The sequence below is a fragment of the Musa acuminata genome, chromosome BXJ3-8, assembly GCF_036884655.1.
Source record: "Musa acuminata AAA Group cultivar baxijiao chromosome BXJ3-8, Cavendish_Baxijiao_AAA, whole genome shotgun sequence".
Lineage (NCBI taxonomy): Eukaryota > Viridiplantae > Streptophyta > Magnoliopsida > Zingiberales > Musaceae > Musa > Musa acuminata.
In genome coordinates this window covers 11,260,344-11,332,432 of record NC_088356.1, presented here as the reverse complement: position 1 = coordinate 11,332,432, position 72,089 = coordinate 11,260,344, and the positions used below count along the sequence as shown (strand labels likewise).

Sequence of the window (72,089 nt, the reverse complement as noted above, 5' to 3'; positions counted from 1 at the left end):
CATGGCCCAAAAATTGCGTACATCGTGCTATAGCTGCACTGTGGTACCTATATCGGGAGGTGGGAGGTGGGACGTGGGTCATCGTCGACCTCTGCCTCTTCTTCTACCTGGAGGCGCTTGAAGGTCGTGGTGCGTTCACTTGTCAAGGCTGGCTATGAGAGATGTCAAAGGTGGGCTCCTCTGGTTGTTGATGTTGTTGTTGTTGAGGTGGGCTCCTCTGGTTGTTGTTGTTGAGGTGACCGCCTCAACCTGATCTTTGCCCATATCACCACCCGATTTGTAGAAGAGATATTGTGAAGTCCTCATTGAGTCATTGGTTGATCGTTGATTTATAGTGAAAATGCTATGAATCTCATCGTCGCTCAATCTTGTTGTGTGTTGATATAGAAGACTGAATGATGGTCACCTGCTTGATTTATCGTGAAACCAATTTCAAGTAGATGAAGCTTATTCTCAACTGACTTGTTATAGGAGCTAAGAAATGCTCCTCTACCGTCTGTCACCAAGGTGGCTATGAGAAGAGTGAGAGATCATCTCGTCTACTCATTATCGAGGAACCCACATCAGATGATAAGTTCGTTATGGGATAATTGAGAGACCTACATAGGGCTACAACATGGATGTTTAAAGGATCTTAGGTCACTGACCTGCCCCTTCTCACTTTTTGCTCATCACCATGGCGAGCTACGAGAGGAGTCGAGGCAGGCTCCTCTACTCATCACCAAGAGGGGCTATGGGAGGATCTTTTCTTTCGCTTGTCGTCGAGGCTAGCCACTACAGGAGTCAACCTTGATTCTTCCTATGGCTCTTAGATCTTGCTCGAAGTAATAGAGGTCAATGCTACGCCAAACCTCCTCACCTTGGGAAGTGGTGGAGGTTGGTGCCTGCCCTCCTTACCTCAAGAAGAAATAAAGGTTAGTGTCGTACTCAATTTCCTCACCTTAGGAAGAAATAGGGTTTGGCGCCATGCGTGACCTCATCACCTTGGGAAGGAACATAGGGGTGGGCATTGCACTAGACCTCCTCACCTCAGGAAGAAGTGGGGGTCAACATCGTGCCTGACCTCCTCACCTCTGGAAGAGGTGGAGATCAGCGTCGCACCCGACCCCCTCTGGCCTCTTCTCGAGCACCTCGGGTGTATTTTTAAGGGGGTCCTCCTTGAACCCATGAATGTTAAACACCTTTTTATTTGTGTCTCTTATTGTAACGAGTTTCTTCTCGTGGGGTTAGATTTTTTTCGATCCATGTATCTTGGGTACATTTTTATTTGTTCCTCATGTCATGATTAGTTTTTTCTTGTGGGGTCAGGTTTTTTCAGTCTACGCACTTTTGGCATATTTTCATTTGCACTTCTCACATGATAGGTTTCTTCTTATGGGATTGGGTTTTCTCGACCCATGCACTTCGGGTACATTTTTATTTGTGCCTCCTACAGTGACGGGTTTTTTCTCGTGGGGTCGGGTTTTCTTGACCTATGCACCTCAAATATATTTTCATTTGTACCTCTCGCCATGGCAAGATTCTACTAGTGGGGTCGAGTTTTCTCAACCCACGCACCTAAGATACTTTTTCATTTATGCCTCCCACCATAGCAAATTTCTTCTTACGTAAGTCGGGCTTTCCTAACTCGCGCGTCTTGGACACATTTTATCTTTTGCTTCCTGTCATGGTTGGTTTCTTCTCGTAGAGTCGGGTTTTCTCGACCAACAAACCTCGAGCATATTTTCATTTATGCCTCTCGTTATGATGTATTTCTTCTCGTGGGGTCAGATTTACCTGACCTATGCATCATAGACATATTTTTATTTGTGCCTCCCATTGTGATGAGTTTCTTTCCGTGGGGTTGGGTTTTCTCGACCCATGCATCTTAGGTACTTATTTATTTATACCTCACACTATGACGAGTTTCTTCTCATATAGATTGGGCTTTCCTAACTCATGTGTCTTAAACATATTTCATTTTGTGCCTCCCAACGTGATGAGTTTCACACATGGGTTGAGTTTTCTCAACTCATGCGTCTCAAGTATATTTCATCTCATGTCTCCTGCCACAATGGTTTTCTTTGTACTTTATAAGGTAATCTCCACACATCGGGCACCCTTGCACTTTCAAAGTTGTCCCTTCATTAATTAGCATATCTTCGGATCCGACCCAAAGGTGTTCCTTAACACTTTCTTTTAATAATTAAAACCAAAGACATGATAGACCATTGCTTGACACTCAGGGCACGATCACTCTAACTCGATCCCAAGAGACGTCTTAGGGGTAGAACTTCTTTAGGTTTGCAATATGTAATATCCTTAGAAGCACCACCCCTTTTATTGATTCAAGGTAATAGGTTCCATCTCAAACGACTCGATGACCTAATAGGGTCCTTCCCAATTTGAGGCTAACTTATCTTGGAATTTAATTGGGTCATTGACTTTTGCTTTTTAAAGCACTAAGTACCCTAGTTCAACTTCTCAGGGGCAAACATAAAACTTGGTCACAATCTTTTTGTACCTTAGTGCCCTTATGTGTGCTTCTACTCTAACCTTGCTAATGAGGTCGAGTCCAACCCGAAGTCCTTTGAAGATTTTCTCATCAAAATTTTCAATCCAAGGTGTTGGAAAGACTATCTTTTGTGGTAGGATAGCCTCGGTGTCGAAGGCTAAGCTAAATGGTGACTCTCCTAACCTGAACTTACGTGTTATCTGAGAGGCTCACAAGATACTTAATAACACATCCACTCTAGTGCCTTTTTCTCTAACGATCTACTTCTTTATCCCTTCAAAAATGGCTCGGTTGGAGATCTCAACGAGATAATTGGTTTGAGGATGAGCTACCGAGCTGAACTTTAGTTCAACTCCATAGGACTAATAGAACTACTTGAACTTCACATTATTGAATTGAGTTTCATTATCGATGATTATGACTCCTAGAATTTTGAAATAGGTGATGACATTCTTGTTGAATCTCGAATTTTGATGATGAAATTATGATCTAATGTGCTTTGAGAAAATTAATGTAGGACTAACTTCTATCATGAAAAAGCAAAACAATTAAAGTAGTAGAATCAGATGTTGGGTCGAATTCAGAGATCGGGCATTGGGCCAGAAGAATCAAATGTTGCAATAAGATCAGACGTTGCGGGAGTCAACATGCCGATGGATCGGGCTATACGTCAGAGGTTCGGATGATACGCTGGAAGTTCGTCGGGAGTTCGGATGAACCAATGACATGTCAAACAACTTAGATTCTTATCTTATAATTGTTTAAGTCTTAATTGTCGTAGTTAGGTCATAAATTGAGTTAATTTTGGGTGTAACTCTACTAACTCAATTAGGGGCCCATTGGGCCTGATCTAGGGCTGAGTTGGGCTCATTGGGAGGCTCATTCAGTTACCCAGGATTAGGTGAAGCGGTGGCATCGCCAGACCCGACGGTGGAACCATTTATGAGCTGAAAAGTATGAAATGCACTTCTTCCGGAAGACCCGACGATGGTATCACCGATGTCAGGCAGTGGTACCGCCCAGACATAGTCTCTCAAATTGTGTCAAGCAGTGGTATCACTAGTGTCATGCAGTAGTACCGTTAGTACACACGGTCTCCCATGTGTTAGGCGGTAGTACCGCACAGACTGGGCGGTAGTACTGCTAATTGTCAGGGGTGTGTTGAATCTCGAATTTTGATGATGAAACTAATTAATAGTATTTATGATCTGATCTACATTTTGAGTGACGTAGGAAGCTTTGATCAAGGAGAGACAATTAAAGTAGGAAGAATCATGTTGGGCCGGAGTAGAACATGTCAGAAGATTGGATGTCGAGCCGGAGGATTGGTCGATGCATCGGCAAAAGGTTTCGGGCCATGGGTTCAGGCATCGGGCCAAGAAGAGCGAAAATTACGCCAAGGAAATCGGAGTTGCGGAGGTTAACTAGCTGATTGGGCAATAGGCCGCAAGAGAGGACGATGTGCTAAAGAATGAAGCGTCGATGAACCAATGATATGCCAGATAACATTTGATTCAAGCTTTGTAATAATTGTCTAGATCAAAGTAAGTTTTAGGTGTAATTGGGTTAGAATTGGGCCAACTCAATTAGGGGCCAATTGGGCCCAAGTTTGGGTTGTGTAGGGTCAAGTGAAAGGCCTAAACAGTGACCTAACAGATGGAACCATCGATGGCATAGTCCCCGAGACTATGTCAAGCGGTGGTACCGCTAGTTTCGACGGTGGTACCACCTAGACTCAATCTCCGAGATTGTCAGGCGGTGGTACTGCCTAAACACAGTCTCCCAAGCAGTGGTACCACCCAATGTCAGTACTGTAGGTAGTGGTACTGCCTAGCACAGGCGGTGGTACTGTCAGGACCCGAGAAACCCGGGATGAGACATTTTTTGGCTCCAATTTTGAAGCCATTTGGGGTCTATAAATACCCCAGCTATTCGTGCATAGAACAACAAGAATTGAGCACAAAATTGAGTTGAAAAAAGGGGGAAAAATACTTGAAAAATTGGGAAACTCTCTTAGGATTTAGGATCACTTCTTCCTAGTATTTAAAAGTTCGTCTAAAGGGAGAAGTGAGGTCTAAGAAAGAGAGGCTTGTAAGGATTGTCTCCAAAACCTGTGAAAAGAAAATAGTGTAAGGGTAGTTGATCTTCGCCCATTGAAGGAATATTGGTAGTGGAAGCCGGTGGCCTCGAGTGAAGAGGAATTGAGAGTGGATGTAGGTCACGACGATCGAACCATTATAAAAATCTGGTTTGCATTTCTTTCATGCTTTTTCCTTATATTACAAACTGAATTCTTACTTTCACTACACTTTCGTACGTTTTCAAGTTAAACTCTTTTCAATACGTTTTCATCGAATGAAATTTTCTGAATCAACGTGATTTTATCGCTGCACTAATTCACCCCCCCTCTTAGTGTCGACTCAATCCTAACAGGGTGCAGGCAATAGTACCGCTTAGTACTGGTGATAGTACTGCCAGTACCCATGAAACCGATGATGTGATACTTTTTGGCTCTATTTTTGAAGTCATTCGGGGCCTATAAATACCTCACTCTTTCCTGCTTTAGATAGCAAGAAAAGAGAACAAAAACTTGTGATCTAAATAAGAAAATGCTATTGTGATCCTTTGAGAGTTCTCCTCCTCTTGTTCTAAGTTTAGATTTATATTTAAGGGAGGGGTGAGTGACTTGTAAAGGTTTTCTCCTAAACATGTGAAAAGGAGAAAGAGTTGTAAGAGGATAGTTGATTTTTGTCCGTTGAAAGAAGATCGATAGTGGAAGCTGGTGGCTTCGACGGAGGAGGAATCTGGAGTGGACGTAGGTCACGACGATCGAACCACTATAAATTTGGTGTGCTATTTTCTTTTCTTATTTACATATATTGCTTACTAATTTTATTGTTACTCCACTTTACACTTACTTTAAGTCTAGCCCACTCGATATCAGTTTTTATTGAACAAAATTTTTCGAATCATCGAAAGTTTCCGACAACAGTAATTCACCCAAACCCCCCCCCCCCTTCCTAGTGTCGTTTTCGATCCTAATAGTTGGTATCAGAGTCACGTTACTCACGGTTGGTTTAACACCCAAGAGAGTTTAAATGACTTTTACCAATAATCTAGAAGGATACTCTATTACTCATCCTCCTATATTCAATGGGACGGACTACACATATTGGAAAACACGAATGAGAGTTTTCTTGCTTTTTATGAACTTTGATTTATGGAATATTGTTGAATGTAGTTTTCAACAACCCTCTAAACTGATGAATGAATAGACCGATGAATGAATAGAATGACTTTGAGAAAAAAAATATTTTCGTTAAATGCTAAAGATATGAATGCTTTGTTTTGTGCTTTGGACAAAAATGAGTTTAATCGTATTTCAACTTGTGAAACTACACATGATATTTGGCACACTCTTGAAATTACACATAAAGGCACACATATAGTTAAAGAATCTAAAATCAATCTTTTGATGTATAGTTTTAAATTGTTTCGAATGAAACCAAGCAAAACTATTGGAGACATATACACCCATTTTACGGATATCGTCAATAATTTGAAAGCTCTTGACAAATATTTTTCTAATCTTGAACTTGTAAACAAGATTCTAAGATCCCTTCCAAAGAGCTAGGATTCAAAAGTAATTATAATATAAGAGACAAAGGACTTCAATAATTTTTCATGGAAGAACTCAGGTTTATTGATGACATATGAAATGACATGCAAGGCACATGATGAACATGAGAATAATCTTCCAATGAACATGAAGAATTTGACACTGAGAAAAACAGAAAACCACTCGAACACTTTAAAAGGACACAATTATTTGTCATGAATACAATCGGTCAGAGTACTTCAAAAGCGAATGTCCTCAACTAAAGAAGAAAAAGCTGCAAAAAAAAGAAGAAAGTACTCAAAGCGACATGGGACGAATTGAATGCATCCGAAGATGAGGAGCAAACCAACAAAGACGAGGTGGCAAACTATGCATTGATGTCTCTCAATGATGAGGTAACTGACTAACCGAAACCCATTTACCTTATAATGGATTACTAAATGCTTTTCATGATTTATATGATTTATATGATAATTATAAATTAGTTGGTAAGAAATATAAAATTCTAAAAAAAGATCATGGTTCCCTCTTTAGTAATTTTAAAAAAATTAAAAATGAGCATGATAATTGTATGTTAACCTCTTGTACTTAATGTGAAGAATTAGATTTATGTAAAAAGAAAATTCTATTATTACAAAAAACTTTAAAAAATTTAAAATTGGTAACAAATCATTAAACATGATTCTTGCTAATAAATGACATATACGAAATGAATCAGCTTTGTAAGTAACACTCAACAAAAGCAAACTATATTTGTTAAAAAGACCCATATATTATCCCTAAGGTTAAGTGTAACTTTTATGGTAGACATTGGCATTTTGTATATAAATGTTCCTTTAAAAGATATGACTCACATAAATTAGTTCAGGTTCTTAAAGGAACCATAAATAACTTTATGCCAAAAGATAAGATTTAGGTAGATTTAACCATGAGGGATCTAAAGTTAAATGGATACCTAGAGCGAACCTATCTTTCTTATAGATATCTCTATAATAAAAAGCTAGGAGTAAAAATAATATTTTGATAATGGATACTCAAGACATATGATCGGAGATCTAAAATACTTTATAAAGCTCACTGTCGAAACAATAAAGGAAAGATCATTAGAATTAGAATTATTGGTAACAAATCCTTTGATTGAAGATGCTTTATTATTTAATGTGTTATACAAGGGCATGTTTGTGTTTATGATGATTTTTGTGATGTATGAATTTGGCATAAAAGAAAAAGGGTATGCTTGTATGAAATCAATCAAATTGAAACAAAAAAAGAATATATTTTTCTTGAAAATGTCTTTAGCAAGTTTTTTTTAAGAGATTAATTAATCTATTTAAAAGTGATTTTTTCTGAATTTCTTGAACTATGAAAGTGATTTTGATGATTTGATGATATAAATTTAAATAAGTTTTATCTAAATATTTCATTTGATACTTGAGATTTTTTTTTTGTGAATCAAGATCTCTTATTTGATCTCCTATATTTTTTATTATTATTTCTTAAAGATAAATTTTATCTAAATCATGATCTTGAATTCTTGGAATTATAACTTGAGATTTTCTTTATATGAATCAAGATCCCTTACTCTTTATTCTCATATGATTTTTACATTTTATTAAAGAGAATATTTATCCAAATGAATCATGATTTTTCTCTTGATTTATTAGAATTCATGACTTAAAATTTTTTTGAAGATCTTTTACTATTTTATCTCCTAAGATTTCTTTTTATTTAAGATGAGATTTGTCAAAATAAATCATATCTTTTGGTATTTACGATTTGATATTAATATATTTTATGTCATGATTTATTTATTTCATAATACTCTCTTGTATTCATGAATTGTATACCTCATCACTCTTGATTTAAATTTATCTTTTTTGTCATGATTTAAAAATTGATGTAAAGGAAAAAGAATTACAACATTGTATTATTCCCTTCTTTTTTATAATGACAAGGAGAGGAGAAAGTATTGCTAGCTTACACACTTCAAAGAGAAGAAAACTTGCTAGCTTGCATATTTTAAGGAGAAAAACTTACTAGCTTGCACATCGAAAAGAAAAGCAAAATTGCTAAACTTGTACATCTCAAGAGAAGCAAGGAATTGCTAGTTTATACATCTCAAAAGAAAAGCATAAATTGCTAGCTTGCACTCCTTAAGAGAACCAAAAGTGCTAGCTGGCACATCTTAAAAACTTGCTAGCTTACACGTTCTAAAGTGATTAAAATTTTGTAAGTTTGCATTTTCTAAAGTAATATAAAACTTGTTAAATTATTAGCTTGCATGTTTAAAAAAAATGCTAGTTGTACTTTTCTCCTTTTTGTTAATGACAAAGGGGGAGAAGTTATAATGATGATTTTAAATTTGAATCATGCCTGGTATGATGTACTTTAATATTTTAAAATTATGATGATTTCAAATTATACATGTAATAATATTGTTTTGACTTTGATTCAAAGGTTATCACTCTTTTTGAATTCAAGTTTACTTTATTTCGATATGACATATTAATGGAGGGAGTTTAGTTTAAATTCTATCATCAATTGATTATCATCATAAAAAAGAGGAGATTGTTGATTCTCGGATTTTGATAATGAAATCAATTGATGAAGTTATGATATAATGTGCTTTGAGAAAAGTAATGTAGGACTAACTTCGATCATGAAAAGATAAAATAATTAAAGTAGTAGAATTAGACATTAGGTCGGAATCAGAGATCGGGTATCAGGCCGAAAGAATCGGACATTACAAGAGCAACAAACCAATTGATCGAGCAATATGCCAAAGGTTCAGACGACGCACTAGAAGTTCATTGGGAGTTCGGATGAACCAATGACATGTTGGACAACTTAGATTCTTGTTTTTGTAATTGTTTAGGTCTCAATTATCGTAGTTAGGCCATTAATTGAGTTAGTTTTGGGTGTAACCTTACTAACTTAATTAGAGGCCTATTGGGCCTGATTTGGGGCTAAGTTGGGCTCATTAGGAGGCCCATTTAGTGACCCAGGGTTAGGTCAGGTAGTGGAATCGCCTATGAGCTAGAAATGTATGAAATATACTTCTTTCGAAAGACTTGATGATAGTATCGTCAGTGTCAAGCGGTGGTACCACCCAGGCATAGTCTCCCAGACTATGTCAAGTGGTGGTACCGCGGTGTCAAGTGGTAGTATCACCAGTACACATGATCTCCCATATGTTAAGTAATAGTACCGTCCAGATTAGGTGGTAGTACCGCTAGTTGTCAAGTGTGCAAGCGGTAGTACCGCTAGTACCCTTGAAATCGGGGATGTGATACTTTTTGGCTCTATTTTTGAAGTCATTTAGGATCTATAAATACCTCATTCTTTCCTACTTGAGGTAGCAAGAAAAAAGAATGAAAACTTGTGATCTAAGTGAGAAAACATTGATGTAATCCTTTGAGAGTTCCCCTCCTCTTGTTCTAAGTTTAGATTTATATTTAAAAGATGAGTGAGTGACTTATAAAGGTTTTCTCCTAAACCTGTGAAAAGGAGAAAGAGTTGTAATAGCATAGTTGATCTTCACATGTTGAAAGAAGATCGATAGCGGAAGTCGGTGACCTCGATGGAGGAGGAATTAGGAGTGGACGTAGGTCAAAACGATCGAACTACTATAAATTTGGTGTGCTCTTTTCCTTTACTGTTTACATTTATTGCTTACTGATTTTGTTGCTCACTCTACTTTACACTTACTTTAAGTCAAGCTCACTCGATATCGATTTTCATCAAATAAAATTTTTTGAATCATCAAAAGTTTTCAACAACACTAATTCACGCCCCCCCCCCCCCTCTTAGTGTCATTTTCGATCCTAACAATTCTTTTATGCAAATCTCTTGGCCTACTTCTCAGTAATCGATGCTAGTGGCTCAACCTTTACTTACTTTGTAAAATAGTCAACTTCAATGATAAGAAAACTTCATTAACTCGAGGCTAGTGGAAAGGGTATGAGAATGTCAATAATATAGGAAATCTATGGGCGATATCACATGCACAATAAAATAACAGAAAAGAAAAATCCTAAATTTCCCAAAAGATGTTCATCATTGTGTGAAGATTGATGCGCAAAAACTCACAAAACTAAAAATCATGTGTAAGATAATTATGTTACTTAAGAAGATCGTATATCTCTAAAAACTACTAGTCATAGGTGCCCTGTAAGTCAATCACATGAGTAATGACACATGTATTGTATATCTATCCAGAGACAACTAGTCTCATAGCTGCTTAGATGAGGACACTAGAGCTACAGTACAGGTGCTAATTAGAGAATAAGTTCATTGATTGATCTGTTCATGGAATGTTGGATAGTTAATGATACCTCATTGTCAGATAGTGATTCTATTGTCTCAATGGTGTACTTAGTCCTTAGACTTAATATACCAAAGATGTTCTGTATGAGTACTTCACTCTTTGATTCCGAACTTATATATTTGAAAGTTTCAGATCTACCACAACCGGTCACTGAAAGTGATAGTTAACCTTACGAGGCTATTGAGTATCGATAGAGGATCATCCGCTCTTAATGTCATGAGATGAATATTCTATATGTTTTTTACTCAAACAAATCTCTAGCCAGGGTCATTTGGATTGAGAGAGAAAAAGTTCTCCAAGAGAATTCGATTAGAGCGAGACTCGAGTAGAAACCGTATGGGTCTGACAGCACCATGCCTGGTATATGGTTTATGGGATATTAGATGGATAAGGGATTATAGGTACATGGTAACAAAGGACATATAGGTTTAAAGGATTTGATTCCCCTGTATCGTCTGGTGGCTGTGGCGTAGTGGCCTAATACATCCACAATCGATGAGTCGAGTCAATTATTATGAAGATAATAATTCACTGAGCTAGAAAGAGTTCTTACATATATAACTCATGACCAGCTCGATAATGGGCCTAGAGGGTCACACACATATGGTAAGTATTGCAACGAGTAGAGGTTCGAATATGAGATATCCATCGGAGCCCCTATCTTATTAGATATCTAATAAGCTCATGAATTATTGGATCATATGGATGAGATTCAATAAAAGCTAATAAGAGATTATTGAATAGAGATCCACTAATCTAAGTACTAGTAATAGGTGCCATACAAGCCAATCACGTGAGTGATGACACATGTGACATGATACACATTATTTTTGCTTATTATATTTTGGTATATTATCACTTTATATTACTTGTTATATATATATATATATATATATATATATATATATATATATATATATATATATATATATATATATATATATATATATATATATATATATATATATTGTGATGTCCATCGATCTGTGAAATGGGAATCAAATTGTAGTGAGATCACGATAATGAGACCGATTCACCTATAAACACAGACCCTAAATAATCCTGGTCATAGGTTACTCGAAAGGGACATCGAGATAACCGGACAGATTGGTGTGTTATATACCCGTCCATATGATGGAGGCAGCTGGTCTCATATATGCTCGTGTGGGGACACTAAGGATAAATGCAGGTGCTTATTGGATAATGAGTTTACTGATTGATCCACTCACGGAATACTGGATAGTTGATGATACCTTATTATCGGACAATGATTCTGTAGTCTCAGTAGTGTATCTGGTCCTTAGACTTGAGGCACCAAGGATGTCCTGTATGAGTACTCCACTCTTTAATACCAGACTTATAGGTTTAGAAGTTTCAAATATAGTACAATCGGTTATTGGGAGTGGTAGCTAACCTTACGAGGGCTATTAAATGTCGTTAGAGGATTATCCATTCTAGGTATCATGAGAGGAATATTCTATGTGTTCTTTTTTAAACAAATCCGTGGCCAAGGTCATTCGGATTGACAGAGAAAAAGTTCTCCAGGAGAATCCGATTAGAGCGAGAGTTGAGGAGAAACCGTATGGGCCTGACAGCACCATGTCTGTTATATGGTCTTTGGGATATTATATGGATGAGGGACTATAGATACATAATAATTGAGGACAGATAGGTCCAAAGGATTGAATTCTCCTATATCGTTTGGGGACTACGGCGTAGTGATATAGTACGTCCGTAGTCGATGAGTCGAGTGAATTATTATGGAGATAATAATTCACTAAGCCAGAAGGAGTTCTGACAAGTATGACTCACAGCCAGCTCAATATTGGGCCTACAGGGTCACACACATGGTAGATGTTGTGACGAGTAGAGGTTCATATATAAGATATCCATTGGAGTCCAATCTTATTGGATATCCAATAAGCCCCTGAATTATTGGATCCCATATATGTGTTCCAATAAGAGCTAATAAGAGATTATTGGGTAGAGACCCACTAATCTAAGAGGCTTGGGTAATTGGATAGAGATCTAGTATCCAATAGGGTAGGATCTATGATAAGACCCTAAAGTCTTATCGTAAAAAAGAAGAAGAGAAAGGGGATGATCACTTCGAGGGGATCGGCCTCCTTGATCGCTTCGAGGGGATCAGCCCTCCTTGATCACTTTGAGGGGATCGACCTCCTAGGGTTTGTCAAAAGACAGAATAGTATTTTTCATAGATAACTGAAAAGAAGCAGTTACATCCCTATTTATAGAGTTCCACCCAGAGTCCATCAGGACTTGAACTCTAATAATAAATAAATATTAAATAAACCTCTACTTGACTCTAACTGAACCAAACTGACTCAATAAATAACTGGACTAAATAGACTCAATAAACATTATTCAAAGGCTTAGAAAAAGGGTCCTAACAGTTCATCCTTCTTTAAATCAGCCTTGTCCTCAAGGCTGAGCAGCATCAATCTCGGGGAGCTTCTCTTTCAGCACTTTAGCTATAGACTATCTGCAACGCATCACACCCGTTGATCAAGTAAGTATGGTCTCCACTTTTTGATAGTGTAAGCAACAGGTCAGTCTTTCAGTGTAGTAATCATTGCATGAAACTTTTGGCCCTGTATAATCAATTTTATCTTTGAACCTTTGCTATCACAAGTGAAAATCCGTTCATCAACGATCTTTACTTCGAATCTATCATAGTCTTCAATGTGGTGGGCCAATCGGTCAACAGTTTCACTGTCCATAAAATTGTTAGTGCTACTAGTATCAATCAAAACTATAATAGGCCGGTGCTATAGAGTTCCAGCAACTTCCATAGTTTGCGGGTTAGAGTAGTCAGCTAATGTATGCATTGTATGTACGATAGGTTCAACGTCTTTATTAGAATTTATACCTTCATGATCGGAGTCCAACTCTTCTGCTTTCGGTTCCTCTCCAATTGGCTCAATTATCATATGTTGCCCTTGTTTACATTGGTGCTCCATACTCCACTTTTCATGATAGTACAAACCCTTTGCTGAATTGTTCTTGAGTTCTTCTCGGGTTAGTCTGCTAGTGTTATGGTTTCGACTAGGAGTAGATGAGGTAGGTTGCCTGCTAATCACTTGTTTATTGGCACCTCTGTTTCGACGATATTCCACACTGATTTTTTCTTTATGTAGGCATGCAAATGAAATCGCAGCCATTATAGTGCGGGGTTGACGAGCCTTAACCTCGCATTGGATCTCAGGAATAAGCCCTTCAATAAATATACCCAGAAGTTGTCGTTCTGACCAATCTCTGACTTTGTTGGATAATCTTTCAAATCTACTCTGATATTCCAATACTGTAGAAGTCTGACGGATTTTGACAAGTTGGCCATCAACATTTTCATATTCGGATGGGCCAAAGCGAACAAGAAGCCCTCTTTTGAACTGCTCCTACGAAGGAACTCCATGACAAGTTTCGTACCAATCATACCACTAGATTGCATCTCTATCGAGCTGAATTGAGGCCACTTCTACCTTAGATTCTTCTGGGGTTCTATGAAAACGAAAAAAATTTTCCACCCTAGAGATCCAACTGGTCGGATCCCCATCTTCCCATCGTGGAAATTCTACCCTGATGCGTGGGTAGTGTGTGTCACCATCCTGGGGCCCTTTTCCTATATCTCTCGATCTGTTCAACATAGAACTGGAGCTCCCATCTTGTTGAAACCCGCTAAAGTGCTCCAACAAGCTCGTTTTGAAATCATGAAGAGTTTCTTGTAGCCGACTCTCGATTCTGGTTTCCAACGCTTCCATTTGTGCTTTCACTGAGTTATCGACAGCCATTGCATACGATTGCAAGTCGTTAATCCCCAATTCTTGTTTCTGATGTCTAGTCAAGGGCATCTGCACAGTAGCTGGGCAGTAGCAGCGACGGTGGTGACAATCGACGTTCGCAGCAGCAAGGGGACCCACATGACTGTGGTGCGGCTGGAAACAGGGGCAGCAAGGTGAGTTGCGTGTGCTATATTTCGGTTACAAGGGATGCAGGGCAAGGTGGAGCGGCGGTTGGGAGGCGAGCGGCGGTCGTCGCACGGTGGCCCGCAACGGTGATGGGTCGGCTAGGCGGCGATGGCGCTCGAGGGGAAGAGGAGTGCTGGAGGAGGCGTGGCTGGAAACAAAGGCAACAACGGTGAGTTGCCCTGTTTTCGGTCGCCGTGAGGAGGGGGGCAACCGGCGGCTACGGTTGCGACCCCGGGGGGGGCACGGTGGCAGGGAAGTTAAGGCAGTGTCGCCGGTAGTATCAACGATGAAGGGGTGGTCCGCCGGTAGGGAGACAGCGCTAGTGGTCCTTCTCGCTCGAGCGAGATGGGGAAGCGAGGAGGAGAGGTCGCTGGCTGGGGGGGCAGCGGCGACGTTGGTCGATCGGCCGGGAAGCAACGTTGGCGGTGGGAAGGAGGCAACAAAGGTCACTGTAGGGCACGGCCTGCCGGAGAGCAGGGGCGGCAGTGGGGAAGAAGGGAAGCAGGGAACCCTTCTCGGTGGCCGCCGGGGTAACAACACTTTCTTCCTTTTTTTTTTTTTGTTGGATAGTTATGTTGCAGCGAGAACGCCAAGGATCGCTGCTTTGATACCAAATGATAAGACCCTAAAGTCTTATCATAAAAAAGAAGAAGAGAAAGGGGATGATCACTTCGAGGGGATCAGCCTCCTAGGGTTTGTCAAAAGACAGAATAGTATTTTTCATAGATAACTAAAAAGAAGTAGTTACATCCCTATTTATAGAGTTCCACCCAGAGTCCATCAGGACTTGAACTCTAATAATAAATAAATATTAAATAAACCTCTACTTGACTCTAACTAAACCAAACCGACTCAATAAACAATTGGACTAAATAGACTCAATAAACATTATTCAAAAGCTCAGAAAAAGGGTCTTAACAATCTATTAGGGTTAACTATTGGCCTCTATAAATATGAGGGAACTAAAGGCCTATAGGTTGGGGCTTCTTGGTTACCACCTCCTATTCTCCTCTCCTCTTCTCCTCCTCAGATAGCAGACATAGAGATTTGAGGAGCGTCGTCCTAGCCCTGCTGTGCGGATCACCGCTAGAGAGGAGGACGCTTGACTTCCTTCATCCTCTCTAACAGATCTATAGGGATTCAGGGATATACAATCTCCCTAGGTAACACAACTTTCTCACACGTGGTTTTCGGTGTCGCGGGTTTTGCACATCAATCTACGCACGACGACGAACACATATTGGGAAATTTGGGGTTTTTGTTTTATGTTCTTCTGCTGCATATGTGATGTCGCCCCTAAATTTTCCTACAGTGGTATCAGAGCCAGGTTGTTCGTGCGAAAGATTAGTTTTGAACTATGTGTGTTGTATTTTAGAGAGGCTTTTGACGTCAAAATTATTGATGCAAAAGCGAGAAAGGATAGAAATTATTGTTGCCCTTACTGCCCTCGCAGATGGCAGCCAAGGCTGCCATCTGCGTGTAGGCAGGCTCTCTGCAAGGCCGACCACGTGCAGGCAGGCCCTCCGCAAGGCTGACCATGTGCAGGCACCCGACACTTATGAACGAGCAGCCCGCAGGGGCAACCGTCGCTTGTAGTGGTGCTCGCAGCAACGCTTGCCCGCAAAGGGGGCGCCGGCTCGTTGCGAGCACTGCCCCCGCGGGGGTGGCGTTTGTGGGCGCTGCACCCACTAAGGGGCCCGGCCATTGGGGCGACGCTCACTTGCAGGCAAAATGGGCGCTACTATGGGCACTAGCCCCGTAGGGACGCCCGCCTACGGTGGTAACGCCACTTTGCCCGCCCGTAGGCACAACGCCCGCGGGCAAGGGCGGCGCCCCTCGGCCCCTGTAGTGGCCACCGTCAGCAGGGTGGCGACGGCGACAACACAACAAGGAGAAGGAAGGAGATTAGGGTTTTTCTTGGCAAAAGATAGTTTTGCCCCTTAGAATTTCAGAAATTCGAAATCTGTCCTTTTTATTTAAATTACCAAAATACGCTTTATAATTCAGGAAATTCCCTGCATATCTCAAATTTCTAAAAATATTAGTTAATTAAAAAGTTTAATTAATTAATTATTATTATTATCTAGTAGTCCTACATGATAATGATGATGACATGTAATGTATGATATTGACAGATGATCCTGGACCGTGTGATATGTATGTACATGTGATTATTATTATTATTTAGGCCTGCAAGTCTAATTTATTTTTCATTTATTATCGGGCTTGCGTGCTTGTGATTAAGTTGTAATTACACGATGAGGTGCAGCGAGAGCGTGGAAGCGATAGCGGGACCCACGAGGCCAAGATAGACGATCGCGGCGTGTGGAGGTGCGTCGAGATGCCGACGGAACCGATGAGGATGAGATGGATGATCACATGGCATGGAGATGCGCCACCGTACATATAGATCTTGATGTGAGTGATTAGGCCCACTGGCTCGGTCTTAATCATATTAAGGTGTGGTCCATGATCATCTGGTGTGATTACTCATGTGATGTGTAATTACTTGTACACTTACTAGATATATATATATATATATATATATATATATATATATATATATATATATATATATATATATATATATATATATATATATATATATATATATATATATATATATGTGTGTGTGTGTGTGTGTGTGTGTGTGTGTAAGATAAATCATATTAGGAGACCAAATAAAAAATCTTCTCTCTTTATAATATTAGGCCGATAAACATGAGGCAATTAGATTGACCTTCCATACCCACGTGGCCTTCTATCGTTATAGGTAGGGACCGATTCCCAATGTAGGTTGAGTTGGTCGAGTCACTCGAGGCTCACCTATTTCACGATTCGTTATATTGCCTACAACATAGATATGTCACCGGTGACCTGAGGACATGATATGCTTGGTCGAGTCACTCGAGGGCATATTGTCGAATCAACTCATCTTGTAATGATGGTGATGACTTAACCGAACACCATGGTTGGTTGAGTCACTCGAGACTATGGTGGTTCGGAGGCCGAACAAGACGGGAATCACAAGGAGTTTTGATTGGCAAGAGTTGTATACCTTTACGGGCTTAGCATAATTGGTCGAGTCACTCGAGGTTATGTTAAGACGTTAATTGGATCCTGATCCCCACTAGAGATCTGCCATGGGTCTCCGATTCACATACCAGAGGGAGTTGTGTGATTCGTTATAAAATAGTGAGAGTAGATTAAGATAGAAGTCCTTAACTTTATTTGTTTATTTTTTTACAAAATCTGCATGTTATTTATTTCTACTATATTTTTATTTTTAGAAATATGTCGCATCCAAATCCCTTACATAGCATACTTGATGTCAACTGCCTCACTAGTCCAAATTACACCAATTGGCTCCGCAACCTGAGAATCGTTCTCACGGTGGAGAAAATTGCGTATGTCCTTGATACAGTGATGCATACGCCCAAGGAAGGGGCAAGCGAGGATGAGATCACTCGCTACGTGAAGTACATAGACGATTCCACTCTTGCCCAGTGTTACATGTTGGGCCCTATGACTCCTGAGTTACAGAGACAAAATGAAAACATGGATATCATATCCATTTTCCTATATCTCTGCAAACTATTTGAGGAATAGGGAAGGACTCAACGATATGATATATCCAAGAGTCTCTTCTATACTAGGATGACTGAGGGTACACCGGTTCAGAACCATATCCTAAAGATGATTTAGTGGATAGAAAAACTCACAGGTCTAGAAATTATCCTAGAGGATGACCTATGTGTAGACCTTGTACTTCAGTACCTACCAGATTCCTTTTCTCAATTCATAATGAATTTTAATATGAACAAGCTTAAGGTGACTCTCTCTGAGCTCCTCGATATGTTAAGGGAGGGAGAGAGTACCATTAAGAAAGAGAAGCTAGTTCTCTATGCTAGTGAGACTAAAAGGAAAAGAAAGATAGAAAAGTCCCTTAAAAAGGGCAAGGCCAAGGGCAGATCGAGTAAAGCAAAGGTTACTAAGAAAGACCTAGCAAAGGACAAAGGCTAGTGCTTCCATTATGGCAAAGATGGGCACTGGAATGAGAAATGCCAAAAATACCTTACAGAGAGGGTGAAACAGAAGCTTGGAGAAGCTTCAGGTACATTTATTCAGTCTCCATTTGTTAGAATCTTATGATAACACATGGGTATTAGATACTGATAGTGCTTATCATATATGCAATTCGTTGTAGATTCTGGTAGAACCTAGGAGATTGGCGAGAGACGAGATGGACCTCAAGATGGGCAATGGAGTAAAAGTTGCTACAGTAGCTATTGGCGAGGTCACCCTACATTTGCTTGGTGGAGCTATTATTGCATTGGATGCATGCTACTTTGTTCCTTCTATTATCAAAAATATTATATCTATTTTATATTTGATAGTTAGTGGATATAAATTAGTTTTTGAGAATAATAGTTGTTCAATATTATTAGATGATGAGATCATCACGAGAGGAACATTGCATAATGGTTTGTTTATACTAGACATTGCTCCACATATCATGAATGTAAGTGTGTCCAAGAGGAAATGAGATAAGGTGAACAATGTATACATATGACATTGTATGCTAGGTCATATCCATGAGAGAAGGATTCAAAAGTTGCTAAATGATGGATATCTAGATCTATTCGACTATGAGACATATGCAACTTGCAAGTCTTGCCTTCGTGGAAAGATGACCAACTCTCCATTTAGTGAAACTAGAGAGAGAGCTACTGAGTTGCTGAAACTCATACATAGTGATGTATGTGGTTCTATGTCAACTCATGTCATAAGTGATTACTCCTACTTCATTACTTTTACTGATGATTTCTCAAAATATGAATATGTGTACTTGATGAAGTATAAGTCCGAGGCCTTCGAGAAATTCAAGGAGTATAAGAATGAAGTGAAGAATCAGACTGGAAAGAGTATCAAGACTCTTCGATCAGATTGAGGAGGTAAGTACTTGAGTACAGAGTTCACCCAGTTCCTCAAGGACCATGAGATTTTGTCCCAGTGGACACCTCCTTATACACCCTAGCTCAATGGTGTAATCGAAAGGAGGAATTACATACTATTAGACATAGTGCAGTCCATGATGAGTTTCGCCGACCTCCCCATCTCATTCTGGGGATACGCCATAGAGACTACAGCTTACCTTCTGAATAGAATTCTAACTAAGTCGATGGTGTCTACTCCATATGAAATATGGAAAGGGAAGAAACTTAAGGTTGTTAAGATTTGGGGCTGCCCTGCCCACGTCAAAAGACAACCCCAACAAATTGAATCCAGGATGGAACGATGCATATTCGTGAGATACCCCAAGGAAAATAATAGGTATTATTTCTATCATCCAGAGGACTAAAAGGTCTTTATAGCCAAGAGAGCGGTGTTCCTTTAGAAGGAACATATTCTTGGTGGAGATAGTGGGAGCATGATAAAGTTGAGCAAGATTGGAGAACCTAGCTCAAGCACCACTTCATAGCCCGAGTCTATTCAAGTACCTAGTACACAAGTTCCGACTTTACGTAGGTTTGGCAAAGTAGCTCATCCCCCAAAAAGATATGTGAGACATATTAGAGGAGAGGATGTTGAGGATATTGATCCTCTGAGATGAATTCTATGTACTCCAACAAGGTTTGGAACCTAGTTGATGCACCCGAGGGTATTGTACCCATTGATTGCAAGTGGATCTTCAAGAAGAAGATCGAAATAGATGGAAAGGTAGAGACATATAAAGCAAGACTAGTGGCTAAGAGGTATCGTCAAAGGCAAGGTGTTGATTATAACGAAACCTTCTCACCCATAGCCATGTTAAAATCCATCTGAATTTGATTTGCTATCGTAGCACATTATGATTATGAGATTTGGCAGATGGACATGAAAACTATGTTTCTCAATGGCAACCTCGAGGAGGAGGTGTATATGAGACAACATGAGGGATTCATGTTTATGGATAGTCCAGATAAAGTGTGCAGGTTGCTTAGGTTCATCTACGGACTAAAGCAAGCTTCCCGAATTTTAAACATAAGATTTGATGAGGCGATCATATCTTATGACTTCATTAAGAACGAAGATGAGCCTTGTGTGTACAAAAAGGTAAGTGAGAGCACTATCACTTTCTTGGTGTTATATGTAGATGACATCCTGATCATTGGGAATGATGTAGGAATACTCTCCACGGTAAAAGCTTGCCTATCTAGACACTTCTCCATGAATGACTTAGGGAAAGCATCCTACATATTGGGGATTCGGTTCTTTAGAGATAGATCTAAGAGGATGCTTGGCTTGTCCCAGTCCAAGCACATAGACACTATTGTCAAAAGGTTTGGCATAAAAAATTCTAAGAGAGGTCTCATACCAATGAGATATGAGATATCACTTTTTAGGAGTATGTCTCCAAAGACTCTTGAAGAAAGGGCAGAAATGGATATAATACCCTATGCCTTAGCAATAGGGTCTATCATGTATATTATGTAATGTACCAGGCTTGATATAGCACATGCTCTAAGTGTCACGAGCATGTATCAGGTGGATCCAAGCTTGGAGCACTAGAAAGCAGTAAAGTGTATCCTTAAGTACTTGAGAAGGACTAAGGATCTTTTACTGGTATATAGAGGTAGTAGCCTCAGGGTTGAGGGCTACACGGACTCGAGATTCCAATCTGATGTCGATGATAGCAAGTCTAATTCAGGGTATGTGTTCACCCTGAATGGAAGAGTAGTGTGTTGGAAGAGTTTCAAGCAAGACATTATTGCTGACTCGACCACAAAGGCAAAGCACATTGCTGTGGTAGAGGTAGTAAAAGAGATAGTATGAATGAAGAGGTTCATTACAGATCTGGGAGTCGTACTAAGCAATGAGGAGCTGATTCCCTTATATTACAACAACAACGAAGTGATTGCTCAAACAAAAGAACCCAGGTCTTATCAGAAGTCGAAGCACGTTCTAAGAAGGTTCCACCTAATCAAAGAGATTGTCGCCCGAAGAGATATAGCAATGGAAAGAGTTCTATCAGAATATAACATCGTATATCCACTAACAAAGCCGTTGTCTCATATTGTCTTTGAGCATCACAAGGGTCTGATGGGGATCGAACGTATATGATATTGGCTTTAGGTCAAGTGAAAGATTATTAGTCATAGGTACCCCGCAAACCAATCATATGAGTGATGACACATGTAACATGATACACATTCTTTTTGTTTATTATATCTTGACATTTTATCACTTTATATTACTTATTGCATATGTATATATATATATATATATTGTGATGTCCATGGATCTATGCAATGAGAATCAGATTATGATGAGATCACGATAATAAGAGTGATTTACCTTTAAACATAAACCCTAAATAATCCTGGTCATAGGTTACTCGAAAGGGACATCGAGATAACCGGATAGACTGGTGTGTTGTATACCCGTCCATATGATAGAGATAATTGGTCTTATAGTTGCTTGTGTGGTGACACTAAGGATACAATGCAAGTGCTTATTGGATAATGAGTTTACTAAATAATCCACTCACGGAATACTGGATGGTTGATGATGTCTTATTATCATACAGTAATTCTGTAATCCCAATAGTGTATCTGGTCCTTAGACTTGAGGTACCAAAGATGTCCTATATGACTACTCTACTCTTTGATATCATACTTATAGGTTTGAAAGTTTCAAATCTAATGCAACCGGTTATTGGGAGTGGCAGCGAACCTTATGAGGGCTATTGAGTGTCGATAAAGGATCATATGCTCTCGGTATCATGAGACTAATATCCTATGTATTCTTGCCTAAATAAATCCTTGGCCAAGGTCATTCGGATTGAGAGAGAAAGAGTTATTCGGGAGAATTCGAATAGAGCGAGACTCGAGGAGAAACTGTATGAGCCTGACAATACCATGCCCGCTATATGATCTCTGGGATATTAGATAGATGAGGGACTATAGGTATACAGTAACTGAGAACAGATATGTTCAAAGGATTGAATTCCCCTATATCATCTAGGGACTACGACGTAGTGGTCAAGTACGTCCATAGTCGATGAGTCAAGTGAATTATTATGGAGATAATAATTCATTGAACCAAAAGGAGTTCTGACATGTATAACTCATGGCCAGCTCTATATTAGGCTTAGAGGGTCACACACATATGGTAGGTATTGCGACGAGTAGAGGTTCGGATATGAGATATCCGTTGGAGCCTATATCTTATTGAATATCCAATAAGCCCATGACTTATTGGATCTCATGGATGAGATCCAATAAGAGCTAATAAGAGATTATTGGGTAGAGATCCACTAATCTAAAAGACTTGGGTAATTGGATGGATATCGAGTACCCAATATGGCAGGATCCATTAGGGTTAACTAGGGGCCTCTATAAATAGGAGGGAACTAAAGGCCTATAGACTAGAGCTTCTTGGTTTCCACCTCCTATTCTCCTCTCCCCTTCTACTCCTTAGATAGCAGACATGGATATTTGAGGAGCTTCATTGTAGCCCTGCTGTGTGGATCATCGCTAGAGAGGAGGACGCTTGACCTCCTTCATCCTCTCCAACAGATTTATAGGGATTCAAAGATATACGATCTTCCTAGGTAATACAACTGTCTCACACATAGTTTTTTGTGTCATGGGTTTTTCACACCAATTTACGCACAATGACAAACACATTGGGAAATTTGGGGTTTTTGTTTTATGTTCTTCCGCTATGCATGTGATGTCGTAGATTTCCCTACACTAAGAGGCTTGGGTTGTTGGATAAAGATCCAATACCCAATAGGGTAAGATCTATTAGGGTTAAGTAGACATGAGACCTCTATAAATAGGAAAGAACCAAAGACCCATAGGCTAGAGGCTTCTTGGTTGCCACCTCTTATTCTCCTCTCCCTTTCTCCTCAAATAGCAGGTGTGGAGATTTGGGCAGTGATTTGAGGAGCATCGTCACAGCCCTACTATGTGGATCACCGCTAGAGAGGAGGGCGCTTGACCTCATTCATCCTCTCTTGCAGATTTGTAGGGATTTAGGGATATATGATCTCCTTTTTTAGTTTCGTAGGTTTTTTCACACCAATCTTCGCACGATGACGAACATATTTTTGAAAAATTTGGGCATTTTTATTTTTTGTTCTTCTACTATGGATGTGATGTCGCCCTTAGATTTCCATACAGAAATCTGTAGATCTATATGATACAATAAAGGAGGTCAACTATCTTTCTCTCTAGTAGCGATCCACATGACATGGATTGCGAAGACACTCCTTAAATTGCTGCATAATCCTCCTCATTGTGTGCACCACACAATAAAAAAGGGATTGCCCCTTCTTGCTGTCCACACTATCACAGATAAACTTCTAAACAAGATGTTTGATGTAATGCTTATGTATGTTCGTGTCTTTTGGTATGTTTATGCTTTGCACAGCATGTAGAGGGACGGTCAAATGCTTAATAACCCTATTTTATTTGGATTTGGTAGCCGTTTTAGGCTTGTAAATAAAGGTTGTGTCATGTGGACACTTGTGAGAGATATTCGGTATGTAGTGGATCATTTTGACCCTTTGTTGTGCAACCGTTCAGAGCTTGTAAAGCTTCCCTCTTTACGAGACATCGGGACTTGTTTGTCGCTCATTTTCAATCTAATCAACTTTTTGTTTTACAGGTCTTTCGGAACCTGTACGAGGTTGCAACTAGGCTGAACCTTTGCGGATGCATATGTCGCATGGATGCCTCTAAGACTTAGGCAATCTCAGCTAAGTCCGTGAAGTTGGTGCATGGGTGCGTCGCAACTTAGGCAACTCAAGCTAAGTTCGCATCTTACCCGCAAGGGTGCCTCACTACTTAGGCAATTCCATCTAAGTCCGTGACATTGTGGTATCAGAGCTAGGTTAAGCAATTCGAGCAAGCAGCGAAGGAACTTCGTAATTTCGCCATGGCAAAGCATTGTGGCGAATCAAGCAAGGCGGGGCAAGTCAGACCTTTGCCCCAAGCAACTGCAGGTGGGCTGCAAGTGCAAACTTGCTCTCATGTCATTGGAGCCACTTTGGAGGATCAAAATACAATGGAGATATCACTAGGAGGCGACATGGTGCAGCGGATCGTGGTGGAACAATTCGTGGCAATGTGATACACACGAATATAGTCCCATGAGGGACTATATCATAAGGAGGTATGATCGGAAGCTACTAGGAGCTCCACTTTAGTGAACAACATGACGATAAGAAGGGCTATGGATTCAAGGAGTGAAAGCCATGGTACCGCAGAGGCGGGTCTTCCGTGCGTCTATCATTTCCTTCATAGCAACTTGAATGGTAGCACAATGGCATATTCTTCAAGAGTACCTACCTCTGCGTCCTCTTGCCCCGTGTCAATGCCTTATGAACTCAACTTTGCCTCCACAAGTTGAGTCACCTTAGTTCCTCCATTAAATGCTTCTCCGAGATATGATGCATGTGCCCAAAAGCTCCCTTCGTCTTTGGTACCATGCAAGATGAGTCCGCTCTATCAGAATGAAGGACCAATGGAACGACATGATCCTGCTCTTGCCTCTGCAAGAGTTCATGTCCTTGGCCTCTGTCCAAGGAAAACTCTGTGCCTCCACTCCATGTTTCATCTTCTATGCTGGCTCCCTTCATGCGGCTTGGGTACTTCGCCAAATTCCACCCAAGTTGCTCCACTCCTCGTTTTGCATTGAGTTGATGGTAGCCCTCATGCCCACCATTCCACGGGCCAGCCCTTCGTTGAGTCTGATTTCCATATCGACTCCAAGTATGCCTTCATTTGTGTTGCCCTTGATCACTCCCCCACTTGATCTCGCAATGCATCCCTCCAATGCATTATCTCAAGCGAGATCATGCGACGACTCCTCGTCGCTCGCTCGATCTGTTGAGCTTCATGAAGTTGTTTTTTTTTTTAGGTACTCCTCTTCAATATGTGCGGTCCATTGTACTTGGTTCTCTCTCTGAAGAGCTAAGACTTATCCCTCTTGGATATCTATCCCGTTGGAGCAACTTCTCTCTTTGCTTCCTTCTCTTTGAATATTTCGGAGACCACCATCCCGTGCATTATTCTGCATAGTTTTGGCCGCAAGGGTGCCTCATAACTTCGACAATTTTAGCTAAGTCCGTGATATTGTGGTATCAAAGCGGGCAAGCAATTCGAGCAAACAGCGAAGGAACTTCACAATTTCCCCTTGGTAAAGCATCATGGCGAATCAAGCAAGGTGGGGTAAGCCAGACCTTTGCCCCAAGCAGTCGTAGGTGGGCTGCAAGTGGAAACTCACTTTCATGTCATTAGAGCCACTTTGGAGGACCAGAATGCAATGAAGATGTCACCAGGAGGCGACATGGTGCAGCGGATCGTGGTGGAACAATTCGTGGTAATGCGATACATACGAATATAGTCCCGTGAGGGACTATATCATACGGAGGTATGATCGGGAGCTACTGGGAGCTATACTTCAGTGAACAACATGATGACAAGCAGGGCTATAGATTTAAGGAGTGAAAGCAATGGTACCGTAGAGGCGGGTCTTCTATGCGTGCATCGAATTTTACATCGGATAAATACCTTGGTCATCAGCATATCGGGGCTGTGTACCACCGAAGAAAAAGTTCAAATGCTAGTACTAGTGAGTCACATGGGAGGGACTTGATCATGTAGAGAGATGATCAAAACAACTGGAGAGATGGACTGCTCTAAAACTTATATTTGCTTAAGGGAGCCCAGCAAGTCAGAGGATAAGGTCGAGTAAGTGAACGTTGCTACCAAGGAAGCTAAGGAGAATAGAATCGGTACAAACCCTACAACATGATGGTAGAGGTCATGCATAGGAGTTACAATCTGTCTTTCCATTGACTAAGGGGAACTACTTGGAGAACATAGAGGTGTTGAAGTAGGAGGCTTAAAAGGGGCGAGAAAGCGACGACGAGTTCAGAGGGACTTAGCTACCCAAAACAAAGCATCGATTAGAATGGAGGTACACTCGGAGGAGTGCCACAGTTCTATAAAGCTAGATCTACTGATCGTGAAGAAAGGAGCATAGATGCGAGATGACGGATAGTAGGGCCATGGGCATGGCAACGCTATGGTACCACAGAGGCAGGACTTCCGTAGAGTCATCGATCCCTTGCTCTCATGGAGGGAGAGCGCTTGGTCATGAAAGGGGCCGAGGAGGTGGAGTATGCAAAGGCAAACTCCAAGTACTAGGACAATATTGAAGGGCAGAGGCCAAGGAACTTCGTAAGACCGGTGTCAATGAACTTCTCATCAAGATAGCCGAAAGTGAAGGACTTCGGGTCATGTAAGAGTGCACGACTAAGGAACGAAGCAGGTAGTTCGCGGTGTTGTACCTTTGCTACTAAGTGGAGTAGGCGACAAGGTTGATGGAGAAGATGATACAATCCCAGAGGCGACCAAAACTACTAGATACTTACTCTAAGTTGGGGTGAAAACTTCCTGCATTCTAGAAGTTCGATGGCATTGAGAAGGTGAATCATAGTAGCTAACTCAACGCAAAGAGTACAAACACTTTAAGTGCTTCAGAAGTGTGAGCAAAGAGCAGGCGAAGGCCAGTAACCAGCTCGATGCATGGAGTACAACCCTTGAGGAGGCGGGCAAGTTAAGTAACCTTTGTCTTCTCAACTCTTAAGAGAATGGGTGAAATCGAGTACCCAATTCTCTTATCTATCCAATAGAGGAACTCTACACAGATTCAAAGACCATTCGAAGATAATGAAAGATAATAGTTGTCAAATCATCACCAATGGTGATTAATACTATAGAGAGCATATTATCTGCTTCATTTCCCAATAGAATGCCAATCAAAAGCAGAAGTGATGCGAATCTGCTTGGAAGTGATAACTAAGTGAAAAAAGAGTCAATGGGTAAATTTTATGGAGGAAGGACCCAAAACTTCAAAAAGTTTACGAGGCGATGCCCGTTAAAGCTCCAACAAACATCCACCTAGTTCAAACAACATGAGGTATTTGAGAGACTAACGCAAAGTAAGGATGGTCTTTTCCTTCATCTGAAGGATCCGCAGGAACCAATAGTAATCAACACAACTTAGCCAACCTCACACTAGAGTCAGAGTCATTGGCGAGTTGAAGCAGAATGGCGGATCAAAAGTTTGACTACTCAACAACAGCAGTGGAGAGCAACTGGGAGCCAAGAGGCACGTTGTAGTTGGAGCAGAAGATTAAAGACTCAATAAAGGTGAGGAGTTACGGTGTCGGCAAAGGCTTCGACGAGGACGTCGAAGGAATGAGTGGGGGAGAATGTCATAGATAAACTTCTAAACAGGATGTTTGATGTATTGCTTATATATGTCCATGTCTTTTGGTATGTTCATACTTTGCACAATATGTAGAGGGACGGTCGAAAGTTTAACAATACAATTTTAGTTGGGTTTAGTAGTCGTTTTAGGCTTGTAAATAAATGTTGTGTCATGTGGATATTTGTGAGAGATATTCGGTCTGTAGTAGACCATTTTGACCCCATGTTATGCAACCATTCAGAGCTTGTAAAGCTTCCCTCTTTGCGAGATGTCAGGACTTATCCGTCGCTCGTTTTCAATCTAATCAATTTTCTATTTTACAGGTCCTTCGGGACCTGTACAAGGTTGCAACTAGGCTAAACTTTTGCGGACGCATATGTTGCAAGGACACCTCAAGACTTATGCAATCCCAACTAAGTTCGTGAAATTGGCGCATTGGTGCATCGCGACTTAGGCAACTCAAGCTAAGTTCGTGTCTTGGCCGCAAGAGTGCCTCACGACTTAGGCTATTCCAGCTAAGTTCGTGATAACACACTCTAAATAGGGGTTGTATGTTGAGGAGGAGAATAGGAAGTGGTAGCCAAAAAAGCCTAGCCTATGGCTCTTTGGTTCCCTCTTATTTATAGAGGCCCATTGTCAATTTAACCCTAATGGATCCTACCATATTGGGTAATAAATCTTCATATAACTACTCAAGCCTCTTAGAATAGTGGGTCTCTACCCAATAATCTCTTATTGGCTCTTATTGGATCTCATCTATATGATCAAATAATTCAGGAGCTTATTAGATATCCAATAAGATATGGGCTCCAACAAGTATCTTATATCTGAACGTTTACTCATCGCAACACCTACCATATGTGTGTGACCCTCTAGGCCCAATATCAAGCTAATCGTGAGTCATATTTGTTAGAACTCTTTCTAGCTCAATGAATTATTATCTCCATAATAATTCACTCAACTCATTGACTACGGACATACTAGGCTACTACGCTACAGTCCCCAAACGATAAGGGGAATACAATCCATTAGACCTATCTGTCTATAATTATCATGTATATATTATCCCTCATCCATTTAATACTCAGAGACCATATATCGGGCATGGTGCTGTTATGCCCATACAGTTTCTACTCGAGTCTCGCTCTAATCGGATTCTCCAGAGAACTCTTTCTCTCTCAATCTGAATGACCCTAGCAGAGATTTGTCTGAGCAAGAATACTGGGATATTCCTCTCATGACACCGAGAGCGGATGACCCTCTATCGATACTCAATTGCCTTTGTAATATTGGCTATCATTCCCGAGAACTAGTTATACCATATCTGAAGCTTCCAAACTTGCAAGTCTGACATCAAATAATGGAGTACTCATACAATGCATTTTTAGTATCTTAAGTCTAAGGACCAGACACACAACTGAGACTACGAAATCGTTGTTTGATGTCAGGTATCATTATCTATCCAACAGTCCATAAGCGGATCAATCAATGAACTTATTCTCCAATAAGCACTTGCACTATATCCCTAGTGTCTCCACATGAGCAGTTATGAGAATAGCTGCCTCCATCATATGGATGGGTATATAGTAAACTGATCTATCCAATTATCTCGATGTCCCTCTCGAGTAACCTATGACCTAGATTATTTATGGTCTATGTTTAAAGGTGAATCAGTTTCATTATCATAATCTCATCATGATCTAATTCTCATTGCACAAATCCATGGACATCACAATATATGTATACAACAAGCAATATAAAGTGAGAAAATACCATAATAATAATAAGTAAAAAGACTGTATGTCTTATCATATGTGCCATTACTCACGTGATTGACTTGTAGGGCACATACGACTAGCAAATACCCCATTGAGTGAAGGACTATATGTAATCAATCAAACTCAAAGAGATTAGCAGTTGATGTTGTATCCACATAAACCTCTAGCACTTATCACATTTTTGGGCATAGGCTTTAGGTCCTTGCACAATGTTGATCAATAAAACCTTTACCGAAGTACTTTGAAGGTGAGAGTTCATCTGCCAATGTGCTCATCATATATACCATCATGCACCTCAACCATCACCCATCTCGGTTTCCTGAGATGTTAGACATATGAAAAATGATTAACTAAAAGAGCTACGGTACAAGCAATTGTTAATTAGGTATCAACTTGGAAAGTCAAGTATTATCCAGGATTTGGCTATTTAGAGTGTTCCATCTTTTTTGGCTATTTAGAGTGTTCCGTCTTTTTTTTAGCATAGGATTTGGTCCATCCAGCTTGACTCTTCCCTTATCATAACTACCTTATACATATTTATGGTTCAAGTTGGTAGCGTCTCAACTTAATAGTTAAGTATCATTTGTAGCTCGAACTGATGCTAGTATAGTAAGCACATCGATCTAGACATTCTCTCCGTGGGAAACCTATAACACGTTAAGTTGAAAGAAACTAGCGGTTAGTTTCTACACCTCGACGAGATATTTTGCTATGGTTGTATCTCGGGCTCTTCATTTTCACTTAGTTTATGACTAATTATGAGTTGCTAAATATCATTAGGAATTAAACTTAAAGTTCTCGGGTGAGTTGAAGACTATAAAGAAGTATAGTATACTCGATTTTATTATTAGAAAACTTAAACTTAAATTAGTATCATGCCATCTCCCTTTGAGGTGGCAGAGCTATCGAACAATGTGTATGCAGATATGGTGTTTGTTGAACGAAGGAAGAGTCATTTCTATTGATCACATCCGACCCGAGATATCATACTGCGAGAGAATTTACTTCAATGATTCGTCAATCATCACCTATATAGCATATGCCTGAAAATAGGGTTGAAGTTTCGTTGCTATCAAGACCAGCACAAATACAATTCCATTGCCCTGCGTGTGTGATCGATGATCAAAAAGATCATCATCAAAGTACCCCGGACGAAGGATCTCCACCGTTTAACTTAGGAAAACTGGACCGTTAGATTAGGTTTAGTGCTCCGACTCCAACAGGGCCACAGCCGAGTCACTCATTGGCACCGCCGCACGCGGTTAACCGCACCCCTTTTGAAAACCCTCGAGAACCCTATTCCGTCCGCATCGTTCGCTTGTGAACACTTCGTCGTCGCCATCTCCCACATCCCCTCCTCTCCCACGGCGGTTCTCTAATGGATCCCGAGTTCCAATTCGACGGGGCGAGCTCCGATGAGGAGGCGGGGGTTGAAGAGAGGGCGGCCCAGTCCCCGTGGGAGTTCGCCTCTTACTCGGAGTCCGTTGCCGAGGAACACGCCCGCAGGAACACTACCTCCATCGATGCCAAGATCACCAAGGCCCTCCAGGAGCGCGCCGTTTCTCTTCCCGAAGATGGAGACGGTGAAGAGGCGGAGGAGGAGCCGGAACTCAGTGACGAGATTCTTTTTGGTGACGAACTTGGGAAACAAGTGAGTCGTTCCGTTTGAACCCATCTTCTTCTTCTTGCTCTTTGCCGTTGTGGTTTGTCTTGGAAAAATAAGGTTTTCTTTTGTCTTTCTTTCTACTTCCTCTGCACGATTAGGTTGAATGATGCCGCCAACCATTCTTCTTGGTGTACTGCAAGATGCAGACACGGTCGCAAGACTTGTATTTTGTGTTTTGGAAACTATGTTTGTTGTTTCCGAAAACATTTGAAGTATTCCATGTCATAGAGACTCATTAGTTTCGAAGGGAAGATCGTTAGACACATCAATCACCAAAATGCCGGGTTTATTGTTTTAAGGAATTGTAATATTAGCATGGAAATTGCAGCCGTAGCTCAAAATAGTGTTGTTTAACTTCTGTACGAGATGTTGCAATTTGGTACTCCACACTGGTTCATTGTCTTGGAGAAGTAATTAATACGCCCACATAATATGAGCCTAATCAAAGAACATATGAGATCACTAATCAGCAAAGAAAAGTCTGGTGTCAAATGCACAAGAAGAATGAACAAAAGAGGTACCATATGAGGGTCCTGCAATGATGTGCTATGTGTTAATATTTGTAGGAAAGTGTGCTAATTTGGATTTTGGTGTCCTAACAAATTTTGATTAGGTTAATCTTGATATAATCTCTCTCTTCATTTAAATGTGATGTAAATGCTTAATTGTTGTTCTAAAAATTTCATATGGAGACCATGGCAACTAAGGCTGGTTATAAGGGTGCATGCAAAGAGAAACTGTAGATTGATGCAGTACTATGGTGCCTTAGCATGAATGCTGCGATTTTTTAGTTTTTGAGCTCTTTCTCTGCCATTTTTGCTTTTATATATCCGTAGAGAAAAATTGTCATTTGAAGTTTCAACTTCACTTGAACTGCTGTCAAGATGTTTTAATTATCTGTATAATTTTTTAAAAGCTGTAATTTAAAGTTTGAACTGCGCCTGAGATGCCAATTTTGTATCTTACAGCTGTTTTTTTAATCCTCAGGTGAATCATAAATCTTGTAAGGCTGATGGTGGAAATTCGGGTGCGAGGGCTCATTCTTTTTTTGCATCACATGAAGGAGCATCCTTCCATGCAAATTCTTTCCTCGAATTAAATCTGTCTCGCCCTTTAGTTAGAGCATGTGAAGCCTTGGGATATCAGAAGCCAACACCCATCCAGGTTCTGTTTGTCGTTAATGAATATATTTGATTCACTATGCTTGCCATGTTTTTGTTCGAGTTACACAAGTTAGTTTCTTTCTTAAGGGTCATGGGTACTAACTACATCAAAGTAAGGTCTCACAGTTCATATACCATACTGCTTATGCCATGTATAGTTGCACATTGTTATTTCTTAACTGGAACTACTTTTCTTTTCTATCTAAACTTTGTGATTTACCAAATTTAGTTGTTCTGATATATTCTGTGGATATAACATATGAGGCTTTGATGAAAATGAAGTAGTTAGTTGTAGGACAGTACATGTAGGTTGCACAAAGTGAGAGATTGCTTAAAGGTCTACACAACAAAAATGTCATGCAAATAATAGAGGTGGAAAGGCTTGAGTTCTACCACATGTTGGTCGATGAGGAGGAAGGCCTAAAATTGCTGAAAACAGTTTTTGCCCTAAAAAGAAAGCGAAAAAAACTTATAAATAGTTTACAACACTCTGCTGATGCTTTGGCTACCCATGCTGTTTGGTTGATACAAGCTAGGACATGTAGGTCAATTGTTGGACAAAGGCTATGGTGTCCTTGCAAAATACTTCTGTGAAGATTTAGGGTCATATTGATGATCGTTGAAAAGTGAGTGACACGTGCTTGCATGCTTTTATTTTGACTTTAACCCAGTAACTAAGATCATTGTAATATGCTTGGAAAAAAAGAAAAAAGATGCAATAACTCGGTACTAAACCTATTGCTGACTATTTGGTTTTGATTTTAATCCAAAATGAATTCTATTATAGTTTTCCATCTTGATCTGATTGCATCAGACATCCTTCAACTAGAATGAAAGTAACTAACAGTGAGGCTTTTAAGATGAGCAAAAAATTACACTAAGAAGTTTTTTGCTGGAAATGTTGACAAGAATAACAGAGGCGATTTAGACTTACCGTGATCTGGATTGATTTTCTGCTTTTTTAGCTGCCCTTTTGTTGTGCATCAACAAAAGGATTTCAGAAAGCCTTGGAGGTTGCGGTTGGAAAGTTTAATTTATTTATATGAAATACAAATGAAATAGAAAGATCATATGAATTATCTTAGTTAAACAAAAGTTGAAACTTGACAAGCTTATTTAACTTGTCTTTTCATGAGATCGTAGATGATACTTTCTCCAAACATTTCACTGATAAGAGTTCAGAAATACCAACTTTTTTATTAGTGGATAGCAATAAAGTTTTTTCTAAGGCGCAGCATAGAGGATTATGAAATATAGATGAAAGATTAGGATCATCACCAATTTCACGTGCCTGAGTTAGTTCCATGGCAATCATACAATGCATTGCTTGTAGAGTACATAATCAAAGTGTGATGCCAAACTTGTGCTTCTGTGCTAGATGTGGGCATGTGAGGGATAGTTGTGGGGCATGCTACTGATTTGTCTAAAATTCTATAACTTATATTGTTTATGTATCCTGTCATTTGTTTTATTCTGATTTCTCTCTGTGTGGAATAGGCTGCATGCATACCATTAGCATTAACTGGGCGTGATATATGTGGAAGTGCCATGACAGGATCTGGCAAGGTACCCCTGATATATTCTTAATTATCTTACATTAGCTCTACAAAGACTTCAAACCTTATTTTTAAGCCTGTTATTTCAGACAGCTGCTTTCACTCTCCCTGTATTGGAACGTCTACTTTTCCGCCCAAAGCGTATCCTTGCAATCAGAGTGCTAATTCTAACTCCAACAAGGGAGCTGGCTGCACAGTATGTTACATAATTTCATTGTACTGTAGCTCTTCGCAGCATTTCTTTAGCTATTCTTTTGTTTCTTTCTTTACATCATGTAGATAAAGTTTTGACGTCAAATTGTTATTATGTATTATAGTTCATTCATCTAGGGGAGGGTGGGCCTTGGTATAACGGTGAGGTTGCTCCTTTGCGACCTGGGAGAACAGGGTTCGAGTCACGGAAACAGTCTCTTTTAAATATTTGAAGATAAAAGACTGCATACATTGACCCTCCCTAGACCCTGCATTGGTGGGAATCTCATGCATTGGGTACACCTGTTAGTTCATTTGTCTAGGGGAACACGATGCTTTGTTTCTTGGTCATCAGCATTTTACGTTGACATGCCAAATGTCTATGAATCACATCCAGTTATTGTATTCCTTTCGATTTATGTATGCCTTTTGCTTGCCAGTTAGCATAGTTTGTATGGATGTAACTTCATTTGTGTCGATGTAACTTCACTAGCATGTGAGCACCGACATATAAAAATTATTTAGGAGCATAGCATATGTGATGTATGATTGATCTAAGTTAGATTGACTTTTAGGAAAAATGGTTTTGAGCCCTGTAGTTTTCTTTGTTTTGACATTTAAGATGATTTCATCCTTTTTTTATTGTGCTTAAACCCTTTAAAGAATCCAGTTTGAGTTGGTTTGTAGCTTTTGAATCGTATTTAAGATTATATACTTTGAGGGAATTATTAAGTTATTAAAATCAAGTTCTGAAAGATCTATATGTTTTGTTGGCTAGGATTCTGCAAAGCTGGATGTTTTAGTATTTCAGGACTTTTTTGGTATGGGACTCTTAAGATTGTATGAAGGCTTGTTTCTGTTGATTTGAAAGTTGATTGATTAGTGGAATAAAATTACAGTTCTTTAGTATGACAGACAAAACAATTTACCTATAGCTGGACAGGGGCAGAGGCATGATTTGCATGGGGGTGCAACTCGCAGTGAGCTTATAAAAGACTCAAGATTGTGTATCTTGTAGATTGAAAATGGAATATATGCTTAAAGAACTTACATTAGTAAAGATCATTTAAGTTTTAGGATGTATTGTTTTTAACTGTTTTATTGTTCTTGAAATAGGATTAGAATGTGGTCCAAAATGTATTATTATCACAAAATGGAAACTTGGTCTAATGTTCGAACTCAGTATCTGATATCTTTCCTAATGTTATGTTTCAATATATGTTTTTAAGAATTACTGGTTTACAAACATATCATTTTTAGTTTGGAAAATAAGATGGAGGGGTCGAACAGGAAAGGTCATAAGTCAATGTGCATTGTGCATGATTGATTGGCCGTCTTGACAATATGCTTGTAACTGGCTCTGGGAGAGCAATTTTTATCCATTTTTTGAAATTGATGAAATCACATGGCTGGTTGGAGCCTACTTTGTAGTTGGTTCACATAAAAGCTTGTCATCTGTCGTCATGGAAGAGATCTTGGAGCTGTATTATACTTGGGAGCATTTTCCTTGAACAGATAAGAGAGGCAAATTTATTGGGATAATCAGAGTGATAGTTGGTTAGATTTGTTAGTGAGGTGACTATCTCAGTTCTCTGTTGTTTCGACTTTCATGGAGTCTTGTGTTACCATAGTCTCATGAACAGCTCACCGAAAAGCTTCTTGTATTATAGTCATGGAGGATATCTGGGCCTCATGCTTTACTTCGGAGCATTTTGTTCTAATTGATAATACAGATATATGCATGAGAGAAATAGTGTGCTAGTTTGTTCTTCTACTCGGTTGTCTTCATCATGGTTTTTCTTTGTAATTTAACTTACTTGAAGTTTGAGCCCTGTTCACCCATAGCCCCATGAACAGTGGTCCTGGCAATCTGAAAAAATGACAAAGAAGCTGAAAAGCAACTTCTGTTTTTGCTTGTGGAAAAGGAAATATGAAGTGTTACTTTAATGAATTGATTTTTCCATTAAGATTCTTTATAATGTTCCACTAAATTTTTCTTGTCATGGCTCTTGAACCTGCAGCAATACAGCAGCACTTGTGTTGTTAGTTATAAGTTCACTAGCTTGTGCAATTATAATGAACCAACTGTTGCTACATAATTAAGCAGAATTGATCACTTTTTACTTAATTGCAGGGTTCATAGTATGATTGAGAAACTTGCTCAATTTACAGACATCAGATGTTGCCTTGTTGTTGGTGGGCTTTCAACAAAGGTTTGTTGTAATTTACATCTTCTGTGGTTGTAGTGTATAAGCCCAATGTTATCAATGTACTCTTCTTTCCAAATCTGAAGACAAACTAACAATTATTATATTCAGTGAGGATTCAAACATGAATGTAAATGATTATTAATCAATTTTAATGTTTTGGATGTTAACTTGGACTTGGAGTATTCTTGACTAGGAGCGGATTCTTACAATTTGGTAGCCAATAATTTTGTTTATAGTGTTATTTACCATATTCCTATGGGTGGAGTATCCATACGCATAAAAGGTGGCAACATTGATCTCAGTATATGCAATTGGTTATGTCATGCTGAAACTTGGCATGATTTGGTGTATTGCTTGTTGAATTTTAAATGTACGAGAAATATTTTTCTACATGTTCTTCTTAACCGAACTCACTTCTCAATTAACATATAAGAGAGTAAATGGTCCATTATTTATGCTGTTAACCACTGTTCATTTGTCAATTGAGTACTAAAATTTTCTTATAGTTGAGGACTAACCTACAAAACCATTGTATTTCAATCTCGATGATGATCTTAGTAGGCATTCAGGGGTTTTGTTCATCAACAGTAGGCATTCCGGGGTTTTGTCCATCATCAAAATGGCATTTTTTTTGTTTATTCATAATTGGTAAGTTTAATGTACATCATCTACAAAATTATATATACCTATTTCCCTGTTGACTTATCATTGTCCACATTAGCAAAATTATCATTCAAAGTCATACGTTAACTTTTTTAAGATATGTAACTTACAAAAACCAAAGTATCAAAGATAGAAGCTGTATAGAAGATAACAATGAAAAAATAGTGAATTTCATAGTTCACTAAAGAAGTAACTATGATATTGTTAGAAAATTAATGGTAGTCGTATAATACAAATGTATCATGGGGTTAACTATTAACTAACTATTATATATGTCATGTAGAAGACCAGAAACCTCTTCACATGCAGTTTTGTAGATAGTGGTCTCCTGGCTACTTTGCTGATTACCATGCTGGTGAAGTATTAGGTAATGATAAATTTAAAAAAAACCTTTATTTGAAGAGAGCACACTTTGGATTTTGTATGAATTGCATATTTTGACATCCCTTTCCTGTGGTGGTATCTTTATTTCCCTAACAGGTTAAGAATACCCTCTATCTTGTGGAATGTGGAGGTTAAGGTCGTATTGTATTATCTATTAAATGACTATTATTTATGTCATACAAAAAAATAACTTTTTTGCATGGTAGTATCTGATAATCCTTTCTCTTTTCTTTTTTTCACTTTTTTGAGGTTGTCAGTTATCTAGAGTTGACCAAAATTTGCCTTCGGTGAAGTTTGATTAATTCTAGTTTATTCTGATCAATGTCTATCTATAAGGTTAAGAAATTGGCTAAAATCATATTGGTCTTGGATGACACTCATAAGTACACCACTGCTACCCAACAACTATCTTCTGATATTGGTTGCATTTTGTATTTGTCAACAAGGTTTTGGTTAAAATTTGTCTCATGTTTGTTACATCAAGTTATATATTCTTTTAGAATTGCTATTATATCATAAAGTTCTAATAGCATACTGTAGCTATTCTTATGGGTTTGGCAATGCTCTGTTCTCTCAGGTTCAAGAAGCAGCCTTAAGATCAATGCCTGATATTGTGGTAGCTACTCCAGGGCGAATAATAGATCATTTACGAAATTCGCTTTCGGTTGGACTTGAAGATCTTGCTGTTGTAATCCTTGATGAGGCAGATCGCCTTCTGGAATTAGGTTTTAGCGCTGAAATACAAGAGCTGGTATTCTCCTTGTTGCTTTTTTTGGCTGTTGTAGTCACAACTGCAAATACACCTCATTGCTATTTAACAAGTTATTGGGATTTGTTAACATTATAAACAACAACAATGTCACTGTAAGGTCCAAGATGTATGGGGTTGGTGGCATGGATCTAATAATGCCATTGAGTTGTATCGAGGGCATTATCACTACGATACTAATTTCAATCAGATCTTTCCTTTTAGTGTTGATAATAGAAGTTTTCTTGGGCCTTCTTTACCTCTCCTTATGCTGCTAATTTTTAGTTCTCTATTTAACTGGTGCATCTGTAAGTCTCTTCGAGTATGCATATGCCTCATTAAGTGATTATCTCATTCTCTCAGATCATGGTTATCCTAATTGTGAGACAAATATTAAAATTAAAATTAATGTTATATTTTTTTTTTCAAATTCTAAATATAAAAAAGTGTTTGTTGCATTTTGCTGAATCATCTTGGAAGAACTTATAGTGGTAGTTGAATTATTTGTTTCTGATACATTGTGTGGCAATTTGGTGGTACCTTAAAATACTTATCTGTCTTGTGTTGATTTATTGTGTTGTTTGATATGTAAAATAGCTTCTATTGGGTCAGTTTGGTCCAACATGATTGCACAAATCGTAACATCGTGCTTGAGTGTCTACTAAGCTTTGATCTTCTCAATAGTGACACTTTCCTCATTTACTCAACTGTCGAACGTGATTGCACAATTTGCTACAGTTTCTCCTTTTGGTAAATGCTTCTCCTTTCACCATGGCTTATAGGCCTTGAAAATGCTGGTCCTTGCTTCAAGAGAGATCTTAGTGGCAGAAGAATGATTGCACATGTGAGCATTAAACAACTACTGAACAGTAATAAATAAGTAGTTATTAGGAAAAAGTTTGCATAAATATAGAGAACAAAATTTATCAAGTAGTGTTTGGTAGTGCTAGATGTGTGAAGTTCGCATGGTAAGAAAAAGTGATCTTCTTCCAGTCTCTATCTTATCCTAGCATATGGAAACGCTTTCCTTCCCTGCATATGTTTTGTGATTGCATAATGTGATTCATTTCATTTTTTATGTTTGATATATTTTCCCTCTCTGACAACTAAAAAAGGAAAATAAGGGAGAAAAATGTATAGAAAACAATGACAACAGAAATATTGACTGTTGTCTAATACGACCGAAAGATTAGAAGTTCGCCTGCACATTTTCTTCAGGATAATGCTACTGATGGAAACTGAAGGTATTAGGTGATCAGAAAACTTGTGTGTTAATGACAGTGTTACAACAAGTTGTTTTTATCTGGGCTAGTTGGGAATGGCTGCAGGGACAGTTTCCTGCTGTCAGGTGCCATTTTGGGGCATCACTTGGTAATTTAATCCCATGATAGCTTTTCTTCCTGTTTCTTGGTCTTCTTTGGCTTACGTTGACCTCTTATGTCTGATATAACCATGATTTACTTTCCTCTAATCTGGATATATGGTGATTCACAAGAATATGAAAGGTGTACATGCAAGAGGAAACCTCATTGATATTAGCCATTTTCACTTTAGTTAGTGATGGAGCTAATGTACCAAGTACCAACTAAATATTTCAAAATTTCACACAATTTTACACTAGCATATTGACACAGTATTTTGGACTAGCATTTTACTAGCCTGAGGTTGTAAAATAGTGTTTTGCTTGCTCAGCCATGTTGTTTTATAATGTAGATACGGATGTGTCCAAAACGGAGGCAAACTATGTTGTTCTCTGCAACTATGACTGAAGAAGTAGATAAGCTTGTCAAGCTTTCATTGAATAAACCTGTACGACTAGAGGCTGATCCATCTTCCAAGAGACCAGCTACATTAACAGAGGAGTAATCTCTCTTTTATTTTGTTCAATTATGTTTTGGCGATATGTTTCAGATTGTCTCATGTTTCTTTCTGGAATCAGTGACTTGGTAAAATGTGAATCTTTTAACAATTGATTTTAATTTATTTAAATTTCTGTCAACAACTTCACATGTCCTTGTGCCTTCAGTAATTGGCTTCCTTTTCATATTTTTTGATGGAGAACTTAAAGCTGACAAAATTGTGATGATTATTGCCTTTTCTTTGTTCCAATTGGATAATATATATGATTCCTGATAATTTTTTAATGAGGAAGGGATTTCATAGGTCTAGATTTGATATCTCATGTCTGAAACTACACAAACCTTTCAGATCGCTATACCTGCCTTTGTTCACCCAGCATTTTGAAAGGATTTCTTGTTCACTTGGCTGGTTGTATTTTGGCAACTAAATCATGTTAGCAAATAGGAGTATCTAACAAGATTGTTTATGCATCAAGGATTAGCTTAAAATTATAAACGTTTTTCATAATAGATGAACTTATGAGACACATCTGTTGTGTTCTGATGATGTTGTTTTGATTGGTAAAACAATGGATTTAAGCATAAAGTTGAACTACAGAGACAATTCTTAAACTAAAGATTTCAGTGCAAGTAAATCCAAGGTCGGATTTTGTGGCATTCAAATTTGCCAACAAGACAAAAAAAAGCCTATTTGTATAATTTTATATTATATCAGGCGTAGTTTTGTTACTGTTTTTAAAACTGGTGTTTCATCATGCATGAAATAATATCTAATCTTTGAGAAATTTGTTTCAATCTTTTGCAGGTTTGTCAGAATACGTCGTGCACGTGAAATAAACCAGGAAGCAGTTCTTCTTTCACTCTGCTCAAAGACTTTCACTCAGAAAGTGATAATTTTCAGGTTTTATTTCATGTGACATGATTTGCATGACTTTATCTTGAGCACTAAATAATCTTATCAGTGGTCTCTTGCATTTATTTGGTAGAGGAAGGTTATGTAGGAAATGATTGGCCAAAAAAGCTAGAATTAATTATTCATTAAGGTGTAAACTGGAATAACTTATACGATTCTGGCTTAGGTTTTGATTTTGTTGTTCCTGTCTTATATTTGCAAATACAATCTGATATCCTCATTCAGTTAATCCTCAGATTTATGTAATAAGAACCAACGGGTGCAATTTTGGGTATCAGCATATGGACATATGATATGCTGAAGCTGAATGCACCTTGGTACCAATCTGTTGGGGGAGGGATGGGTAAAAAAAAGGAAGAGGAAGAAGAAAGTGGAAGACGAAGGAAGGGGAAAAAGGAAGAAGAGGAGGCGATGGAGGAAGAGGTGTGGGAGGAGAAGAAGATACACCAAAGACAGGGGCAGCAGGTGGGGAATGGAAGGCACGCGGGCAGCGGAGGGGAGGTGCTTGCGAGAAGTGACCCAGAAGCTCCTTGTGAACCCTAGCCCATCAGATGATGCAAGCATTTAACAAACTGGACCAGTTGATTTTAAGCAGTTGGCATCCCGGTTGGCGATTGGACTGGCAAATACCGACCATTCCGTACTGAACCAGACAAAATAAAAAACTTTGACAAGAATTCATTGCTATCTATAATTTCTTTTATTTGGGCATGTAGTTTTTGATGTTTAAAAAATGTATTTTTATTTTTTCTTTCTTCTTGTTAACTGGTTGGTATAGCTCGGCCTATCTCACAGTCAAGGTTTTCAATTTCAGTGGAACGAAACAAGCTGCACATAGGTTGAAAATAATATTTGGTCTGTCTGGAATGAAAGCTGCTGAGCTACATGGAAATCTTACTCAAGCACAACGTCTTGATGTGAGTAACCTTCTGTGTGATTTATAATCCATTTCTATATGCATGCAATCTGTTAACTTTAGTTTGACTTATGACACGTCCTGAAAATTATTTTGACTAGGAGAGACTAGGCTTAAACTTTTAAAGTTTGAAATGGATTTTCCATTAAGTTCGACTTCTGCTTACCTACTTTTGCTTATGCTAACTGTGATCTTAATATTTTACACAGTTCTGTGCTTTTAAGTTTGATAAGTTGTTACAAATATAGTTTATAGACATGGTTGTTCCAATCATTTATTTATTTTATATTATGTTGATTTGTTGCTTTACATGGAAATGGTCACAGTGGACCTGGAAATTTCATCATTTTAATGCATGAATTTGCTTGGCTACATGAATTTTACACCTGTATTACTGATACCCTTACCAATCTCTAGTCAGATTGTGTGCCTTGATTTGCATTTTCATTGTTTCTTTATTTGTTTAGTTCGGCATGCTTTGCAGGCTTTGGAACAATTTAGAAAGCAAGAAGTGGATTTTCTAATTGCAACTGATGTTGCTGCTCGTGTAAGTAATTTGGTTAAATGTTTTGAGGGTACGTTTATTGAAAAATTGCATGTGCTCTTGAAATATTCCATGCTTGCCTGTATATGTCATCAACAATATGTCTGTCACTTCTTCTTTTTTTGTGTTACCTTGTTCTATTAGTTAACTAGTTAGTGCTAATCAGATTTTGCAAAGTATCATAATGACATTGTTCTTCTTTCCTGTGATCCTCTGATGGAAACTTTTGGAATCTATATATTGCTGTCCAAATTGATGACAATATTTTCTTGTCTTCTCGAACAGGGTCTCGACATAGTTGGTGTTCAGACAGTAATTAATTTTGCTTGCCCTCGTGATTATAAAAGGTTTACAACACATACTTCTCTCTTGTTAATTGTCACAAATACATCTTTGTTACCTGATTATTTAAGTGAATTTTCGATCATTGATCTGTCAACCATTTTTTCTCAATGTGTTTGGTTGTAAGAGTTAGAATATTTTTTTAAAGACATGTTCAACATGTTAAGTATGGCTAATCTACATGTAACAAACATATTAGAATTTTCCTTGTAGCTTTGTGGTGAACCTTTTTGGTTTTATGTCTGCTAATGGCCCCAGGATCCATCTCTTGTTAAAATCATTGTATCTATATGACTTCAAGATAATAATGTTTATGGCCATTCGACCCGTAGCTTTCTAAGTATGCCAATCTCCATTACAGACAAGTTTGATATATATTGTTTCAACCAAGGATTATAGTACCGAATGATACCACCCGTACCGGGCGGTACGTATCGGTTCGCCAGCAGATCAATACGCGGACCGCTCGCTTTCAGGCGTATTGTCGATCTAGGCCCATATCGGTTGGTAACAATCGATTTCGACTGTTGTCGCCCTCTACCGAGCGGTATCAGCCTGACTGTGGCTTGGCTGCGACGAGGGAGAAGGCGCTCGAAGAAGAGGGAGAATCGGGAGAACCTCGACACTTCTTAATCCATCTGTGCCCTCCCTCGACGATCCTGATCCAAGAGGTAACGGAGAGGCGACGTTTCGGTTTCTTCTTTGTCGTGTTCTTTGCCAAAGGCCGAAGATGTTTGCGACCCTCGACGTCTTTGTCGAACGTTGCAGATGAGGAGAAGACTGCGGTCTTCTCGTTTGACGTGACGAGGAGAAGAAAAGGAGGCGACGTCGCCGAGGCAGCGTACGCCTCCTTTTTTATTTTAATATTTTAATATATTGATTTTTATATTTTATATTATATATATACGGTGTATCTCTTGGTACGCTCCTACCATATCAAGCAAAACTCGAAACGTCGGCCGGTACGATATGAAATTACGAACCTTGGTTTCAACACTATAGGCAAGGTCTTACAACTTTTGCAGATTTCTGCACCATGTTGGTTGTTCTTGGTCATGTATTATTACTTTTACAATCTTATCTTGGGGAAAATTTATTATGGTTTCTGTTAGCTACTTTGTAGCCTCAATTAAAGTTGCCGAACACCCTGTCCATCAGATGCAGCTGAACTGTGCATCTACAGATTCTCACTGTATGTGTTTTAGTGGTCCAGGTGTTTTTACAAACCACTGTCATGAGCCCTTCATTGTTTGGTTCTAAATACAATAAGCAGCTGCATGAGAATGGTCAATTATTACATGCTTTTAACATACCAGGACCAAATATCAGACATGTATGGGATCCTTATGTATTGGTATCAGTTATACAAAACCACAAGATCAATGAAGGATGGGAAAGGCATGGATACACAATTTATAAACCTTGAAGACAGTTGGGTAAAAGCAGATTTATGTGGGTGTCTTTGGATTGAGGGTTGCCTATGTAACATGAGTCCTTTACCAAAGGCATTACTGCATCCATAATATTATGATGTGGAATGGAAGATGAGGTTGTTTCAGTTTAACTGCAAATCGAGGGGGAGAGAGTTGAGGGGGTAAAACTAACTGAAGAGACTGATGGAAAGCAGAAATGAGTAATTATAGAGCAATTTAGAAAGAGATAAGAGTTAGTTTAGTAGTCACCCTTGATTTCACCTGCTATTTTAATGCTTTTATTGACTGTTTATGTAGCATGAATTCTTGCACCATAGGTGTCTTTCTGATTCTATCATGCATTTTGATTTAGTGTTTTTGGTTGGATTAGTTTTATTCTACTGATAACTCAGTCTGAGACTATTGATTCCAGTTTGACAAGAGTGCATAAAGACTGAGCACCTCTTATTTTAATGATGTTTTATGTGTTGTCAAAGACTGAGGATTTGTGCTCTGGTATTTAGTGAAGAATCAAATAACATGGTTTTAAAAATGGCTGATTATTATTTGATTGACCATCAAGCAATCCTGATTCCTTAGAAAGACCAAATTTAATAGTGGGTTTAAATTTGGAATTTACAGAGCTCTACAGTATGAAAAGATCCATGTGGTTCACCTCAAATGGTTTGGTTATTATATATCTTTGTTGTTTAAAATTGCTTAGAAATTTATTTGATTTGGCTAGAACTCACCAGGATGAACTGATCCCATAAAGAATCAGCCAATTTTGATGGGTAGAGGTCGAGTCTGGGTGTTTTTGGCACAGAATATCCATCATAGAAGTGTGATTGGCCATCGCTTGGAGGATGGAGAAGTGTCTAATGCAATGCAAAGAAGAGGAAAAAGAAAAGGATGAAAGTTGAATAGAAAGAGAATATGAACAACTTCTTGATCTGATTTAGCCATCAGGAACAGGAGATGCAGGAAGGAGAAAGACCAACGAGCGCAAGGAATGGGGACATTTACCACCTTGTTGCCTTTGCCTGCTACACATCTTGTCGTCACACCTTGCCCTCTGCTCCTGTCCACTTGTCATCACCTGTTCCCATCTGCTTACTTTCACTTCCCTAGCCCATGCCCTAGATCTGGTCGAAAATAAAATGCAAGCAACTAATGTAGAATATTATAAATGCTTACATAGATGACATATTAAAAAATACTTTTGTTATAAAAAAATATTATAATGCGGCCACTGCTACGTGAAACTGGTAGTTGGGTGGATAAGCCATAGGTGAGAATGAAAGATCTATTTATAGCTATGTTTATAAGGTAACACAAACAATATAGTTTTAATTTTCTTAAAATATAAAATTAGGAAGAGGCTTACAGTTACAATGGTGGATTGCAGGAGGCTACTGTGTTCATGCTGTAAGGTATTTTATTATTTTTATAGTTTACAATTCATATTAGAGGAAATTTTAATTTTATATCCTTATGATAAGTATGTCAAGTTTTTTTTGCTTATTTTGTGATTTATTATTTATTTTAAAATCCTTTGCTTGGCCAATTTAGATTCCCTCAATGCACCCAGTGATTTCTGTTGTATTTTGTTTCACTGCCAGGCAGATCACAACTTTTGTTCTGCCATTGTGAATTATGGTTAGAGACCTTCATTAGCATTCGCTCTTAACAACTGCTCTCTATGATGAGACAATAGGCCCATGTACTCACGACACTTATACATGCTAATTAGAAGAGATGAAATGAATACTATTAATTGAGACCTTATGACTTTGTTTTTGTTGGTTGATAAACTATCCCAAGGGCATAGGCAATTTTAAGTTTGATATTTGTGACATTTAAAGTTCTAATTACTTGCAAATCATGTCAACTTTTATAACATAGGAGACACATGGAAGGCATGACTCATAGTACCTGGACTCTTTGGATTTGCTGATCCATAGTCGGCCCAACGTGATGGCTTGAGCTATCATGGAATGGCTTGAGCTGAGTAATGGGAATCCATTTGGAATCAGTAATACTTTGGTCAGGTAGACATTGACTTCTTCTTTTAGTGGGTTATTTTGAGATGCCATCCCCCTTTTTTGTGGATCGTGGTAAGAATGGGATTTTAAGACTTTTGAATAGTGAGGCATTGTAGAAGTGTGGGTAAGCTAGTTGGCTTGCATTTAGAAAATAGGAGTCTAGGTTATAATAAATGGAAAAAGAATCAGGTAACTCTTCCTACAGGCCTGAAAGCATGTTCGGTTCTAAATGTAAAGTGAGGATTTGCATGGGATGGTTATGTTGGGAACCTAGTTTCATTTATTCTTGAGAGGTTTTGCAGCAAAAATGAAGTTTAAGGCTTTAAGGAGTAAAAAGTTGATTTGTAAGTTTTGGGGCCTGTTTGGAGAAAGGCAGAAAAGGATAGTTTGAATTCTTGAAAGTTGAGTTCTGTAGTTGATATTTCAAATTCCAACTGTTCTTCATAGAAAATCTGTAGGTAGCAAAAGAATTATTTTGGTTCATGAGCATTTGGTCTTGCTGAAAAATTATTTGTTTGAGGCTTCACAGCTTTGATATTATTGTGATTATGCAGAAATAATTCAATGTATGAATTTCCAGGTAGTAAATTAGCTGGATAATTTGAATGGGCACAGTTTGTGAGTGTTGGGTCTTAATTTCATCGAGTTACTTGTTTGAAGAAGGTAGTTAGCTTATTTTGCTACAGTTTAAATCTGATGATATCCTACAAATTTAAGTGAACAAACACGTATAAGCATTTATATTGTGAATGTATATCAGTATGGTCAACTTAGTAGATTGTTCTTTTTATTTCCTTTTAAACTAGCTTGAAGCATCATCACCTTATCACATATTTGTCCAATAATTCTCATGACCCACTTTTTTCTCTTTTTTTCACGTGCAATCATGTTTTTAATTGCAAATTAATGTTTCTAATTTCATGATAGTGTATATTGGTGATGTCCTGACATTGTGTCACAAATGTCTTGGCCTGAGATGGGCTCTATATCGAGTAGCATGCTGGCACGTATCAGCATGGCTCTCAGCTACTATGTCACATTGCTCTTCCCTTGCGATTTTTTATATGTTATGTTTCATCATGCAGTTATCTTCATCGTGTTGGTCGTACTGCTAGAGCTGGGCGTGAAGGATATGCTGTTACATTTGTCACCGATGACGATCGATCTCTCTTAAAGGCCATTGTAAGCTTCTACTAATGTGATAAGTTTTTAGTTTTCTAGAGAATGGTTTCAACTTTCAAGAACTGGAGGCAATAAACATTGAGAAATTTTATACTTGAAGAAAAAACCCAACTACTTGGTTCAGCATATTTTCTCTCGTATGGATCTCATAGTGTTCCACAAATCCCTGTCTTTGTAGAGCTGTGAATAGGATGTGGCTTTTGGTAGATATAGATATACCGTTGTTATTTTGGAGTTATATTTTGAGCACAAGCTCTTCTAAGTTCCATCATTGGTGGAAAGCCTTATGCACTGGGGCATCTTTTTCTGTTTGTGGTTCTATTTCCTAGCACTTTCTGTTGTTTGTTTAGTGCATATGAATCTGAATTTTCACCATAAATTGCATTATATGCTATGCTAGAATAATTAAGCTTTAAGAAAATTTCGATATAGTTTTTTTCTTGAATTAACCTCTGTTTTTTTTATTTCTTTAATTTAGACGGTGTGACCGGCTTAAAGATTCTAGTATTATGGCATATTTAAGAAAACACTGCAGCCAAAATAATAGGAATAATTACTGGTTTTTCTTTATTTGTTCGATGTAATAGGCAAAGAAAGCCGGCTCACAGCTGAAGAATCGGATTGTTGCAGAAAGACCAGTTGCTGAGTGGTCAAAATTAGTAGAACAAATGGAGGATCAAATTTCTACAGTTCTTCAAGATGAAAGGTCTTATTTCTTATTTCAGATTTACTCAGTAATAAGTTGAACTGGTCAGTAACTTTTTATTAATATTTGTTGGTTCAGGGAAGAGAGGGCTTTAAGGAAAGCTGAAATGGAAGCTACAAAGGTATACGCATTTTCTTTGAATTGTCATTTGTAGCTTTTGAATAATCTGATGTTAGCATGTATCTAATATGACTTTAGACCTGTACAAGACACTTCTCATCAGAAGGTTCTTTGACTTTTAGGCAGAAAACATGATCATGCATAAGGAAGAAATATTTTCACGCCCCAAAAGAACCTGGTTTGCAACTGAGAAGGAGAAAAAGGCTTTAGCTAAGGCTGCAAAAGTAAGTTTGTTTACCACAACAACCATCATCTGGTTGTCAATTTGATTCATGCTTCCAGGATTCCACGATGTTATGCTTTAATTGCTCCTCTCAAACAGTTGAAGCACTACTAGCAAAATTGTCTTTTTAGGCAATTTCTTTTTATTTGTGTAATTTTTTTGGGGGGGTTAATTGTGTGAGACTTGTATTCATGTGTTTAGTTTCCTGTTTTTTTCCCTCTTTTCTTTCATGTTCTGTTTCTTTGCTTTAAATCATCTTTCCTTTTGTTTCCTGTTGATGTAATGATGAAGTTATCCACTCTCTCGAAAAGATCTCATAGTATCTCTATGCATCAGTTCTAAATTCACATTCCAAACTTCATTTTATCATATGTAGAGTTCATACATGTCAAAAGTACTTGATGTTAAGGTTCGTCGTACCGTACCGTACCGGCGTTTCGACCCGGGCTCGGTACCGGTACGGTACGGTATACCGCTCGGTACACCCAGGTGTACCGAGCAGTACACTCAGGTGTACCGAGCACTGTAGCAGTGCTACAGTGCTACAGTGAACTGCTACAGTGCTCGGTACGGGCGGACCGGTACAGGGCGGTCCGCGTACCGCTAGCCTGTCGGACCGGTACGTACCGCCCGTACCGGGCGGTACAGTCCGGTACGGCAAACCTTGCTTGATGTTGTACTAAATTCTAACAACCTTTTTTTAGATTTGGTCCTGGAATCCGTATTAAAATTTAATTGTTGGTCCTTTTGTTGGCAAAAATCATTCAAATCTTACTATTTTTTTATTTTACTTATATTTTTAGTCACTTCTTTCACAGTCATCTTAGTTGAGTGGATGGATAGGTTAGAAATTATCTTTTGTTTAAACCAGGCAGTGGATGGGCTAAATTTAGAGTTGCTTGGATGATTTAATTTTCATGAGAGGCTATTTGATTAATGGTTGATGATCAATCATTCAAGACTTAATATTTACACTGTCATAATCAAATTTGCCTTAGTTATGGAAGCTTAAAAAGGTCCTTAGTTATAATTCTGATGTGTCTTGGTTTTTCCTTGGTTGCATCGATTGACTATGATGATCTCTAGTTCTCTCTTGGTTCATGCATGTATAAATTTGTCACTTTGCCTTGAAAACTATCATCCAGTTGAAGTATAAGCACTCTTAGATTTTAATTTTTATGCCTGTAAGGAGTTGACTCTTAGGGCCTCTTAGATGTGTGTCCTATGTTGGGTATTCTTTTTGTTCTTTTGATATATCACCTTCTGTTTGCTTTCCTGTCTGTATAGTGTTCTTATCTCTGAAGTATCTTCTGCGGTTTCTAGAATATGAAAATTTTCAGCATTGTTTTGTGTGGTATCATCAAAACCATTCTGTGATGAAAAGGGATATCTGCATTGGTGCTCTCTTTATTTTAGATGCTTTCTCATTTATAGTGGATGGTTACCGGTTAATTCATCTTTCTCTTTCACACTCTTTAAATCCTGTTGTTACGTTGGTCCATGTCATGTGTTGTGATTCATATCACTCCAATGTTCCTTTTCAGGCATCCCTGGGTAAAGATCAAAATGGTCTGAATGAGGTAATGAGTTTACAGGAAGCAGAAGATCTGAAATTGAAGGAGAAAAGGAGGAGGGAGCGAGAGGTACACTTTCCTTCCAATTTAAATTTGATGGTCATGCTGATTGTTCATGTATCTACATTGATTGGAGGTTGTGTTGCATATGATGCTTGTTTTGGTTTTTAACAGAAAAATCTGCCTCGGAAGAAACGTCGTAGATTGGAAGCAGCTAGAGAGATGTTAGAGAATGAAGATAACGATGAGGATCAGGTCTGGTTGCCTATATTTGTATTACCGTTCGATATACTTTCAGATTATCTTGAAAATCTTTTTGATTTTTGGCTTACATTTTTCCACTCTTACGGATTCTGGTGTAATTTTGTCAAACGCTGAGCTGCAAGAATGTTCTTTTGAGATCTTGATTTGTATAATTTCTTTTGGAATCTTATCTTTTAATTTCTTATACTGCATTTCCTGGTGTACTCGAGGATGTATTGAAAGTGAATCAGGTAATGGTATGCCAGATTAAAGTTGATCTTTAATATCTAGATTGTGTCAATTCTGATTGAATGCAGGAAACTGAAGGTGGAAATAAAAAAAAGACAAGGCAGTCACTTGTTGATCTAGCTTATAAGCGAGCCAAATCAGTGAAAGCCATGAAGAAAATGCATGAAGCTGGGAGGAATTTGAAGAAGACTATCAAGTATAAAAACAAACCTGTTCAAAAGGATCAGACAAGGAAAGAAGAAATGCTCGAGTTATTCCAAAATGATATGAGTGATAAAAAACAAGCACGTATCGGGAAGAAAAGTAGCAATGTTTCAGGGCAGAGAAAATCAAAAAGCTCTTTTAAGAGCAAATCAAGGTACCGATGACACTTCTAGTATGTTTACATTTACACTTTGCTTTTTCCGCAGGAGTGCATGGACTGTATCCATTTCTTGTTTGCATCAATTCTGCATTTTGTATTTAAAATTGTTATATGCTAATGCTTGGTTTTGCACAATTGATATTCATAATCCACGGACACTTTGTTTTTCCTGAGTCAGATGCTTATGACATATCTAATTGTGGAACATAGATCTGCAAGAAGGTGCATGTCAATTCCTGTTTGTTGGCCAGCATTTGCTATGCCAGGATGATACTGACGCTTGAACTGTGGATCAGTTAGTCAAAAACTTTTCAGGACCATGCACCAATAGCTGGTGGATGTGGGTTTTAAGAAGACCTGAATATGTGGGGAAGTGTTAGAGTTATGAAAGGAAGCTTTGAAAACCTGAAAGCAATGTGGCAAGTCCTTGACTTTTCAAACAGGGAAGGACTCTTTGCTAGCAGGAGGGCCAGTATGAGTAACATTGGTCAATGCTTAAGGACTAAAAAGTTGGGGGAAGCCTGCAGAACCTTAAATCATATGTTTGTATTATTTTGAATGGTTTAACCATAACATAAATTACTAATAACAAAGGTGCCCCTGTAAAAGTTGATCACAATTAGATGGGATCAGGAATATGTGGTGCTTACTCATGTTCTGCCTTTTTTGTGCTTTCACTTTGGCAGCAGACATTATCAAACAAGTGCCCCTTTTCCTCCCATTTGTCATCATAAGTTGTAACAAATTTGATGTAACTTGGTTAAGATCAAAGTTCAAAAAACTGGGTGTGCCATTCGGTAAGAACCTGTATTCACTGGTCGAATTCGAAACCATGGCATGGACGATTCTGTTTTCGCCCAGTTTCAGTTCATGCTGGGCTCACCATTCAGTATGGTTTCACAACCGGACATATGATCCGGTTTTTACTTTTGGAATAGGGTGCTGGATGGTTAGCCTATTCCCTAATATAGATATCAATTTTTAAAAAAAATTCAGTTGATAATTGTCTTTTTCTTCATTCTTTCTCTCCTTGAACGTGCTCTCCCATCCTCGTCCCTCTTTGCTTTTACACCCTTGCCATGTCCTCCACCAGAGTGTCACTGCTGCCACTCCTACTGATCCACCTGCTGGATATTGGGATATAATAAATCTTGGAAAACTTAACTTGTTGAGTTGAGTTGAAAAGGAATCGCATGTGATAATACATCATCTAATGAGACTGGGATTCAATACCATGTTTGGATTAATGTTAAGAATAATTTCAACACCATCTTTTCTTAATTTCTACTTTTTGAATTTCTTGCAGGTACAAGCGCAAGAAGTAGGAGAAATTTGTGGACAGTATATACAAAATTTGACAGGGATGCTTCCCGGTCGGACCACGATTAAGGTTCTGCTCATTATTCAAATATTAATTTCATATTTATGATTTTGAGAGTTTCATGTTTATGTTGAACTGTGGCTGTGGTAAAGGATTTGATTTTCCCACACCTAGTTTTTATAGTTCAGAAAGTGATAGAGCTATTTTTCTCGATATGCCTAAAAGCTCAAATGCTGTTCAATAATTTCATGCAAAAAAGCTCAAAAAGTTGAATTTGATCTCGATATGAATAGTTCCTCTCTCTTTGAACGGAGTTTTATGCTATTCTGCTGCCAGTTTGCCTAATTCAGACCTTTCCTCCCTACTGTTTGTGTGCAGCAGGTTTGAGTTTTCGAAGCATCTGTTGTTTGCCTGAAGATGGATCGATCAAATGTGAGGGAGCAACTTTGATTCGTGGCTGTAGGCAGTAACTTTGATTCCTAAAATGTTTACATGTATGTCTTACATATGCTGCCATGTCTTACAACATGTAAACTTATGAGATTTTATCTTTTTCTTTCTATATCCTCCGAGATGGCTGTCATGATTTAAATGGCTATGCAGCCATCATCACATAACTATTGAGTTACTATGGCGTTAATTCTTGATATAAAGTTATAATTTTGATAAGCTAACATTTTACGGAATTAATGTTTCTCTGGAGGCGGCTTTTGAAAACAGTGTCACGTTATCCCTCTTCTCGTTTGCTGCATTAGCAACACAAACCCGATAGATTACCCCATTTATCTTTCTGGTCAATGGGCATTAAGATGAATAAATGTTGATATTATTCGTGTTCGCATAATGCATTCACCTTTCGCGGGTCGATCATATCAACTTCTGCACGGATTGATTCTGCGTTCTGCTTGCATAATCGGAACGGCTCGCCATTATGGGAACACCACGTGTGGCCCACCGCTCGCATAGCTGATTCGAAGGAACATTATGTTCGCTGTATCGCACGCGACAGGAGAAACCTCTTCTGAGCCTGATGGTTCTCACGTGTTTTACACCTGATTTCGTCGAGGTCGGCTGCCTAGCGTCTGTGGCCCGCGGGACCAGGCTTCCATGGACCGCCGTTCCAAATCCCGCGTGGGACCCTCGCGAGTCCCACCAACAGAAGCCCACGAGATGGAGATCAAATTAGCGCCCGCGTGGCAGCGGACCGCCACGCTGCCTCTATAAATGCACCCGTGCCTCCGCTCGCTGGAAGGGTTATTGCTTTCCCCATCCGGTTTTGATCGGGGAAACCCTAACCCTGGTTTCTTGTATCTTCGCTTTGCTCTCTTTCTTTCTTTGATTGCCTTCTTTATATCGCGTATCGCCTGATCTCGGTGCTTTCTATCCCTGATTCGATTGCCGTGCTGAGATGTCGCGGTGTTTCCCGTATCCGCCTCCTTTCTTGGAAGAGTCCCTGATCGAATCCATTAAGGTTTGTTGAGCATCGATGCTGCTGTGGTTGATTTCTTGCAGTCTTGCTCGACTTCCTTGGTTGGCGATCGGTTCGCCATGGGGATTCTTGATCGATATGGTTTTTAGCGTTGAGAAACTAACTCCTAACATAGACGACTGTACTCAGTCTGTTCAATTGACATGCCAAAGCGGACAGTTGTTAAGTGTGGACTACAATATGTATCGATTGGGCTCTCGTTTGGTGGAGTGTTTTTTCGGACTCTTCTTGATTTCGTTTCGATTTTGCTCTGAAAATCTGATAAGTTTTCTGGGTTAATGATGAGCTGCTGCGTGGGGGATTAGTGGAAACATGATTGCAACTAGTAGTCGCAGCTAAAATATTGATCACTGGGGAATATATAGACGACCTATTGGAATGGTTTACCGTGAGATTTTAATTTGATTCTTGTAGGCAGACATGATACTTCTTTGTGAATCCTTCGACTTAATAAGAAACATGCAATATTTCTTGATCTTATTGGAGACATGGACATGTATTTTGGTGACAGTTAGTTGTTTGATATGATGACTAATTGGAAATGTTTGGGAATGCTAAGTAATTTGAATCGATTTTAGAAAGAACGTTGGACTTTATGTTCATGTATTGGTTTTAGATTGTGACCATGTACACTATATGGTTATTCTGATATTTACTTATATGAAGTTTAGCTGAAATTTTTGGAAGCCTATCATCATGTAGTTTTTCACTGGAAGAGTGGTTGTGGGATCTTTTTATTGATGTGTTTAGTGGAACATGTGTTACAAGGCAACAAAGATGTCTGGCATGGGTGAACACTGGAATGAGTTTCATGTGTGTGTTTGACAACATGTATTTTTTTCACCGCAGAAGCCATGGAAAATGGAAACTTGGAGTTTAGTATTAGGATTGACAGAGGAATTCATTTTTGGAGGTCTAATCTTCTTCGGTCATCTTAGGCATTACAAATTTCTATTTTTTGTGCATGTTTGATTTTGTTAACTTTTCTGGTCCAGTGTTCTGGATTTAGCTGTGAGATATCTGCATTACATTGATTGTCTAACAAAAGGTTCTTGATCACTTATTTCTTAGTTTGGATTGATGGTCCAACTTTATCTTGGTTCGGACCTTGTCAGTGGGTGAGGCCTAACATGCAGTCGATTTGTATTAGTTTCGGAAAAAATCTCAATATTAGAACCTTGAGCAAGAAACTTTAGAACTAACTTGAATGGATGAATTTTAATTGTGAGCCACTGGTTTCTTATCAATGTATATCAAATTAAATCAGATTGTGAGTTTACACTGCCGTGGTCTTGTAGACAAATTGCAGTGGTAAAACCTTTTGTCAAACAACAATTATATGTGTTATTAGTTCATAGCATATTAGAGAGTGTCTTGAGATTTTGAAGTAGTGATGTTGAAGAAGGTTGGTCTAATATATTGAAGCAATCGTAGGTCTTACTTGGGTCCAAACTTAAGTTTTGAATAATCTCTTTCTTGTTGAAACTTATATCATGTTCCGATGTTGGTCTTCTTGGAACGTTTGGATTTACTCAGATAACCGTGTTCAAATCCTGGCAACGGATTTATGACGAATACATATTCATCTTGTTGGAAGTACTCGCTTTTGAAAAGAAAAACGAGATTTGGTAATCTTACTTATGGGCATCTTTGTTCAATGTGAAATATCATGCTATTGGAGCTTAACGACTGTGATCTCCTTGACTGGGTGTCTATGTGATCTATCTTTTCCTATGCATTGCTCCTTGCTTTGTTTGCCTCTGTCATGACTGTTGTTCTGGTGCAATGGAAAAGGCAAAGAAAGAGGAAAGGGAAATGGCAAAGGAGGTTGAACGAAGAAGGGTAAAGAAGGAGACTAAGAAAGGGAAAAGGAGGGAGGAGAAGAGGGAAAATGTTGAGCAGAAATCCGCGACCTCTCAGTACGAGGGCAAGAGCAAGCATGAAGAGAAGAGCCCATCCGAACAGAAAGATCTGTACAGCCAAAGGACAAGCAATGATGCCATTGAGCAGTTGGAAGGCAGCGGCCTTACGGAAGAACATGAGCTGCTGAGTTTCACTGGGCACAAGTATGACTCCCCCGAGAGCTCTCAGGACAGCAACAAGAGGAGGAAACTTGTGTCATCCATCTGTGGCCACAATAAGCATGGTCTTGGTAAGACTCGTTTCTCGTTTAGGTAGTCTTCATCTCCTTTGTTGAGCTTGGCTTACTTTTTACATATTGACGTATAGGGAATATCCTTCGTATCAAGTTGCCATTACGGTCTGCATCATCGAGTCGAGTAGATTTAGAGCCATTGCAGCCATCATTGAGGCCGCCGGCCATGCAAACAGCAGGACAAGTAGTAGTGGCCAAATCCAAGGAAATGGTTCATGAGCTGCCTGAAGTCCATGAGCAGCCCAGTGTCTCAGGCAAGGATGCGAAAGCAGCTGTGCCTTCACATTTGTCTTCCGATGTGATTCGGAGGAGAACTGGGCAAAGGGGACAGTTTGAAGATTTAATAGTGAATTGGAACCCGCCGCTATCGCAGTTGGAGTCTCTGGATGTCAGCAGCGAGTGGTGGCATTTTGGCGATCCAAAGCGGCTCTCCACTCCCTGTACCAACGAGTGTGAGGCCATCACAGTGGGAGGGTCGAGTTGTGGAGAGCGTAGGATTTCTTTGCAGCAGCCCCGAGCCTGCTACTTGCCCGAGTTCGATGCGTATCAGCTGCCATATGTTGTCCCCTTTTGAGAGGGGCGTAAGTATATCTATGACAAGGCTATGCCACATTTAGATTGGGCGTGAATCTGTAACAAGGTGATCGAACTCACGTTCTTATCTCAAATATCTCCGCTTGCTTATGTTTGTGGCAATTCTTTGATTTAATACAAGTTTAGGAAAAATAGTCTGAGATAGAGAAAAAGGACTGGCTACCCTTGAAAAAACCGGTGTTTCTTTCTCTTGGAAACCGAGTCAGGTTAGCATAATTGGAGTTTTGCGAAAACTGGGTCATCAGACCAACCCAGATCGTTTACTAAGACCATGAAAAAACCGGTGTTTCTTTCTCTTGGAATGTTTATGGGATGCCCGAGACACGACGCAAGGAAAAAAGTGTACCTGCATGAGAAAAAGTAAAAAATACAATGCATGATTTGCGATGGTACAATCAGATCCTCTAAGCATAACAGCGTAGTGAAGTCAATTTTAAAGATGCAAAAGCTTCAGGCATGATTATCACCAAAAAAAAGAATCAAAATTTCAGGAAAAGTCTCATCTTATTTTACAGAGGTGTTCCCTTTTTCATATTTTACGAGGAACACCTCCTGTTTACTAATCCTCAAATGCCTCTGACAAGATAATTGGAGCACCATTCTGATTGGTCGATAAGGTAAACTAATTTAGTCCACCATCAACACTATCAGACATCTTTCACTAAAACACTGAAAGACTATTAATTGATAGGAATATACTATCAGTCAATCATCATCCAACATATAATCATCACATTAAATCATTGGTGAGAGGAAGAAATCTAAGTCATCTCCCACCCATTACAAGACAGATAGTTGAAGGTTGTCTCCCCTTTACAGCCCACATGGACAAGATGCAAGGAGACATTAGGACGATTAGAGGTTGTCCCCCCTCTAAGGCTAGGTATAAAAACACGTCCCCAACAAAATAACAGGGGAGGTCTTTACTTATAACTACTAACTCGGACATTTACTTGGAGTTACTAACTTGATTGTCGGAGGGATCGGATCGAGAAACCTCTCATGACCTCGGTCTATGTAGAAAACACCTCAAGTGCTCGATGTTTCCACCTCGAACAACCCTACGCATACAGGTCCATATCATATCGGGCTGATCAAGACGTCAACGGTTCTTTCCACTAATATTTTTGGTGCTAGAAGGAGGACCCGATGTCACAGGAAAGTCCGCCTACCAACCCTCCCAACGAACACTCGAGCGAGGAAGTTTTGCCCTCGACCCATAATACTTTCACTCAAGGGGGGCAACAACCACCCTTTCCGCACGTGGATGCATCCACCTCGACGGAAACGCCCATGCGATATTGGCGTCTGTTCAACGACTCGAGCCTCATGCCTCCAAGAGCGACCTCAAGCCACTTGCTCATCCCTGCTACGGTGTTCTAAACCTCACCCAACAGTCATAGATGCTAATGAGCATGATGCAAGCTGTCGCTTTGCTCTTGCCCCAATTAGCCCAACAGGCGACGCCACCATCTTAGCCGCGGTCAACAGCTCAACCGCCATTGACATCGATGCCCGTCAGGGTCCCCTCACTCGACGCAATGTCAACATCTCAAGAGCGCCCGAGGCCCATCAAACTGTCGATCGAGGGAGCACCCTACTCCCTAACCGTAGAGTTCAACGAACCGTTGCACCACGACTTTGCTCCACCTAAGTCCGAGACTTAATCAGTAGATTTGGCGAATGATTCCCTAAGGATCCAACTATGGCAAATGGACCGATGTTTGGAGGAGATGCGATGAGAGTTCCAACAATTCAGAGGGGAAGGGCCGATCGATCCCCACCTCGGGTCAATCATCATTCACCTAGAACATCTAAGAGGAGTCGATCCTGACAAACTTTCACCTCCCATCAATGGAGACCTTTGATGACAGTACTGACCCAATGGAGCACATCGTTGCTTTTTGTGCCCAAATGTCATTGTATGACACTTCAAATGCCCTATTGTGTCACGCCTTTCCGACTACGTTAAGAGGCCTAACACAAAAATGGTACACTCGTATCGTGCCTTCCTAAGCACATCGTTGCTTTTGCTCAGCTTGCAAGGGAGTTCGAACTTCACTTTCTCAAGAATATGTGCACGAGGCCATTAGTGACAATGCTTCTCGAACTTAGGCAAGGGAGGAGAAAATGCTCTCGGACTTCGTCGCTCGGCTCACCAATGAAATTCGAGGCATAAAAGATGCTTATCTATCATTCGTAATATAGGCCTTCATGATGGGACTCGTCTTTTCTAGTCGTTGGTAGAGTGGTTACCAACGACTTACCCGAGATACTACAAAGGGCCAATCATCATATTTTCGTTGAGGTAATGGTCTCCGGTAAACGTGAGGAAGCACACAAAAGGATGAGATAGGAGCGACTACAATCCGCCCCAACCTCGAGGTCACCGCGGTGAAGAAGCGAACAACCCGAGTTCCCTTGCTTGAGGTCTGAGCTAATCACTTTGAATATGACTAGAACCGAAGTCTTTTTGCAAATAAAAGAGAATAGGATCTTAAAAGACCTTCAACCGATGAAGACTTCATTGGCGAAGAAAGACAAATCCAAATACTATTGCTACCATCGGGATTACAATCACGACACGAAAGATTGTCGTGACATGAAAAAGCATACTGAAGAACTCATTTGTCGGGGACACCGCGGGCGATTTGTTTGGAGGCATCGGGAACCTTCACATTGACCTTAAGGACTGATAGAGAGACATATTGACATCATCATTGGTGGACCCGCCTTCGGAGGATATCGCTTCCCGAGTTATAAAGCTTACGCCCGAGCTACCAATGAAAAAAAATTTAGGACGAGGGACGAACCAGAAATAACTTTCAAGGAGAAAGAGACGATGTACCTCGACCCGAATCATGATGATGCCTTGGTAGTCTCCGTGAGGATGATCAACGCTCGAGTGAAGAGGGTCATGATTGATATAAGTAGCTTTGCTAATGCCCTCTACTTTGATGTTTCCAAAAACTCAAGCTCTCGACTAACAACCTCACCCCTATGACTTCTTCGCTAACGAGGTTCACTAGCGACTCAACCTCCCCTCTTGGAGCTGTGACCTTGCACGTCACATTTGGGGACGAGTCGTGCTAAAAAATGGTGATGATCAAATTAATAGTGGTCGATATCCCCTCGACATATAACGCAATCATAGGTTAGCCCTCGCTAAACAAGCTAAGGGTGATGGTGTCAATTTGTCACATGGTAATGAAATTCTCGACGAGGACCGACGTTGGAGAGTTGAGAAGGAACCCGAGGGAGTTGCGCCAATGCTACCTTACGACCCTCTCCCTACCAAAGAATGCTCGACCAAAGGCGTCGCCTATGGACCCCCGAAATTTCGCCAGTCCCTCCCACCTCCGGAGTTGGTGGAATCATTGATTAAAGCACTCATGGACAAGGCTCGTTTCGATCAAGTTGTCAAGGTCGGGGCGACACTTCTCGAAAAGAAATGAGGGCAACCCATCAATTTCCTTAGGGAGAATGTTGAGGTGTTTGCGTGGTTGCTAAAAGACATGCCGAAAATCGACCCAGATATAGCCCAGCATCACTAGAACATTTCTCCCGAGGCATGACTAGTGAAACAAAAGCCTCGCAAGTTTACTCCTAATCGCCAGCAGGTAATTAGCGATAAAGTAGATAAGCTGTTAGGAGCAAGGTTTATTGTCGAGGTGCAATATACCGCTAATGGCTCACTAGTGTTGTACTTATTAAAAAGTCTAATGAAAACTAAAGGATGTGTGTTGATTATACTGATCTCAACAAAGCATATTTGAAGGACAACTATCCTCTTCCTCGAATTGTTTAGTTGGCTGATGCTACCTCGGGTCACGAGCTCCTCACCTTTATAGATGTATTCTCGGGATATAACCAAATAATAATGGCACTAAAGGATTAAGAACACACTTCCTTTATCACCGACCGAGACACGTATTGATACCGAGTCATGTCATTCGGGTTGAAAAATGAAGGGGTGACGTATCAAATGATGGTGAATAAGATGTTCAAGCACCAGATCAAGTGGAATGTTAAAGTGTTTGTAGATGACATGATAGTCAAAAGCAGAACGACTAACTCACATTTGACAAACTTGGTCGAGACAGTTTAAGTTCTAAAGAAGTTCAACATGAGCCTTAATCCGACCAAGTGCGCCTTCGGAGTCAGCTCGAGAAAATTCCTCGAATTCATCGTGCACCGGAGGGAAACAGATGCAAACCCTAAGAAGGTGCGAGCCATACTGAAGATACGCCCGGCTTGGTCGATAAGGGAAGTCCAACAGTTAACAAGGCGAATATCAACACTTGACTGATTCTTATCCCAATCAGGTGATAAATGTCTACATTTCTTTCGAGCATTAAAGAACCCAACGGGCTTTATATGGACTGAGGAGTGTCATGAGGCTGAAGCACCACCTTGCTCAATTGTCACAACTCTCCTCTACCTCTAGCAAAACTCTTTTATTTCACTACCATCAACCTCACTATCAGCTCGATGCTAGTATGAAACATCTCGGCAGTTCAGAAGCCTATTTACTATGTTAATCATGTTCTAAGCAGACCCCAAGAACGATACCCCCTATCGAGAGGCTTACATTTGCACTAGTACTAGCAGTAAGGAAGCTCCACCCTTAGTTTCAAGGGCATGCCGTACAGGTGATCACCGACCAGCCACTCAAGTAAGTCTTTTCGTTGTTCGACATCTCAGGGCGATTGTTGAGGTGGTTAGTAGAGCTGGATGAGTTCGACATCCGATATGTGCCAAGGACTGTCATAAAGGCCCAGGTGTTGACAAACTTTATCTCAGAGCTAACTCCCTCGCTTAAGGCCGATAGTTATCCCCCCTCGGTATGGACAATGTTCATGGATGGTTCTGCCACCTTAGAAAGGGGCGGTGTTGGACACATCTTGAAATGCTTGAACAAACAAGTGTATGAGCAAGCCCTCCGGTTTGAGTTCAAGATCTCCAACAATGAGGCCAAATATGAAGCACTTCTCTCGAGGCTTTGGCTTGCCCAGAAGCTTCAAGTCTAAGACTTGATTATGTTCAGCAACTCGCAACTAATCGTGAGTCAAGAGGAGGGGAGTTACGAGGCATGAGATGTGACCATGGCGATGTATCTCGATGAGGTGCGGAGATTAGCTCACAGTTTCTCCCGACTCAATGTGTTACAGGTCCCCAGTGAAGAAAACACCCAAGCTGAGCTCACCAGGTTAGCATCCACCCGACTCAATGTGTTATAGGTCCCGACTCAATGTTGGTCGAGACACTGCCAACCTGAACCATTGAGAAGCATGACATGTTCATAGTTGAGAAGGAATCGAGTTGGATGGATGAGATTATGTGTTACAAAAGAGACAAGACGCTCCCAACCGACCCCGCAACGGCCCGAAGAGTCAAGCATCATTAAGCATGATATTGTATAATTAACGACCGCCTATATCACAAGTCCTTCAGTCAACCATTCCTCGTATGACTGACGCCCCAAGAGGCCGAAAGGGTGCTTAAGGTATATGTGGAGAGCTAGGATGGACCCTTGCTTTCAAAGTGCTTCAACAAGGGTTCTACTAGTAGACATTGCATAAGGATGAAATAGCCTATGCCCAAAGATGCCACAAGTGCCAAAGGTTTGCTCAGATACACCGTCAACCGACAGTCCCTTTGAGCTCGATCGATTGCGGGTGGTCCTTCGCTGAGTGGGGGATAGACCTCCTCGAACCCTTTCTGCCAGCCTCGAGCCAATTAAGGTTTCTCATTGTGGGAGTGGACTATTTCACGAAGCAAGTGGAAGCTGAGCCACTAGCGTCGAACACAAAAAAGCAGGTTGAGGAATTTGTATGGAAAAATATCATCAACCACTTCAGAATCCTGAGGGCCCTCATCACCGATAATGAGACTCAATTCAACAACACAAGGTTCAAGGAGTTCTGCCAATCTTACGGGGTTCAATTAAGATTCAACTTAGTGGCTCATCCTAGACCAACAATCTTGCCGAGGTCACTAACCGAGCCATTCTCAAAGGGTTAAAGAAGCGTATCATTGGAGCAAAGGGTACTTCGGTGGACAAGCTACTAAGCATTCCGTGGGTCTCTTGAACGACACCTAAGACCGGGTCGAGAGAATCAATATTCAGCTTAGCTTTTGACATATAGGTTATCCTACCACCTAAGATAGTCGTTTAGACACCTCGGGTTGAGAGTTTCAATGAGGAAACCTCTAAAGGACTTCGAAACGGATTTGACCTAATCAACAAGGTCAAAGTAGAAGCACACCGACGGGCGCTGTGATACAAAAAGGCGATGGCCAAACTGTATGTTCAAGGTGTTCGCCCTCGAGGAGTTGGACCAAGGGACTTGGTGGTTCGCAAAGCTGAAGTCAATGACCCGACCATGCCCCAAGGGAAGCTGGCGTCGAACTGGAAAAGGGTCATATTGAGTCATTGAGGTCGTCCGAAACGGAACATACTGCCTAAGGACAACAAAAGGTCTGGCGCTACCGAGAATGTGACATATTGAAAAGAAGAAGTTTTACCCTTGAGACCTCTCTTGGGATCAGGTCGGGGAAGACTACCCCCTGAGCATCAGGCATTGGGTAGTCTGACCCAAAGACTAAAAGAAGGCCAGCACAATGAGAGACGACAACTCCGATGTCGAGACGAGGCGACGGGTCAAGACAATCATCAAAAGGCATCTTGGCCAACATCTGGACATTTTGATCCTCGGGGGTAATCAGCAAACGAATCCTCCTCAAGTTCCAGCTTGGGGTACCTCGCCTTGAAACGAGCTAAGGTGATTTGATACTTGAATTGGTATTAGACGACCCCCCGACCTCACTAGAGCCCTTTTAAACCCGACGGACGCATTGTAATAAGAGATCGCCTCCTCCCGGTACTTTGGTATCATGTGCCGCTCGTCCTCCGACGCTTCCCTCATATCCCGAGCTTGCCTATTGGTCATCATGACCTGCTCGACGAGCTTTGAGTTGTGCATCCTCATCGAGTCCAAGTCCCTAGTGAGCTACAACAATTCGTCCTCCATTTCCCGGTTATTGCTTCAAACTTCCATCAATTGCTTGGCGAAGTCGACAAGGCATAGCTCAGCTTCCTCTAGTTGTCATGCCAGCTCGGCTCCCCGAGCCTCCGCCTCAGCAATAACAGAAGGGGCTCCTCCCTCCTTCAACCCCTCGATCTCTTCCCATAGATTGTCAATTATGAGGGACTACATGAATGACAAAGCTAGTGTCCCATACACGATCGATAAGGGTCATTATGTAGTGGTGGTGTTGCGATTAAGGATGAACATATGAGCAATGTGAATCCAAAGGGGCTAGCCATGACATAACTTACTAGCACTTCGTTGCGGTAGCAAGTGTCAATCAGAACCTCCGAAGGGGAATGGTAGATCTGCTTCGCCACCCCTGAACACAAGGACCCACGACAGTATTGTTTCGAGGCTGCACCATCGCCCCACACCTTTTGCTCTCCTGCAAACCCTCTCATCTCGATTACAACGATGCACTTGGGGGTGGGTCTAGTAGGTCGGTTATTTGTAAAGTCGCAAAGGGCAAGGGTTTCCCCTTGCACAAGTCGAACATCAACCTCGGCCTATCCCCTCTTTTCCCCGAAGAAGACCTAGAACTTCGGAGACCCTCTTAAGGCATCAACGCTACGACGGTAGGAGGCTGCTAATCTAGAATCGACTCCTCGGGTTCCTCACCCCTTCGAGGGCAGGACACATTCCTCACAATTACCTTCTGCTTCTTCATTGGCTTGTCAATGCTGACATGATAATCGGACCCGACGCCTCAAGCGACAGCTTGTGGACAATGGTCGAAGCCAAAGAGGCCATCGCCCTGCCCGAAGAGGAGCCAAGCCCCTTCCTCTTCAAACGAGTGCAAATTCATGTCTATAGAGGATCAAAAAGAGAAGTGAGGTCAAGTGATGGGAGGTTTGAGTCATACTTCGAGGAGCTAAGCGAAGACTCGTGTCAATCAATCAGTCCTCATCCATCTTCCAAAAGGCCTCAAAGGAAAAGAGTTTGTCCCTCAGTCGAAGCACTTGACCCAACTCCTCGTCCGACAAGAGAGGGGGGTGTTATCTATGCAACGTACCGACTAGGCGAGACTGAACCCCCAATCCCGACCTAAACTTACTAGAAAGAAGCACTCCTTTCAACCCTGGTGCCCCCCCCCCCTGCATAGTTGAAAGCAAGCAACAAAAAGTTTACGGATCAAAGTAATACCGACACGCCAACATTCTTCGATGAACACTATTAAATAGCGCCACGAGTTGGACGCCATTTGGGAGGGTGATATCTTCCACCATTGTAAGCAAGACACTATCATCGGGTGAAGGAGAAGATAGAGTCCCGTCTCGAGGGCGTCACAGGATAAGCAAAAAGACCCGAGCGTAAGGTGGAATGGACGTTGACTAGGTGGAGGACTTGAAAATTGACTCGACTAGGATGGAATACTTAGCTGGCAAGTAATCCAAGAGTGGTGCACTCACCATTGAATCGTAGTCATGCGAGCTTTTCATGGACAATAAGTCCCGAAGAGCCTTCGGGTTCACAAAAACTACCTCCTCGACGAAAGGGAGGTTGACACCTCCATCACCCTTGAACTGTCCAAAGACGAAGCACAAACCTCGACCGTCTAGCGACCAATAGATCGAGAGGAGCTTGTACAAGAAAGGAGAGACATCCTGACCTAAGGAAGTGAAAGAGCAAGACCGATTTGTTGCAGAACCGACATCGAGACTATGAAGGACTCGAGGACTGACTCGCGCTGCAAAGAACCAAGATAAAGTAGAGAACACTTCTAAGGAGGCCTTGGAGGCTCAAATGGAGGAATGAGCCTCACCCACATGGTAGAGGGGGATTTACAATAAGGGAGTCAATCTCTCTCCTCCCACGATTGAGACAAGTGTCCCTTCAGGATAATTCCGAAAGAATGACGATGGATGAAGGATTCGAAAAGTGTTGGATGAAGGACTCAAAAAGTGTCGAATGAAGGACTCGAAAAGCGCCAAAATCCAACACAGCAGGGGCAGAAGGCCAAATGTGCTCGAGGCGCATGGGTCAGGAAAACTTGACCAATGCGAGGAGAAATCTGTCACGACGGAGGCACAAGGCCAAATGTGCCCAAGATGCATAAGTCGAGAAAAATTGACCCGTGCAGGGGAAAATTCGCCATGACGAAGGTACAAGGTCAAATGTACCCGAGAAGCGTGAGTCAGGAAAACTTGACCCGCATGAAGAGAAATTTGCCATAACGGAGAAGCATGGCAAAATGTGCCCAAGGCGCGAGTCAAGAAAACTCGATTCGTACGACAAGAAATCTACCATAACGGAGGCACAGGACAAAATATGCCCAAGGCACATGAGTTAGAAAAACCCGACTCACGTGAAGAGAAATCCACCACAACGGAGGTGCAAGGCAAAGTGTGCCCGAGATGCGTGAGTCAGGAAAACCTAACTCGCGTGAGGAAAAATTCATCACGATGGAGGCACAAGGCTAAATGTGCTCGAGGTGCATGACTCGGGAAAACTCGATTCGTGTAAGGAGAAATCTGCCACGACGGAGGCGTAGGGCAAAATGTGCCCAAGGTGCGTGAGTTGGGAAAACCCGACCCGTATGAAGAGAAATCTACCATAACAGAGGTGTAGGGCAAAATGTGCCCAAGGTGTGTGAGTTGAGAAAATCTAACCCACATGAAGAGAAATCCACCTGACGGAGGTGCAAGGGACAAAATATGCCCAAGAAGTATGAGTTGGGAAACCCGACCCACATGAAGATAAATCCATCACGGACGAGGTATAAGGCAAAATATGTCTAAGGCGCATAAGTCGAAAAAACCCAACTCGCATGAAGAGAAATCCATCACGGGGAAGGTGCAAGGCAAAATGTGACCCAAGCACGAGTCGAAAAAACCTGACTAGCATGAAGAGAAATCCACCACAACAGAGTCCTAAGGCAAAATATGCTTGAGGGGTGTGAGTCGAGAAAACTTAACCCGGGTGAAGAGAAATTTGTTACAGCGAAAGCGTAAGACAAATTGTGCCCAAGGCGAGTAAGTTGGAAAAACTAAACCTGCGTAAGAGAAATCCGTAATGGCGAAGGCACTAGGCAAAATATATACGAGGCACATGAGTTAGGAAAACCTGACCCGCGCGAGGAGCAATCTGCCACGACGGAGGCACAAGACCAAATGTGCTTGAGGCACGTGAGTCGGGAAAACTCGACTTGCATGAGAAGAATCTGTCACGACGAAGGTACAAGGCAAAATGTGTCCGAGGCGTGTGAGTCAAGAAAACCTGACTCGCATGAGGAGATCCTGAACGCACTCGTGTCAGATGAACTAAACATCGCACTTCATACCCCAAAGCATACCTTGAGATAGGACAAATGATAGAGAATATACTATTAGTCAATCATCATTCGACACAGCCACCACATTGAGTCCTCAAAGGGAGGAAAAGATATAGGTCACCTTCCACTTGTCTACCCGTGAGGACAGGAGAAGGCAAGTAGTTCGAGGTTGTCTTCCCCTTATCACCCATGTGGATAAGACACCAAGAAGGGGATGTTAGAGCGATTATAGGTTGTCCCCCCTCTAAGGCTAGGTATAAAAACACGTCCCCAACAACATGAGAGGTTTTTACTTATTTTGACTACTCGTGCCTGCATTTACCCGAGGTTACTAACTTGAGCATCGACGAGATCGGATTAAGAAATATTTCCCGACCTTGGTCTTCATGCAGGAAACACCTCGAGAGCACAATGTTTCCATTTCGGAGATACCTCGGACAACCTTGCACACATTGGTCCGGATCACTTCAGGCTGACCAAGACGTCAATGACTCTTTCCCCTAACACCACCAAAACATTATAAGTGTATTGAAAAATAATTATAATTAAAAAATTCAATTGATTTACCACGTGGACTTATCCACCAAAACCAGTGAAGTTGTTATTGTGGCTTGTCAAGGTACTTAGAAAAATATGGCAATAAGAAAACATCTATTGAAAAATATAAAAAGGGGAACAACTATTGGAAAAAAAGCCAAAAAATAGATTTTTTCGTTTAATTGTCAAGGGTATTTGAAAAATATGGAACTAAAAGAACATCGATTGAAAATTATAAAGAGGCGAACACCTCTTAGAAAAAAAAAAACCCAAAAAAAGGATTTTTTTTTTTTCATTTGTCCATTTCCGCAAAAGTGGCAACATAGTCCAACAGATAGGATTCGTCCATTTCACCCGATGAGATAAGCTGATCAAGAAATCATTACCATTATAGTCCAACAGATGATCTACGACTAGCAAATATTCCAAGGACCAAGAAAGCGTGCTTCATCATGGACCCAATTGGTTTAATCATCGCTAATCATTCTTGGTGATCTCTCGTCAACTCCAGATATGGAATTCATTCTAGGGAGGCTGCTTAAGAATAGTTATATGTCTGATCATATGCATCATCAATCATCAATCATCAAAATTTATTCACATACACGTACTTATCCAGTGAACCACCCTTAACTCCTCGAGCATAGTTTTAATACTGTGGAACTAGATCTAAACCCTCCGCTTGCTGACTCGAATTCTGTCTCAAAGTCGTCCTAGACTTGATGATACACCGGAGCCGGAAACCATTTCTAGGTTCAATCCTATTGCCAGAGAAATGTCCTCTCAGATGCTTTCCCTGAGAACAAAGACCTATTGAGAACCGACCAGGCAAGGTTGCTTGGTCCTCAAATAATTGGTATTACCATGTTACATACACCCTACTCAATAGGAGACATGACCTCTGCCGTATATAAGGGCATGCAACAAATGCCACCTTGCCTGATACGAAAATGTTACCACGGACAGTAGGATCCTATAGAAACATAACTTATGTAACGAGGAAGAACAAAAGCATCGGAGTCAAATCTATATTGTCCCGACAAAAGAATATACAACTATCAAAATCCTCCTCTGCTGGCATTCTATCTGATTAAAAGATAGAAACATTGCTATATCGGACATGTTCTATGCCTGTGATCAGAATACTAAATGCTAAATGCTTCCAAAACTTCAATATGATAAATCACAAATAAAACAAAATAAGCATATTCCTGAGCAACTCTAGGTTACATATTTGAAGAGCATCATAGAGCCAATTATAAACAATGATCACATATTAATGTCATCTCTTAAGGATGCAACTTGTTATTCCTGAAGATTATTGCTAAATTTATCCCTGCATTTTCCATGCACTAACCTGACCGTCAAGTACTATTAAAACAAGGCCCAAACAATTTCAAGCCATTACTAAAATCCTAGAAAGAAAGTTATTTAGGGACCTCAGTTAGGTTAAATTAAAGGAAAATTTAATGAAGATAGTCATACATAATTGTAACATCAAATATCTAAAGTTCTTGAAAAACAGCTCTGAAATCCATTTCAGAATGTTATTGACACCATGTGTATATCACAATTTAGCTCTTTAAACCAAAGTATTCAAATACTACACGGATACAGAATCTTATACACACAAATGAAACTCTTGAAAAGTTTTGGCAGAAACTTTCGTCATTTTATGGACAAAATTCCCCTAAAACATACTGTGACTATCATATATCGTTTCATGGGCTATCATATAGAAGATCATGTGACACTACCTCTATTTCATTATTGAACATTTTACTTTCCTACAGAACATTTGACAAGAATTTATTACTCTATTACAGTTTATTTCCTTTGTGTTTAAGATTTGATTATATTTCAAATAGTCTGATGCTTACTCTACAGGGTCCTTCATCTATGCAGTTGTCTTTGGCATCTTCATCAAGTCATTGACATGCATAGTTCTGTTGATGTTATCACCCTTTATCCAGTCTTTGGTATAGCCTTTTGACCTTTTATTTTTTTTCGGATCAAATTTCCCTCAATAACAACCTTCGGTAACAGTTCATTTCCAAAAATTAATAAGAAATTAGTAGTGCAACAAGTAATTTACAGAAAACTAGTTGAAATTGATTTCCTGAGCTGCATGCAACATACCGATGAAATAAATTTAAAGTGATAGAGAAGGATATTGTGAGTGACAACTACCAAGCGGCATACTAGGAAGGAAGTTTATATTAAAGAAGAAAAACAGAAAGGTTACTGTTCTATTAACCAATAGCTAGTGGAAGTCTGTGCTTCATATAAAGAAACATGTACATATGACTTTAAAAAATTACCTTAGAATTGTTATGTATGCCATATTCAGTGAGCATAGAATTGTCATCAATGAGCTTCTCATTATGGTGAGCAAGGCAAAAATTTGCCCAGACATGCCTCCTGCACGGTAAATGAACCAGTATCAAATCTTTAACAGATGGCAGGTTTTGGAAATTTTATAAACCAATTTCAGTGACTTGAAGAAATGTACATACACATGAATGATATTTTTAAATATAGCATCATAGCCAAAAGGCGAAAGATATACTCAAAATTGCACTAAATTTATAACCATATAATGTGCTTCAATTTTTACAAGGTATTTTGATTCACAAGTTTAACCAACAATTCCTTTTGGTTTTTAGCCATCATCTTGGATAGTAAAATTATTATATCAACATTATGATTTTTATATATTAGCTAAGAGCAACAGGGGAAATACTTGAGATGGGAACGACCAACAAGCTTTGGATAAAGTCAGGACAAGGATTCTTTTTCTTTTTCTTTTTTTAAGCTGAGGAGAAGGAAGGTCAACAGGGCTAGTTTACAATCTCTTATCCCTTTGTATGAACAAGGTGATATGATAGCCATGATTTTTTTATGGAATAAATACCTGCTGATTTTTGAAAATTTTCTTGAAAGTTTTAGCTGAGAAAATGAAAGGATAGGGGAGGTACCATGAAATGTGGCGATGACCCATTTTGGCTTGCTCTATTTCATTTATTTTCTTCCTGATTGCTAATTTCAAATCCTTGACAGTAGCAGAATTCAGAACTGCGACATCTTCAGAAAGGAAAGCATGGTCATTTTAGATTAAGTCCCTTTAGGTAGAAACAATTCAAATAACATGGTAGAATTTTACCAAAAAAGCAAACAGCATCTTTCTTGCATGATATATTGAAACCCGCAATTTCCACCGAGTATGGATTACTAGACTAATAAAAAACATGCCTTAGCCTGATCTGAAACTATACATGCATTGCTTTAAAATGAAATGAAAAAAAGTATCGATAGTTGTCACTTCTACGTAAAAAACAATGTACTAGACAGGTTTTCCACTTTTGCAGTAATTAAAAGACAACGGAACACAGTACAAAGAAAAAGCTCCAATATGGTGAGGATCCTCGCCTATAAACAAGAATGATAATGAAGCATGCTACGAGTAAAGCGGCTGCAGGATCACAAGATAAGGTGCATTATCCTGTTTGCTGGCTCAGTTCATGTCACGATAATGGTACTATAGATTATCTTTAAGTATCAAGGATCTTAACTTCAGAAGACTGGTGGTAATTACTTCAGCCACTCCATAAGCACATGGAATGAAAGAACAAATTCTACCGAAAACCAAGAACAAGACCACGTACCAAAAGAGGTATTGTCCACCTTAGTGACAGATATTTTCATTGCACTGCCGAGCTCCAAATTTATTAAGGTGTCAACATCTGCAAGTGTAGGTTTCTTAGGAACATCGAACAATATCGGATCATCCAGAAGAGCTGAGAGCATAGACTGTAGCTGGGCTTTCTTGGCAGTGATGCTGCTGTAACCAACATTTTCCTCGGTTTTGGACCCTGATTCCATCTCTTCAGAACAACATCCTACAGGCATCAGGTATAACATCATTTTGCATCAAAAAGATTTCTATTCTATATCATTTCTTCGGCTATAATCAGCAATCAACATTCTACATTCCGTAAACAGGAAATTCTGAACGAAGGCGGCAACCCTGTTCAGATTTGTTCTCGGAAAACAGTTGTTAGGCATTCACCAGTTCTCTATTGTTCCCGAAACATCAAAACAGGCCCAAGTTGCTTGAGGAAATCCATCACAACCCACATGAAAACGACAGAAAGGGAGAATAGGAAGGGCGGACGGAGCCGAGGGCAAGGAAGGACATCGAAACCCGCTCGTTTCGGGGGGTGAAGAACACGGTGCCGCTCTCGTCACCGACGAAGCACCCGGAAATCATAGCAGGCTCGAGCGGCGTTGGCCGTGTGGAGGAATCAAGAGGAACGAAGAGAAAGGCGGGGTGAGAAGCGATCTGCCATGGGGCGCGCCATTTGTAGTGGCCCGTGGGCGTAGGGCACATAGTAAGAGAGGGGAAGACGCTTACCGGCGGCGAACTGTGGGAGGAGAGCGAGAGGGCGAGGAGCGGCGGACTGCGATCGGGCAAGCGGTGGAGTGGGAGGAGAAATGCGGATGATTTTGCTTGTGTTTGTCATATGATCACTTTAATCAGGAAACAGTTTTCGAAAACAAAAACAAATTTTCAACTACGCACGATTACATTTATATGCTAAAGTCAAATTAATAATAGAGGTCATAGTGGTCTAAGTCGTGACGTGTCACCTAGGGATGTCCTTAGGGTTCAATAATAGGTGGATCATTAACCTAAGATACTTAATCTCATAAATCAATCCAAGTTTTTATAATATTTTCTAATTAAAAAACTAATTATTACTCGGATTATTATTGAGCTCGAGCTCGAGTGCGTTAGAATATTTTAGTGCCCATTGGAGTGGGCTTTAAGAAGATATTTGATGTTGGCAAGTCTCTTGCAAAGGGCTACCAACATGG

At 40.0% G+C, this 72,089-nt stretch overlaps 3 protein-coding genes across 4 annotated transcripts; 2 read left to right on the top strand and 1 right to left on the bottom strand.

Moving 5' to 3' along the window:
* The first annotated feature begins 30,758 nt into the window (after positions 1 to 30,758).
* Positions 30,759 to 52,740, top strand: LOC135645074 (DEAD-box ATP-dependent RNA helicase 28-like). 2 transcript variants are annotated; one of them, XM_065163138.1, is made up of 20 exons: positions 30,759 to 31,127; positions 32,130 to 32,306; positions 33,803 to 33,871; positions 33,951 to 34,057; positions 36,188 to 36,266; positions 37,888 to 38,061; positions 39,772 to 39,920; positions 40,723 to 40,818; positions 41,645 to 41,747; positions 42,231 to 42,293; positions 42,576 to 42,637; positions 47,175 to 47,271; positions 47,859 to 47,977; positions 48,056 to 48,098; positions 48,220 to 48,321; positions 49,865 to 49,963; positions 50,069 to 50,149; positions 50,455 to 50,744; positions 52,057 to 52,140; positions 52,450 to 52,740. In XM_065163138.1, exons 1-19 carry the CDS (start codon positions 30,855 to 30,857, stop codon positions 52,073 to 52,075), a joined length of 2,202 nt encoding a protein of 733 aa, XP_065019210.1. In that variant the 5' UTR covers positions 30,759 to 30,854; the 3' UTR covers positions 52,076 to 52,140; positions 52,450 to 52,740. The 2 variants fall into 2 exon arrangements, with proteins under 2 accessions (XP_065019210.1, XP_065019209.1); XM_065163137.1 differs by having other exon boundaries at positions 52,453 to 52,592.
* A 581-nt stretch (positions 52,741 to 53,321) lies between these two features.
* LOC103994420 (uncharacterized) lies at positions 53,322 to 56,399 on the top strand. The gene is made up of 3 exons (XM_009414743.3): positions 53,322 to 53,542; positions 55,355 to 55,712; positions 55,790 to 56,399. The coding sequence occupies exons 1-3, from the start codon at positions 53,480 to 53,482 to the stop codon at positions 56,287 to 56,289; spliced, it is 921 nt and encodes a 306-aa protein (XP_009413018.2). The 5' UTR covers positions 53,322 to 53,479; the 3' UTR covers positions 56,290 to 56,399.
* On the bottom strand, positions 56,347 to 71,764 carry LOC135645073 (U11/U12 small nuclear ribonucleoprotein 25 kDa protein-like). Its single transcript, XM_065163135.1, has 5 exons — positions 71,626 to 71,764; positions 70,877 to 71,110; positions 70,190 to 70,295; positions 69,533 to 69,632; positions 56,347 to 56,655 (listed from the first exon to the last, which is right to left on the bottom strand). Exons 1-5 carry the CDS (start codon positions 71,732 to 71,734, stop codon positions 56,551 to 56,553), a joined length of 654 nt encoding a protein of 217 aa, XP_065019207.1. The 5' UTR covers positions 71,735 to 71,764; the 3' UTR covers positions 56,347 to 56,550.
* Between the last annotated feature and the right edge of the window lie 325 nt (positions 71,765 to 72,089).

Bases quoted from the DNA above. Each gene is read 5' to 3' on its own strand.
- LOC135645074 (XM_065163138.1), top strand. From the start codon at position 30,855: ATGGATCCCGAGTTCCAATTCGACGGGGCGAGCTCCGATGAGGAGGCG. The intron at 40,819-41,644 runs GTTTTATTTCAT...TTTCAATTTCAG, and splicing joins CAGAAAGTGATAATTTTCAG to TGGAACGAAACAAGCTGCAC. The intron at 49,964-50,068 runs GTACACTTTCCT...GGTTTTTAACAG, and splicing joins AAAGGAGGAGGGAGCGAGAG to AAAAATCTGCCTCGGAAGAA.
- LOC103994420 (XM_009414743.3), top strand. From the start codon at position 53,480: ATGTCGCGGTGTTTCCCGTATCCGCCTCCTTTCTTGGAAGAGTCCCTG. The intron at 53,543-55,354 runs GTTTGTTGAGCA...GCAATGGAAAAG, and splicing joins CCCTGATCGAATCCATTAAG to GCAAAGAAAGAGGAAAGGGA. The intron at 55,713-55,789 runs GTAAGACTCGTT...ATTGACGTATAG, and splicing joins CCACAATAAGCATGGTCTTG to GGAATATCCTTCGTATCAAG.
- LOC135645073 (XM_065163135.1), bottom strand. From the start codon at position 71,734: ATGACAAACACAAGCAAAATCATCCGCATTTCTCCTCCCACTCCACCG. The intron at 71,111-71,625 runs GTAAGCGTCTTC...TGATGCCTGTAG, and splicing joins CCTCCCACAGTTCGCCGCCG to GATGTTGTTCTGAAGAGATG. The intron at 70,296-70,876 runs GTACGTGGTCTT...TCCTTTCTGAAG, and splicing joins GGTGGACAATACCTCTTTTG to ATGTCGCAGTTCTGAATTCT.